The sequence below is a fragment of the Elgaria multicarinata genome, chromosome 11 (genome assembly GCF_023053635.1).
Source record: "Elgaria multicarinata webbii isolate HBS135686 ecotype San Diego chromosome 11, rElgMul1.1.pri, whole genome shotgun sequence".
Classification (NCBI taxonomy): Eukaryota; Metazoa; Chordata; class Lepidosauria; order Squamata; family Anguidae; genus Elgaria; species Elgaria multicarinata.
The window spans coordinates 25,556,337-25,628,425 of NC_086181.1; the positions used below are offsets into that span (position 1 = coordinate 25,556,337).

Below are 72,089 nucleotides of genomic sequence, written 5' to 3' on the forward strand. Positions count from 1 at the left end.
GCTACTAAACCTAAATGTGATGGGAGAAATCATGCCTCTTTTTGTCCCGAACAAACCCTTCCACATTCGGATCAATATTTCCTACTTTTAATCTCAAATCTGAATCAACATTGAGCCTATTTCTATGCTTGTTAATCATATAACAAAATATCAAAAATGTTTGTTCACAAAGATATGTGGAACAAAAGGGAACTAGATGTTTCAAAACGTTTTCACCTAACTTCTTAAAATCAGGAAAAACCTTCACCAAGAATTAGTCGAGTCTGTATTCTTTGAAAAATGATTTCAATGAATGAACCATCACAAGTCACGTCAACAAGTGCATCTTGCTCTTCCGTAGATAGAGTTGTTAGTCGTACATCATCACATTCAAAAGGATTTCTTATCCATCAGTTTTCAGGATTAGGTGCAGGGAAGTAATCTCTGAAGTTAGTTGCTAAATCACACAGGTGCTCAGTGATGTAATATTTTACTTCTGGTAGGAATTCGTCATCAGTGGACTCCAGAAATGAATAGTGAATATGTATTGGAATATGTATATGTGAATATATGTATATGTGAATATATATGTATATAGTGAATATGTACAGTATATGTCTAGAAACAAAGCCCTATGAAGAGAGACTGAAACAACTGGGCATGTTTAGCTCGGAGAAGAGAAGATTGAGGGGAGACATGATAGCACTCTTCAAATACTTAAAAGGTTGTCACACAGAGGAGGGCCAGGATCTCTTCTTGATCCTCCCAGAGTGCAGGACATGGAATAATGGGTTCAAGTTACAGGAAGTCAGATTCCGGCTGGACATCAGGAAAAACTTCCTGACTGTTAGAGCAGTACGACAATGGAACCAGTTACCTAGGGAGGTTGTGGGCTCTCCCACACTAGAGGCATTCAAGAGGCAGCAGGACAACCATCTGTCAAGTATGCTGTAGGGTGGATTCCTGCATTGAGCAGGGGGTTGGATTGATGGCCTTTTAGGCCCCTTCCAACTCTACTATTCAATGATTCTATGATTCTAAATTGTGTCACGGAACAACTGGGTGGGACCACCAATTGGGAAACCACTGTATTAAGTGATTTGAACATTGCCACTTGAATGTGGCTTTTACTCTTTCTTGCATTGTCTTCTCCAACTCTCTTCAGCTCATATATGGCTCTGCTCCAGTGATAAATCATAAAACACCAGGCCTTCCCTTCTTCCAGATGACCCCTACCGAAACCCTTCAATCCACAGGGATTCTCTCTTTGTTTCTACATTTCGGGTGGAGATGGATTGGGGTTGCTGTGATGGACAATGATAATGGAGAAAGATTTCTGGAAATTATAGTTCCACTGTTTTCTCAGAGCGGTATCTGCTTTGCCATGATAGAAAGAATTCCTGGAATAACTTCTATCACTGACATTAATGACAAACTAGAGAAGGGGGCAACATTACATGATAAAGTCATGGATAGCAAAGCCAACGTATTGATGTTTTATGGAGAATCTAATTCCATGCTGTTGCTGCGGTTTCTTCCATACCTATCCCAAAGAGAGCATATGACAAATATAGCAGGTAAAGTGTGGATAATGACAGCCCAGATGGACTTCAATGCAATGGTCATTCAAAGGAATTGGGACTCAAAAACATTCCATGGGGCTCTGTCCTTCACAATACACTCCAGTCACCTACCAGGCTTCAAGCTGTTTGCTGAGAGCAGAAATCCTTTCAGCACAAAGGGCGATGGTTTTATCAGGGACTTCTGGCAACAGGCCTTTGGCTGTGTGTTCCCAAATCCAATGGTAGGCACGACAGAAGAGGATATTTGCACTGGGGAGGAAAAGTTGGAGAGCCTTCCTGGATCTTTGTTTGAAATGAGCATGACTGGCCACAGCTACAACATCTATAATGCTGTCCATGCTGTGGCCCATGCCTTACATGCCATGACGTCATCTAGAGTCAAACACAGTTTGGTGGTGAATGGTGGAAGACAGATATTTCATAATCAACCACTGTGGCAGGTAATGGTCTGAAAGTCCCCATGTGGCAGCACATAAGATTTTGGGTGTTGCATAAAACCCAGGGCTCATCTACCCCAAGTGGGATATTCCATTATGAAAATGTTATGAAAGCAGTATATAAAAGGCAAGAGCCACACTCCTGCTTTATAGCAGTATTGAAGTGCACTGCAGGATCTACATTACTGCTTTATAGTGGTACTGAAGTGCACTCATAACTCTTGGGCCCCATGACACATCTACCCCAAGCAGGATATAACACCATGAAAGTGGTATGAAAGCAGTATATGGTATGTGTCAATGGGCCCCAACAGTTGTCAGTGCACTTCAATACTGCTATAAAGCAGGAAGTGTGGCTCCTGCTTTTTATATGGCACTTTATATAGCACTTTTATAGTGGAATATCCTGCTTGGTGTAGATGAGCCCCCAGTCAATATAGTAAACTTTGTCATGAAAATCTTCCTGTAGCTGTAGGCCCATTGATTTCAATCCTCCCTAAGTATGACAAAATCTGGATCCAACAGTATGCGAATAACATACACTGTTGTATTGTTGAATGACATAGCGACCCCATCCTGTCATCTTTGCATCACAAAATGGGCACAGTGTTTTCATCATCTCACACTTAAAAACTCTCCATGACATCATTTTGATGCTGTGATTTGACCTTTGTTTGAAAAATCCATCAGCACCGTTTACTACTAAACTCATCAGTTTTCTTTTTCACTTTAGCTCCATCACTTTTTGAGATATGTTTCATTTAACAACAGCGCTGGGGACAAGATTTCCTTTGACCGTAATGGTGGATTAGTAGCCGGATTTGATGTGATGAACTGGATGGTTTTGTCAAATCAATCTTTTCACAGGATGAAAGTTGGGTGGATTGATGCCGAGGCTCCTCCAGAGCAAGCTTTCTTCATCAATGAGGATGCTATAACATGGCACAGCTGGTTTAACCAGGTAGGATTCAATCCTTCATTGTTTTAATAACAGCCTATTACATAATACCCATTCATACATGGTTTGAAATGCCCTCCTGCTATTGAAACATATGAAAAAGCTCCATAACCTTAAGGATTCCAAGTTCATGATTCTGCTCTTTCATTCATGGATTAGGTCCAGCCTCTTTCTGTTTGTAGTGAGAGTTGCCATCGCGGTTCTAGAAAGAAAGTGAAGGAGGGGGAGCCATTTTGCTGCTATGATTGCATCTCATGTCCAGATGGGAAAATTGCAGACCAAGAGGGTAAGCAATCACTCAGGTTTCTTAGACAAAATGGAACACACATACATGAGGATCATTTCTCTTCAGTAGTTGATTCTCTTCAGAATAAAACTGCCAGTATCAGACTGCCTTCATACAAATCTATGGTGCGACCACATTTAGAATACTATGTACAGTTCTGGCCGTTGCACCTAAAAAAGATATTGTAGAACTGGAAAAAGTACAGAAAAGGGAACTAAAAAGATCAAGGAGCTGGAGCATCTCCCCTACGAGAGAAGGTTACAAGAGCTGGGATTGTTTGGCTTTGGAAAAAGGAGGCTAAGGAAAGACATGATAGAGGTGTACAAAATATGCATGGTGTGGAGAATGTGGATTGGGAAACATTTTTCTTCCTCTCCCATAATAACTGGAACCTGGGGTCATCTCATGAACTTGACTGGTGGGAGATTTCAGATAGTTAAAAGTAAGTACTGTTTCACACAGTGCATTGTAACTATGGAAATCAGTACCGCAGGATGTAGTGATGGCCATCAATTTGGATGGCTGTAAAATAGGGTTGGACAAATCCCTAGAGGAGAAATGGCCACTAGACCAGATGGCTATGTATTACCTCTAGTATCAGAGGCAGTGAGCCTACATACACCAGTGCGAGGGGGCTGTTGTACCATGTCCTGCTTGTGAGTCCCTGGTTGACCACTGATTGACCACTGTGTGAATAGAGTGCTAGACCAGACGGACCCCTAGTCTGATCCAACATGGCTCTTCTAATGGTCTAATGTGTCCCTGAACAATTTTGTAAAACAAGTCTGAAAAGTAGCTGCTGAAGAGGAAAGCCTTTAGTGTGTGTGTGTGTGATCTTTAATCCCAGGTTATTCTGAACAAATTAATACAGAATGAGTATGTGTTCTCATACTCAATAAGTCAGGTGATACTGCAACTGAGAATATCTCTGAAATATATTGTTGTGTTTCATCTACTTCCTGAGATTATCAATCTAGAGCTGATACTTAAGCATAACTCAGTATTTTCTGATAGAAAAATCATGAGGAGGGGGATAGGATAAATTTTATATCAGAGCTAGTCATCATGCTTCATGCTGCATATGATTCACCTTGAAAAAGATCTTTATTTTCTTTACTATTGTGCTCATTACACACAAGTAAGTCCCATTGAAATCAATGGTGCTTACTTCTGAGTAGCCACACATAAGATTTCACTATGAATCTGGGACAGATTGCACCAATATAGCATAATCATTGCACCAGTACAAATGTATGCTTTGGTTTAGGAGCTGAACCATCAAGTCTTTAATCATATGCTTTTGTAATAGAATGATCCTCCAATACATGTCCCATTTTATATTTATAAGAAGCAGAATGAGCAAGAGCTAAGGGAACGCAGTGATACACTGTTACCCAAATCACCCACAAAAAGCTGGAGCTGGAACTGATCACAACTTTTTATTTTTATTAATATTTCAGACATGAATGAGTGCAATACATGTACAGTTGAAAAGTATCCCAGCAAGAATCAGGATTTATGTATTCCCAAGGATGTAAGCTTCTTGTTTTATGAAGAGCCTTTGGGGATTAGTTTAGCCTGTTTTGCTCTTTCCTTTTCCTTGCTCACTTTATTGGTGCTAGCAACATTTCTGCATCACCATGACACTCCAATTGTCAAAGCCAATAACCAGGACCTTACCTACACTCTCCTCATCTCCCTCATGCTCTGCTTCCTTTCTGTGTTGCTGTTCATTGGCCATCCTCAGAAGGTGACATGTCTCCTCCGACAAACTGCCTTTGGCATTATTTTCTCAGTGGCTGTTTCTTGCATATTAGCAAAAACCATCATGGTGGTTCTGGCTTTCATGGCCACTAGACCAGGATCCAGTATGAGGAACTGGGTGGGGAAAAGTCTGGGCAACTCCATTGTTCTTTCCTGTTCCCTTATCCAAGCAGGCATCTGTACTGCGTGGATTGCAAGTTCTCCCCCATTCCCAGATGTGGACATGCACTCAGTGATGGAAGAAGTGGTACTTGAATGCAATGAAGGGTCTGTGACTATGTTTTACAGTGTCCTGGCCTACATGGGCTTCCTGGCAATTGCCAGCTTCACTGTGGCCTTCTTTGCCAGGAAGTTACCTGACAGTTTCAATGAAGCCAAGTTCATCACTTTCAGTATGTTGGTCTTTTGTAGTGTTTGGTTATCCTTTGTTCCAACCTACCTAAGCACCAAGGGAAAATACATGGTAGCTGTGGAGATCTTCTCTATCTTAGCCTCCAGCACTGGGTTATTGATTTGCATCTTTTTTCCAAAGTGTTACATTATAGTGTTGAGGCCTGAGCTGAACAACAAGAACCAGCTAATACGAAGAAAAGACTGAAGAATTTAAATATCTGTGTTTTCTTGTAGAGACAATATTTGTAAGAGCATTCCTTTCAAAAGCCATTCCATGTAATTCCTACCAAAGACTACCATGTTCTCCCTAGTTGGAAAAAAAAGGTGGGAAAACTGATTTAAGATTTTCCAAAAGGGTAATCATAACGTACATATGTATGTCCTCCCCCATCATGCTCATATCTTTGCTCTCACTAGTATTTCTTAAAATCCAGGAAGTGCTTTTAATTTTGGATGAATCTGGAATTCTTTTCTAGTGCAAGCTGCTGAACAGAAAACTCTCAAGCAATCTTTGTTATTAGGAACACCTACAAATCATTGCATGTACTACTAGTGGTCATAGTGGGAGAGAGTTCAGATTTTTACCATATCAATGGAGAAATTGGGGCTAAGCTGTTTCCTTATCTGGGCACCATTTCCCAAGTCTCAAAGCTACCTTATTTTTGTTTGTTTGTTTGTTTTGCTTCTTCCTCATAAGGGGGAATAACTTAAATGTACCAGTTTGATACCTGTAAGATTTCTCCTCTGGAGCAAATAAAAATGTGTCTCTGTGCATGTGTGTATGTGTGTAGCTTTTCTTAGGGATAATGACATCTGTAATTAAACACATCACTAGCAAATTATTGTAAGATTCAACTTCCCCACCCACTTATTATTAATATTCATAGTAGTAGTGGTATTGGATCAACTGTCTCCTGTTTCACCCTTCATTTCTATTTTCTCTTTCTATGATTTATTTATTTATTTATTTATTTATTTATTTAGTAACGTCAATGTACACAGTACTGTACATTCTAATAAAATCATAATAAAACAATAAGAGAGGTAATAGAATGCACCAAATAGGCTCAGGGGACAATAAAACTAACAGTATAAAAGTCAGAACAGAGTCAAGTTCTAAAAGCTGTAGAAAAAAGAAAAGTTCTCAATTGAGCTTTAAAAACAGTAATTGAACTCGTTCTTTCTCTTCTTCACACATTCAAGGGCACACACATGACATGTGCAGATTTTTTAGATTCTGGATATAATCAGTATGTGGATCAGTGTGACAATCACACGAACTGACTCCATTCCTGAACTCCATACCTTTATCTGGCCTTCTGTATAGAACATGGGTGGGAAAACTGTGGCCCATTTTAAAATTACTCAGCATACTACTTGGCTATCCAAATTAAAAATAATGGGTAGAAGGACTTTGGACACTTTCCTTCCCAGTTCATGCAAGTTATATTTCAGGATTCCAATGACCTGTTGAAAGGAGAAATCCTTTTTCTTTGTGAAGTTTACCTTTTACTGCAATGGAATCTACATTTCAAAGAGAAAAAGAAAGAGAAAGAGAGAGAGAGAGAGATGGTGTTATTGGGGAATTCTGATAGCAGGATTTAACTAGGTATTCCCAAATCCTGTGCTTGGCAAGGTGGTTAGAAAAGAACCTGGAGAGTTGGGTTGCTGGACAAATATGCAATGGAATCAAATGAGTTAGGAGACTTCTGAATCTGAGTCATGGATTCCACAGTGGACCAGTTTTTCCCATATTGCCCAAATTGTGTGTGTGTGTGTGTGTGTGTGTGTGTGTCTGTGTCTGTGTCTGTTTACTTACTAGAATTGTAATCAAACTGAGTTGTAGAAAAATGCAGGGTGGGGGGAACAAGCCACATAAAATGTGCATTACCCCCATAGGCTATAAAACTTGGAAAAATGCATTTGCGGGAGCAGGAGGGCATCTGGGGGTTCATTTTGCATTTGTGGAAGGGCAAAAATTGTTCAAATTCACATGAATTTGAGAAATTCAGGGGGGGGGGGGAGAATCCACTTCCATCAATGAGTGGACAATGGAAACAAAGGCAATGTGATAAACTGCAATAGGCAGACAGATTGTTTTATATATAAAATCCATAAATCCCTACTGCAGAGTGAAGCTGTGATGTCAACTTATTTATGTTTTATATTTATATCACACCTTTCCTCCAAGGAACCCAAGACAGCATACATAGTCCTCCTCCTCTCCATTTTTTCCTCACAACAAAGGCTGGGATGAGGGGCTGTGACTGGCCCAAAGCAACTCTGTGGGCTTCCATGTCCTGGATCTCAATTTCCAGTCCAACACTCTAGCCACTGCACCACACTGGCTCTCAATCTCCACATGATAGGCAGGCACCTGACCAACCACAGCAGTCATACTTGGGCCCCTAGGAACAGACAGAGAAGAGGGACACACACACATAAAGGAGGCAGCAGGTTTGAAAGAGCAATTTTTGTTGTGAAGTGTCCTCCATGCCCCAGGGCAGTCATCATAGTCAGCTACACTATTATTCCACCTGCAAATAGTTGGTCACACCTCCCAGTCTTCCATGTGACAGCAGTGGGGCTGCACCTATGTCCACTGTCCAAGGTTGTTTTGCAAATGGCTTCCTATCTGTCAAAGATCTGCCAAGGTCCACTGATGGCCTGTGGGGATGTGGGACCTGTGAGAGCAAGCAAGAGAGGAAGCCATCAGGCATCGTCTCTCGCCTGTTTGGATGAAGGTGGAGAAAAGAAGTTTTGTGGAGTCAAAATAACTGGTGAAAGGCAGCTAAGTGGCCTGCCCATGGTCATCCATACTCCCCTCTCAGTGGGGAAAATGCAGCCAGAGTCCTTCACCCATTCATCTCTCATGAAAACTGAGCTGCACCTGTCAGTAGAAATAGCAGCAAGCTCTCTTGGCTCAGAAACAGCCTGTCATGAGGGGAAGCAACAGTCTTTTCCATGTGACCACCCTGCCGCAGGAATCAGAAATGGCAGGGGCAAAGCAGCAAAACAGGGAATCACCTTGGCAAACATGAGATGCAGCACACACTGACCGTGGAATGGGTTAAACCCTCTCCAGCCAAGGATGGGGGAAAGCCAGGTCTCAGTGTGCATCCTTGGGAAGGTGAAACTGACATACCTGGGAGGGGGGGGGGAGTGGCAGACCCTGTCAGGAATGTAGAAGGAGGGAAGAGTCCAGGCTCCATGAAGCTGGGAGGAATTCTGGGGAACAGGTTGATCCCATCCAGGGACCTACTGCAGGGCAGGGATATTGGGTGATACATGGCCTGTCACCCACCCTCCACATGCAAGCTTGCAAGAGTTGAATTAGGTATCCAAAGCAACATCCAACCCCTTGCCTGTTCCCGGGATCCCCTGTTCATCACTTGGGGCTAATCTAAACCAAGCAGGATATTCCACTATGAAAGTGGTATGGAAGAGGTATATAAAAGGCAGGAGCCACCTTACTGCTTTATTAGGGTGACCATATTTTGGAAACCAAAAATGAGGACAACATGGCCACCCCAAGGGCGCGTGCCCACCCAAACATGGCCTTGGTCATATGTCTGATTTCATAGCACACAATTAAGACAAACCTGTTCTACATAACATCTTAATGTTAAAATCACTGAAATAAAGAACAATTGAGACATTCAATGTATCTGAACAGATGCCCATTGTCACAATGCTAAACAAGGATCTTTTCCTCTTTTTATCCAAATATCTCCTGAATTTACACTGCCTCAGTGTGCAGAGAACAGAAATCCCAATCAGGGACCCAAAGAAAACTGCCCAAAGGAACCTCAGAAATAAGTCCCATTGATTTCAATCAAGCTTATTTCCAGATAAATGAATATAGGGTTGCAGCCTTAAATGAAGGTGCTTACTGGGTCATTAGTATTTTATTGCTGTTGGTGATATAATTTAAGCAAGCTGAAAAGTGCAACATTATACATGTCTACTCAAAAATCCCATTTACTGCAATAGGGCCTGCAATCCTAGGGTGACCATATGTCCGATTTTGCCCAGACATGTCCAGATACAGGGGGGACAAACTGGATCCGGTGGGAAATCCCAGTTTCACCCATTTTGTTTTAAACAAATTGTTTAAAACACAATTTAAACAAACAAACAAACAAAAAACCCAGGCCTCACCATCTTCAGCCCTTCCCAGAGACAACCAGGGCTTGTTCTGGGCCTGCGCGATGGCAATGGCCCTGAAAAAGCCCCGGATGCCCAAGGGGGCAGCGCTGGAAGGCGAGTTTCCTGCTCTTCCGGGAAGGCACCTCCAGCCATTCCCAGGGCCATCTGGGGCTTGTTCTGAGCCTGCGCAATGGCGCTGGCCCAGAAAAAAACTGGATGGCTCTGGGAACAGCTGGAGACGCCTTCCAGGAAGTGAGTTGAAATGCGGCCTCCAGCCCTTCGCAGAGACATCCCAGGCTTGTTCTGGGCCTGCGCAATGGCGCTGGCCTGGAAAAAAGCCCCGGACGACTGAGGGGGCAGGGCTGGAAGGTGAGTTTCCTGCAGTTCTGGGAAGGCGCCTCCAGCCATTCCCAGAGCCATTAGGGGCTTGTTCTGGGCCTCTAGCCCCTGCCATTTGTGCAGGCCCAGAACAAGCCCTGGATATCTCTGCGAAGGGCTGGAGGCTGTGTTTTAACACACTTCCAGGATGCTTGTTCTAGGCCTGCACAATGGGCGTCCACAGCCTCCAGCCCCTGCCATTTGCCCAGTGGACCAGTGGAGGAGGAGGACCAGCGGTGACAGCACTTGCAGGGCAAAGAGGAACTTCTTCTCCAGCTGCAACATGCATGAGCCTCCAGCCGTGTTCAGACCGGCGATCCAGCTCAGCCAGTGATCCTCAGCTGCGTCGCACATGCGCTTTCATTTCTGGGGCTGCCCCTGCCTTGGCTTCCATCCAGCACAGCCCTCCTTGTCCACACAGTGAGTTTAAAGGTGCCCAGGCCTCCAAAGAGAACTCATCTCCAGGTAGTGTTTCTTTAAAGGATGCTCAACCACATTTAAGCTTTTTTATTTAGGTAGGGATGTGTGTGTGTGTGTGTGTGTGTGTGTGTGTGTGTGTGTGTGTTATGTACCACTGTAGTTTTTGAGGTGTTCATTCAAAAAACAGTGCAACCAGTCTCAGGAGTTATTATTTGTGGTGTGGGTGTGGCTGCAGGCAAATAGAAGAACACAGACTTTTGGTTTATAAAAATGAAACAGACCAATGCTGTCTTTCTTTTTCATAAGTAGTGCTGGAGAACCCTTCTGATAACATTATTCCTGTTTGCATAACTGTTGTTCATAGGGAGTCTTGTAAACCCATGTTGTAACAAGCAGTATGTTTTCCAAATATAAATGGCCTTTACAATTTGCTTGTATTTTTTGTGGATGTCTGTCTCTACATATATATATTCGCAGTTTAGGGGTGCTCCTGGATCTGTCGCTCCAAATGACAGCCCAGATAAATGCGACGGGCAGGAGTGCCTACTATCAGCTTCGGCTGATACGCCAGCTGCACCCCTTCCTAGAGTCAGAAGTCCTAAACACGGTTATGCACACGCTGGTAACCTGAAGGCTTGACTTCTGCAATGTGCTGTACATAGGGCCACCATTGTACCTAGTTCAGAAACTTCAGCTAGTTCAAAATATGGTAGCCAGGTTGGTCACCAGTACATCTAGGGGTGAGCATATTACCCCAACATTAAAATCACTCCACTGGTTGTCGATTAGTTTCCGGGCAAAGTACAAAGTGTTGGTCATTACCTTTAAAGCCCTAAATGGTTTGGGTCCAGGTTACCTGCGGGATTGCCTTCTCCCATACAGTCCGCCCCGCACACTCAGGTCCCCTGGGGAGAACTTACTTCAGTCAGCCAAGACTAGGCTGACATCAGTTTTCCAGAGGAACTTTTCTTCTGTCACCCCTGGATTATGGAACGGCCTGCCGGAGGAGATTCGTAATATTAACTCCCTCTTTGATTTTAAGGCAGCTTTGAAGACTAGCCTTTTCCGGCAGGCCTACCCAGATTAATGTAAAATCAAGAATTTTAAAGGTGTGTTAATTCCTGTACTAATGTTGTTCCCCACCTCGATCCAAAGGGAGAGGCGGGTAAGAAATAAATAAATAAATAAATAAATAAATATATTATTATTATTATATCTTGCTGCAGGTATCAATGGCTATAAAGTTGTGGTGGCAGTGGGGAGGAATGTGGTGACAGTGGGAGAAATTGACAATTGTCCTCATGTCTTGCTTGCCGACTTCCTGGGGGAGTCTGATTGCCTCTTGGCAAACAGAATGCTTGACAAGATGGATCATTGATCTCATATTTTTATGTTCCCTTAACTAGTCTGAATAGTACTCCAAAGAGTACGAGAATCATGGCAGAATACAAATGAGTGTATTCTGTGTTCAGATTTCTTTATTTTTGAAATATCTCATCCGGGTGCTTGAATTTGGATAAAACAACAGAAACCACATGGGCAGAAATTACAATGTATTAGGTATGTGTAGTTTGTGTCACATTCATGGGAATTAAGATTGGAGAAAAATGAAAAGATGCTGGAGCTCAGGGATGTCTTCTTCGAGTCTGAATGGAGCATTCACCTCCATTTCCCAAGATCTGTCCACACAATTAATGTAGAGTGGTGACACATCTTGTGCACAATCCAGGTCATGCCCCTACAGAACATGCATCTGTTGCAGGACAATTATGTACCCGCATCACTCAAACTGCAATAGTTAATTTCTGGGGAAATACTTTCCCCCACATCTAATGTGAACTCCCATTGCTGTCAGTAGCCTAGAATTGAATTTAAACACAGAGGAAAAACAAGGTCTCTTAAAAACCATCTGGTGTGAAGTTAAACGTTTTAGTTGTAAGATACCTGGATGTACATTTTAGAAAACATTTTTCTTTCTCTGTTTGTATCTATTTCTTATTAGCTAGAGATCTCTAAATCTTCTTTATGTTTGAGGATAAGTTCAGTGAAGTAAAAAATAAGCCAAAGGCAAGGGCGGAACCAAGGAATCTTCTACAATAATATTATTAGTAAAAGGTTTATTAAAGTGTCAGGTGCCTACGTGTTTTGAACGCGGCTGCGTTCTTCCTCAGGGCTTTATCTAAAAAACAAAGAAATCTTTTGTATCATAATATTTACAATTGGAGGCATTTTCCAAGTAACCGTGCTGTAAAAATATGTAATATCTAGATAGAAAAACTTTAAAACAATGTGTATAACGAGACATACACATTGCAAACAAAAAAGATGTAATATTTATTTATTTATTACACTTATATACCGCTCCCATAGCCAGGGCTCTCTGGGCGGTTTACATTATCATTCAGCCAACTGGAGTATGTATGCAAGTATAACAATCAGGAACAAATCATCTATGTTACAATAATCAACAATAGTATATTTACTTACAACATTAGTGCAGTTGTCTGCAGAAGCTGCTAGGCTAGCATGATACAGAAAGAAGTGAGATATATAAGGAAAAGAGACCTTGACAACTAGGTAGAAACAGCTGTTTCTTATAACAATGCTGATAGTTCCAAGGATTCATTGAGCCCAGAGGGCCTGATTGTATTAAGCCTGATGATCCATCTGGCCTCTCTGTCTAAAAGGACCCTATCAGATTTATTCTTTATTGTTTTTATAACCCAGAATGATAAATCTTTTAATCAATATGATTTCTCTTTCCAATGGTGAACTAATGGTGCTCCTTCTATTCCACATTTGATCTTGCTAATATGCTCACATATCCTGGTTTTAACACTTCTTGTAGTTTTGCCAATATATATCTTATTACAGGGACAGATTATGCCATATACAACAAATCCTGTGTTGCACATGGTAAAATCTTTCAAAGGATACCCTTTGTCATCTGTCGGATTAACAAAGTGTTTTAATTTGAGAGAATGACTGCAATATTTACAATGTCCACATGGAAAATGTCCTGCAGGTGGACCTGATTCTGGTAGGAGGGACTGCGTACTCAAGGTTGTGGTTGTTTTAGTTGTGTTACTTCTAATTATACGGTCCCCTATGCTTTGTGTTATTTTCTATGCAATATAGGGTTTCTCATGACATCCCATGACATCCTTCACTAAAAACCAGTATTTATTTATAGTCTTAAAGACATACTAATATTGTTGAATGGTAAAATGCATATCAGTCTGTTATTAATCTTTTTTTGGTTTAGACCTCAAAAGGGTGCTTCTATCTATATTGTCTACTTTTTCCTTAGCTCTTGATATGCACTTTTCTGAGTCACCTCTCTGTAGACACTGCTGTGAAAAGAAGACTTATACCACATTATTAAGTCTTATGATATATTTCAGGCTGTAAGACTACACCTTTTCTTCTTCAGGCATATATGACTGTCATGTGATTGACATTTGTGGCATGCTTCTAAAATCATGAATGTCTTTCTTTTTCAGACGTCAATGACTGCAATGTATGTGCAGATGAAAACTATCCAAACAAGAACCAGGATTTCTGTATTCCCAAGACTGTAAAATTCCTGTCTTCTGAAGATCCATTGGGGATCAGTTTAGCCTGTTTTACTTTTGGCATCATCTTCTCAGTGGCTTTTTCTTGTGTGCTGGCAAAAAAAACATCACAGTGATTCTGGCCTTCGTAGTCACCAAACCAGGATCCAAGATGAGGAAATGGGTGTGGAAATGATCAGCCAATTTCGGTGTTGTTTCTTGCTCCCTTATCCAAGCAGGTATCTGTACCATATGGCTGGGAACCTCTCCCCATTTCCCAGTTGTCAACATGTACTCAGTAAATGAACAAATTGTATTGGAATGTAATAAAGGGTCACTGAGTATGTTTTACTCCATATTGTCCTACATGGTTGTCCTGGCCATTGTCAGCTTCATAGTGGCTTTCCTTGCCAGGAAATTACCAGACGTTTCAATGAAGCCAAGTTTATCACTTGCAATGTTTGGTTATCCTTTGTTCCAGCCTTCCTCAGCTCCAAGGGAAAATACATAGTAGCTGTGGAATTATTTTCTATCTTGGCTTCTGCTGCTGGATTGCATCTCCTCCCCTCCTCAAAATGTTATTGAGATGAACAACAGGGAACAGCTAAAAAGAAAAAGAAAATGAGGAAGATTTTAAGTGGCTATTTCCTTCGCTATACTTCGTAGTCTCAGCCAAATAGCTGTGCAAAGTTTTTTCTTCTTCTTCCCCTCAGTAGCAAGATTCTCCAGAGCTCTGTAACTCCTCCCTATGTTAAAAAAATCATTTGGAAATGTGAACCAAATCTAAATCACTTAAAGAGAAACGTACATATATGTTAACTTCCGCTTCCTATTTTATTGTATGTGAGAGGTATGTGAGAACTACCGCCCCCATCACTAATATCCCCTTTTTGGGCTTAAGTGTGTGGTGGCTGTGCAATTTAAGATATTCTTGGAAGAAACGGATTATCTGGACCCATTTCAGTCTGGTTTCAGGCCAGGGCATGGCACTGAAACAGCCTTGGTGGCTCTGACTGATGACCTACTCCGGGTGAAAAACAAGGGGAGTGTTACCCTGTTGATCTCCCTGGATCTCTTGGTGGCTTTTGATACCATTGATCATGGTATCTTACTGGACTGGCTCTGCGAGGTAGGAGTAGGAGACGCTGTGTTACAGTGGTTCCGCTCCTACTTGCGGGACCGACTCCAGAAAGTGGTATCGCGGGATTGCTGTTCCACCCCATGGCAATTAAGCTGTGGGGTGCCACAGGATTCTATTCTATCCCCCATGCTGTTCAACATCTATATGAAGCTGTTGGGTGAGGTTATTAGGGGTTTTGGGGTTGGGTGCCATCAGTATGCTGATGATACTCAGCTCTACTTCTCCTTGTCATCGGAGTCAGCTGGGGCTGTGAAGGTGCTGGACCAGTGCCTGGAGGCTGTAATGGGCTGGATGAGGGCCAATAAACTGAAGCTGAATCCTGATAAGACGGAAGCTCTGTGGATTGGTGGTTCCCGAGTCTGGGAATTGGGTAAGCGACCTGTTCTGGATGAGGTGGCACTCCCTCTGAAGGAGCAGGTACATAGCTTGGGAGTACTCCTTGATCCATCATTGTCACTGGAGGCCCAGGTGGACTCTGTGGCACAGAGTACTTGGGGTCAGCTTTGGCTGATCCACCAGCTATGGCCTTTCCTGGACAGGGACAACCTAGCCACAGTAGTGCATGCACTGGTAACTTCCCAATTAGACTACTGCAATGCACTCTACGTGGGGCTGCCCTTGGACGACTCAGAAGTTGCAGCTAGTGCAAAATGCAGCAGCTAGACTGCTGGTGGGTACATTTTACAAAGACCACATAACACCGGTCTTAAAGGAATTGCACTAGCAATTGCACTATTGTGTGTAATCTGAGGCCTTAGCTAGACCTACCTGAAAGTCCAGGGGAGAGGAGGGGAGACCTCGCGTTGCGATTAATGTGAGATCTCGTTTACACATAAGGCGTGACGACCTCAGGAAGAGAGGCATCACACCCACCATATTTTTTTAAAAGGGGATGGAGCGTAAGGGGTTTTTAAATTTAAACTACTTTCCCTGTTCCCCCCACCTAACCCTGTGCGCAGCTCCCAGCTCCGCACGAGTAATCGCACAGAGCCGGGTAAACCCGTGGAAACAGGCCACATGCTCCATGGTCTCGGGCTGAGATTGTGGAAAAATCAGGCCCAAAGGGGAGGTCTCTATCCTGGGGCAAGAGAGGGATGATCCCTCCCTGATCCCGGGATCCCTTATGCATCATCTGGATGCACAGGGATGATCCCGGGGTTCGTGCCAGGATATAGCCTGGTCTAGCTAAGGCCTGAGTCATCTCCCCAACCACCTGTCCTGCTGCAGACCTCATGTCAGAGCAGTGGCACAGTTTCACTCATTGACAATATCGCAGTAGCCTATTTTAACCTTCCACAGCATCCCAATGAGGGGGGAGGGAGGTTAATTCAGCACTTCTAGCATCACCCCAACAAGGGGGGTGGGTGGATCTAAAGCACTGCAACTAAGTAGAATTCCAACCAAAAATCATACACAGCCTCCCCTAGCCATAGTGCAACCTCAAAACTAGGGGTGTGCACGGACCCCCCGCTCTGCTTCACTTGCAGATCCGCGATTTTTGGAGCGGGCCGCTTCACCCCGCCCCCGCTCCGCCCACTTCCACTCCGCTCTGCTCGGAGCTCCGGATCCAGATTGGAGCTACGTTTTCCCCCCCATAGGGTTGCATTGAAAGCTAAAAAATTATACAACTTTTTTTCTGTTCAAGTTAGAAACCTCACGTTTGGCACCATGACACCTCATGGATGTATACATACGCACGCCAAGTTTCAAGGCAATCCCATCATCCCCTGATTTTGGGGAATTTTTGAAAATCGGGCACCCCATTCAGCCCCCTTGGGATAGCTCCGTCAATTTGCATGTTAGAAACCTCAAACTCAGCACCATGAAAGCTTATCCATGTGTCCACAGGGACGCCCAGACTCAAGGCAATCCCATCATCCCCTGATTTTTGGCGCGGCTCTAACCTCTAACGCACCACCCATAACCCCCCTTTCGATAGCTCCATCAATTTGCACGTTAGAAACCTCAAACTCGGCACCATGATAGCTTATCCATGTGTCCACATGGATGCCAAGTTTCAAGGCAATTCCATAATCCCCTAATTTTTGGGGAATTTTTGAAAATCGGGCACCCCATTCACACCCCTTTCCATAGCTCCGTCAATTTGCACGTTAGAAACCTCAAACTCGCCACCATGAAAGCTTATCCAGGGATACATATGCACGCCGAGACTCAAGGCAGTCCCATCATCCCCTGATTTTTGGGGAATTTATGAAAATCCAACACCCATTCACACCCCTTTCCAATAGCTCCGTCAATTTGCACGTTAAAAAAACCCCTCAAACTCACCACCATGACAGCTTATCCAGGGATACATACGCCGCACGCCAAGACTCAAGGCAGTCCCATCATCCCCTGTTTTTTGGCGGGGCTTAAACCTGCAAAATTTGGAACTTCCAAAACTCCAAGTGAGTGCAGGAAGGACTTCTCCCCTGAGTCAAAGCCAGACACAAACAACATCCCTGCGAGGTGGGCAGGGGAGGAGGGAGGGAAGGCAGGCAGGCATGCAGCTGGCATTTCTGGGGGCATAAGGAAGTGAGCCAAGGATAAGCCAGTAATGCATATAAAATGGAATAAATAAATAAATAAACAAAGGAGGGGTGGAATTAAAAGCAGCAGTGTTGCTGAATAAACAACAAGAAGAACTTTTTTAAAAAGGCTATATCTGTCTTTTACCAGTAATAGGGGGACGTGCCCGGGGGAGAGGGAAGCAGCTGCCAGTTCAGCTCATGAAAGCCATTGCTTCACCAACAGCTCTGAGAAGTAAACGCTCACTTCAACTCATAATAGGCATTGCTCCACCACTAAGAGAAGTAGAACGCTTACTTCGACTCATGATAGGCATTGCTCCACCGGCTTACTCTCTTTGGAAGGCTCTGATGGCCTTCCAGTACAGGAGAGAGTGGGGGCACGTCCACAATGAGATGCCCTAGGGGAGCTCATCCCCTTGCACCACATCTTTTCAGTTGTTCCCCAAAGTTAGGGTGGGTAGCAGTGCTGTGTTTCTATCTCTTATTATTGGCTTAGTATATGATTTCAGGTTGTGTTTGTGCATTTGGTGGGGCTACTGTGTTAAAAAGCACTGGGAAAAGTCCGTTCAGATTAAGAAAGAGAAGTTTCCCAGAATCCCAAGTTACCCGTTTTGCCTATGCCCTCCTCCAACTTTGGGATCATCATGACCGGGAGCTGACTCTGCCCCTCAGCCCTTTGATAAAGGTATTTTTCCCACCGATTTTTTAAAAAATTCTAGCGCGTGACCCGCACCACGCAGAGAGGTGAGAGTAGTCTCAAAATGACCCCCATCCACGACTCTCTGTGCACAAGAATTTTCAGAATGATAGCTTCAAAAACAACCCAGTTATCCGCGATTATTTCCCGCAATGCAATCCTATGGGCAAAATGTTTTCAAGATGGCGATCAGAGCGCTCTGCCTGAAATAGGAGGTCCGAAAAATGGCAGCTTCTCTTCGCCTTGCTTCTAGGGGTCCGCGGTCCGCTTCTACTCCGCCTCTGGGTAAGGCGGAGCAGGCCAATTCGCTACTGCTTCTCCGCTCCTAATTGGAGCGGAGCACATGCCTACTCAAAACCCCGCATGATTACACAGAAAGGAGCAAAGATCCTAGGTGCACCAAAAAGGGAGTAGCATACATAAAACCTTGGAGGTTTCCATGATCAGTACCAAACTTTATATTTCCCTAGTTGGGAGGCACCCAAAGCACCCTGAAAACCTGCAGTTGCACATTTACCCCTATAGATTTTGCAGGGATAGACACCGTAATGTGTTCCCCCATACTGCTAAAGTGCAGTTGGGAGTTTTCCCCATAGACATTGCAGGCATAGGCATTTTAGTGCTCCCAGTTGTGCATTTCCCCCATAGACACTGATGAAATGGTCAATTTAAGGTTTTCCCAACTGTGCATTTCCCTTCATAAGAAGTTATTGAAATATTCCACATAAGCATCATAGATTATGCAAAAAGCCCACTCTGCCCATTCTGCAGAACATGGTTTCTCAGAGTGGAGTGTTTGGGTGGATTAACCCATTGTAGGTGGTGGAAACATCCCACAGATGACACCCTCCATGATGTATTCTGCCAGAAGCAAGCACCAAAAAAAAAATTAAACACCAAAAGATTTGGGGCATGTGAGAAAACAAGTGCTCTTCATAGTACAAAGCTATTCTTCCAAGTTGGCTCAAACCATGAACACTACTGTAATGGGGTGAGGATGCACGTTCCATTAGAGGTGCATTTGTTCCTTGTAATGGCAAACTCTAGTAGCCTTGTACCAATCAGATTGGAGGCAAAAGTGGGCCACACCCCAAAAAGGAGAGGAACCTTTGCAAAGTCTATTATTTTGAAAACTAGGCCCCCCAAAATGGAAACACCACATAAAGAAAGGAGAAAATGAGAAGATGGTGTGTATGTGCTCTCACATGGGACAAGGGTGAAGGAGTCATGCACAGTGCAGGCATTCCTGAACCACATATGTACATGTTGCTTTTCAAAATCCCCAAATTATGGGGGGGGGGGGGGAAGGGAAAAGTAAAAGTTTGGCAACCGCTACCACAGAGATCCCACCTCTCAGGCAATGAGCCCAGACAGCCAATGAAGTATGAAAGCCAATGGGGAAGGGGGCAGAGAGAACTGTGGAGGGAATGGGTAGTAATCAGCAGGGATTTTCTTCACCAAATGCACCAACACAAGCCACCCCAACACCTCCTCTCAAAATGTTGCTGCAGGTTACAAATGCAACCAAGGCAGGAGCTACACTACTGCTTTATAACGCTTTATATTAGGGGTGTGCACGGACCCCCCGATCCGCCCCACGGGCCAATCCAAAAATTTTGGATCAGGCCCACTCCGCCCATAGTATGCTCCTCTTCACAGCGGAGCTCCGGCTCCGAATCGGAGCTCCACAGTGGAGGGGAGTGGCGCCAAGTAAGGCCCCCCTCCCTCCTCTCCCTTACCTGCAGAGCCCGGTAAGGGACCAAGGGGGAGGGGGGCCTTACCTGAGTCCGTCCGCGGTCCCTCGGCTTCTTCAATTGAGCCCGTGGCTCAACCAGGAAGTCTGGGTCGCAAGTGCGGCCTAGACTTCCTGGTTGAGCCGTGGGCTCAATTGAAGAAGCCGAGGGACTGCGGACAGACGCAGGTAAGGGAGAGGAGGGAATGAGGTTTACCGGGCCCTGCTGCTGTCGCTGCAGCAGGGCCCGGTAAACCCCACTTACCTTTCTTGCGGAGCTCCGGATCGAGGCGAAGGATCCGCCTTCACCTCGATCCTCTTCGGAACGCTCCGCCAGCCCCCCAATCCTCTTCGCCTCCGCTTTAAGGGGAGGCGAAGCACCCCGCTCCACTTCTAATTCGCCGGTCCGATTAGAAGGGGAGCACATCCCTACTTTATATCAGTAGTGACAACTGTTGGGGCCCAGGACACATTTCATATACCATTTTCAAAGTGGTATATCCTGCTTGATGTAGATCTTGCCCAAGTATTTCTGGTGTCCTTTTCTTGCTGTGTGTCAGTCAAAGCTCATTCATGTGCAGGGGATTAAAATTTCTATTCCGATATGGAAAAATAAAACAAGTTTTCTAAAACAATTCCACAGGGAATCCCCAACTCTAATTTAATGATTACCTTTGTGATCATTGATCAAAATGACTGCAATTAATTCCACTCCTTCTCCAGATCTCTGTGGAATTTAAGTGACCTCTTGGCAAAACAAACACTGTGGGGTGGGGATTCATAATTAAATTCTAATTCAGATCAGACAGTTTTAATCATGGATATTCTAATGACTGTGTTGTAGAAGGAAATGGGTGTGTGTGTGTGGATTGAGTTTAGAGGAAAGAATTGCCTTGTACTGAGGATGGCAGTTTTACTATTCTTGCTGCTGGTATTGCTTCCTCACATGGTATACAGTAAGACTGACATTGTTAAATGCCGTGTCCATCATCCATACCCTCCACTTCATAAGTATTATCAGCTGGGAGACCTCATCATTGGTGGCATTGCTTCTCTGGCCGGCATCCTTTCCAGTCCAGTAACTTTCACTGAACAGCCTCCTCCAGCTCAGCGTGAAGAACTTATGTAAGGTCTTTATGTATTGCTTGTTTTCTTCCCATTTATTTTGTCATTGGAATAAGCAGTGGTGCAGCTAGCTGATCTTAGGGTGAGCTGTCTTCTTATGAGGGAGCAATTTAGATGGGCTTGTGTATTACTAACATTTCCCATTCCCCCTCCAGCCACCATTACATGCTTTAAAACTGCTTCTACATTTCTGACATGTCTGAACAAAAACAGCAATGAAAGCTATTTGCCAATACTGGTGAAAGGGAAATACTCTGAGGAATGAAATGGAATTTGCTGCTGCTGACTTCATGCTTTTACTGCCTCCTGTTCTCTGGCTGGCCCTTCTCCCAGGCTGTGTAGTTCTGGATCTATTTATGTAGACTACATAGGAATAATTTATTTTATAGTTGGTTGCCACCATCACCATCTACTTGCATTCCATATTTTAATTTCCATTTCTTGTAGAACTTCGTTTCTCCAAAAGTGTCTTAGTAAGACAATTGGAGATGATGTTCTATGTAGAATAGGAATATTATTGTAATGATACATGTGTGTGTATATGTGTGTGTGTGTGTGTGTGTGTGTGTCTGTGTGTTAAACAGCAACTTCAAAAGATGTTGACTTATGTAGTTAATTTTAGGAAACCTTCTCTAGACTATACCCTACACCAGAATATGGAGTGGCATATTCTGAAGGTGAACACTGATGTTTTTATCTTTGTGTATGCTACATTTAGCTAAAAAGTGTCCCAAGAAAGATAGAATATAGATCTACCTATATTCTACTGTTTGATCACTGTGTGAACAGAGTGTTAGATTACAAGGACCCTTGGTCTGATCCAGTTTGGCTTTTCTTATGTTCTTAGATATTATAATGACAATGATGATAATCACTATGATAAAGATACAGTACACAAAACTAAGTGTGGCATATCTTTCTAATACAGAATGTAACTCTCGTTGTAGTCTAATTCCTAAAAATTACCAGAACATCATGGCATTGGCATTTGCTATAAAAGAGATCAATGAAAACACTCAGATTTTACCAAATGTCACCTTGGGCTTCCATATCTATGACAGCTATGATAACGCAAGGAGGACCTATCATGCAACAATGTTACCTATATCAGCACTGGAGATATTGATCCCCAACTACATATGTGACATCCAGAATAATCTAATAGCAGTCATTGGGGGACTGGATACTCAAATCTCGCTCCATGTGGCAATTATCTTGGATATCTATAAGATTCCACAGGTAGGACTCCTGTGCTTATGTGTATGTGTGTACTAAGGGTATTTAACACTATTTTCGAACTTCTTTGTGTTTTGCCAACAAGAATGTTTTGAATTGGAAAGATTTTGTTTTGTGATCATTTCTTTACAAATGCTTCACACACACACACACACACACACACACACACACACACACACACACAGGGATTCTTGAAAAGGAATGCATATCTGCAATTTCAAAGGAAACACTCACATAAACATCCCATTTAGAGTTCTGTCCACTACAAGGTGTATATTATTTTGTCTTAATATATTTCTCATCCTGAATACTGATTTAAGGGACATGGGAGTGTCCCTTTAATTAAGGTGTTTTGAAAAAAAAGAAAAGAAAAAAGGGGGTTCCCACCATTATAGACATCACATTTCTACTCCATATGTTATTGATTAATGTGTCATGTGTTAATCAGCTCACCAATGCAGTGATATTATCACCCAACAATATGTTCAGAATGACTGCTTAAAAAAAATCATTTGGGTTCACATATTAGTTTGGAATGGAAAATGAGGTTGGTTCATATGAAAATGAAAACCAAATTAGTTTATTCCCTATCGCTATGGCTGCCATGATGTATGCAAATTATTATGAACAGACAAAACTGTTATATACTTCTTGTTGTTACAGTCTTTCCCCCTATCTCTCTAGCTCACATATGGCACTGCCCCAGTGATGCATGATAAAACTCCAGGCCTTCCCTTCTACCAGATGGTCCCTCAAGAATCCCTTCAGTATGCAGGGATTCTCTCTTTACTTCTTCACTTAAAGTGGACATGGATTGGGATTATTGTAATGGATAATGACAATGGAGAAAGATTTGTGCAAATTGTAGTTCCACTGTTTTCACAGAGTGGTGTCTGTTTTGCCTTCATAGAAAGAATCCACAAATTAAGTGTTGCTCATAAATTAAAAGATATGCTACAGCAGGGAGGAAACATGTATGAAGTAATCATGGGTAGTCAAGCTAATGCATCAGTGCTGTATGGAGAATCTTTTTCCATGGTGTTTTTGAGATGGTTGCCATATTTGGAACATATTCTAGACATGACAAATAAACCAAAAGGTATGGTGTGGATAATGACAGCACAGATGGAGCTCACTTCATCAGTCTTTCAAAGGGATTGGGATACAGAAATAATCCACGGAGCACTGTCCTTCAGAATTCACTCCAACGATCCACCAGAATTCAAGTCATTTGTCGAGAGCATAAATCCTTTCAGCACAAAGGAAGATGGTTTTATCAGGGACTTTTGGCAACAAGCTTTTGGTTGTGTGTTCCCAAATGCAGTAACTGATGACATGGAGGAAGAGACTATGTGCACAGGAGAAGAGAAGCTGGAGAGCCTTCCTGGATCGTTATTTGAAATCAGGATGACTGGCCACAGCTACAGCATCTACAATGCTGTCTATGCTTTGGCCCATGCTTTACATGCTATGTCCCCACTGAGATTCAAGCATAGATCAATGACAGATAAATTAGGACTGAAGTTTCATTCTTGGCAGGTAATGGACTCAGCACCCCCATGTGGCAGGGCACCACATCGGTAGATGTTGTGAACAGTCTCCTTATCAGCTAGAATAATTCATATGCCAATCATATTCCTCTGCTTTTCTCCTTGATCTTGGTGAATTTACTAAACAAACAGTATACGATACCCTTTCGGTATGAATTATGGAGTGATTTGTACAGGGTTCTCTCCTGTGAATTCTAGGAAATTAATGTGATTGTATGTTAGTAGGAAGCCCACTTTTCTCTTCCCTCCTGAATCTATCTGAAGGTGTGTGTTTGTCTTCCACTGTTCAACTTTCACAGTCAGCCAGCAGTGGGGAGGATATTAGGGGGGCTTTAAAAATCCACAAGCCTCCTCTCCTGTCTGTCTCTCACCAATTTATCTCCTTTCACTGATCCTCAAAAGCTAATCCCCCAACTCCTATGTAACTGCAATAAAGTGGGAGAGCTGAGGGCCAAACTATACATTACCTAAATACACAGCTTACAGTTATGTATCTGTTTATTCTTTAACTATAAACTATTTGAGAGGTGGTTGATTTCTCCTGGTAGAATACAGGGAGGCAAAATATGGAAATGTTTTATTAATTTAAACCTTCACGCAAAGCTTTTTATTTACAGTCTTAATTTTAAATATGTTATTCCTTGTAGATTGCCCCTGACAAAGTGGCTCTTGGTTCTGAAACATGTTGGCTTCAGTACACATGTTTTTCATTCGCATCTTACTCAAACCCAATAAGACAGAATCCATCCCTTCTCTGTGTGGTTTCTGATGGCCATTTGAGTTACATTTCCCCATGCCCTGCAACCCTCTCCTGTTCATCCCTGGATGTGTTTATTTTGGAGCCAGGGTTTCTTTGGTCCTGACATGGTCCCAGATAGTAAACAATATTTTAAGCAATTAGTGAGGCAACTGGGAGAACATCCTTCAGCCACATTACATAGATTTTAAGGTAGCTGGAACTGTTGGGATATGGCACAAGGGATTCTCAGACTAAATCAAGTGCATGCAGGGAAAGGTTCAAGCCAACAGATCATAGAATCATAGAATAGTAGAGTTGGAAGGGGCCTATAAGGGCATTAAGTCCAAACTCCTGCTCAATGCAGGAATGTCATGTTCCCTATCTAGCAGGTAGCTAGATAGGGAACATGACATCAGGAGCTCTGGATAGACAGCCTGAATAAATAAAGCAATATAAAGATGGGGACCAGACTTCTCTTCTCAACATGGCACTCAGCCACAGAGTGATATGATGGAAAGTTCCAAGCAAGAAGTCCAGAGGGGCCATAAAGAGAGGAAGCACAAATCATGCCACTCTTGTAGCCTTCTAAAGCATCAGGAGGGACATCACCACTACCTCTTGTAGTTAGAGTACTGCAGTTAAGACTTCCATAAATTGGTCTGTGGAGAATCTTTTTTGGGATTTGAACTGCATGAGTATCAATGGCACCTGAACACTAATAATAATAATAATAATAATAATAATAATAATAATAATAATAATAATAATAATAATAGTTGAGGGTACCTGAGGGAGCGCCTCTCCTTATATATGCCTGCCCAAGACTTGAGATCTCTTGGAGGAGCCCTTCTCTGCATCCCACCAGAACAACACATTCACTATGATGGGACAAGGGAGAGGGCTTTCTCTGCTGTGGCACCCCAACTGTGGAATGACCTCCCCTTGGAGGCCTGACTGGCACCATCGTTGATTTTATTCTGGCACCAAGTGAAAACATGGCTTTTTAACAAAGCTTTTAATGGTTGAATTCACTAAGTTGGTACATTGTTTTAACTGTTTTAATAGTTTTACTGCTTTTAAATTATATATTGTTTTAACTTGGTTTATGGTTTAATTTGTTTTTAGCTGTGTATATATACTGTTTTATACTGTATGCTTTTATCTGTATGTCACCCTGAGATCTTATTGATATAGGGCAGGTTATAAATGTGTTAAATAAAATAAATAAATAAATAAATAAATAATATTTAGAGTAAGAATTTCTTCCATAAGTCCTGCCCTAATCAAGAACTGGACATGGCATCATTCTTCTAATGCAATCATGCCTTAATTCAGAATATCTAGATTTAGGTTTTTAAGAAATCTTGCATGTTCCTTTCAACCTAGCTCCATCACTTTCTGAGAGGTGTCTCTTTTAACAACAGTGCTGGAGACAAGGTTTCTTTTAACCAAAATGCAGAGTTAGTAGCTGGATTTGATGTGATCAACTGGATTGTTTTCTCCAACCAATCATTTCATCATGTGAAAGTTGGGACTGTGGATTACCAGGCACTTCCAGACCAAGCATTAACCATCAACGAAGAGGCCATAACATGGAACAGCTGGTTTAACCAGGTATAGCCTATAAAAATGTTCTCCCGGCTGTACAGTTATCTAAAATTAAATAATAATACAATACAATACAAATAAAGATCTAAAAATATAACAGTACATACCCAAGATGATAAAAATACAGATGCCAATATAAATGCTTTAAATGTTTTAAAATTCAATATACAGTGAAATGTTTTAAAATTCAATATGCAGTGCATACCTCACTCAAAAGAATACAAAACTAAAACCACTCAAGAAATAAAGCAGGGATTAAAACCACCAACATGTAATATGGATTAAACAAGCAATGATTTAAAAGACCTGGGAAAACAAACAAGACTGATCATGGTAACAGAAAGAAAGTAATGTTGGTACATGGAACTTTGTGGTTCCCTGGTCGACAGCTGATTGGCCACTGTGTGAGGAGAGTGGTGAAGTAGATGGACCCATGGTCTGATCCAGCATGGCTGTTCTTATGTAGTTACGTTCATTTCCTGGGGATGGGCATTCCAGAACTAAGGGCCACCACTGAGAAAGTCCTTTCCTCCAAGAAAGTCCTTTCCTCCAAGCAACAGAATGAGAGGGAACATAGAGAAGGGCCTCTGTAGATAATCTTAGAGCATGGGAATGAGGCATTCCATCAGCAGCTTGAGAAGTCCTCCAGCTCTGAATGAGCACTGAATCTATGTTCTGATATGCAAAATGAATTACACTGGGCAGTGATGAACACTTATGAAAGACTAACTTTTGACTGAAGTAAACACATTGCATGAATTGATAAAACAAATGAACCTCCACAAGTTTCTCCCTGATTGCTGTGATCTTCACTTTCTTAACTGAAGAATGGTTGGAGGATATTTAATTGAATTTCCCCTTTAGTTGACATTAGATATACATGTGCACACAAGCGTGCACGCACATACACACACACACACACACACACTTCCAAACCTACTTTCTCATGGCAAACATCAGGGAATCCCTCTTGTTCCTCTGCCTCCTTGTTGGGAGGAAAGCCAGGATCTGAAACTATAGCATGGGACCCCAGTCTCAAAGGAGCAGGAACTCAACTTCCTCTTATCAGGACTGGCCAAAGGAGAAGGGCGGAATGTTTAGGGTGGAATGGGAAAGGAGCTAGCTGATAATATATAGATGATGATGATGATGATGATGATGATGATGATGATGAAGTCGGGCCAGTTCCAACAAGCCAACTATCTCAAAAAAAAAAAAATGTGGGGCATCCTCCAGCCTTAATGCCCCCTTGCCTCAAATGTATCTTGCCAAAGGGGCATCCAGTTGTAATGTACATTATAGGCATAGTGCAAAGGGTTAAAGCCCCCTATCCACCACTTTAGTATCTCCATCCTGGCAAACCCAAACATCAGTAGTTTTCATCAGAACTGGAAAGAAATATATAATATGTTGAGCTTCAGCTTAGGTAAGAACTACAACCCTTTCAGCACCTTTAACTTGCTGTACCTATGCCATTCTTTATCAGATCACTTTGAAATTTTACACAACTCCAGATTTTATCGAATACATCATGGATGCCATGTTTAAAACGATTAGCTGAAGAGGTGTCCTTTCTATATGAAGTAGAATCTCGAGGCCTATAGTAGGAGAAACTTTTTTTTTGCAACTTACCTTAAATAAGGAGAACTCCCATGCCCCTTTAATTAACCCAACCTCTTATATTTATCTGCTTCCTACATTCCTTTTCAATGTGTCAGAGATAGCCATGAACACCATGGAAACATGCAGTAGGCACTGTGGACACATTCTATGGCTCCCATGACACCACCCACCTGTCTCTCCATACATTTAAGTAAGGAACTGGCTACTGTAAAATTTCATGAAATTTCATGACGGTTACAAGATGTGAGTGTTCCCCTCAAAATGATAGACCCTCAGAGTACTCTTCACCCTCTCTTGGAACTACAAGCTGCATATGTTTCATTATACAGACAGTAGATGGTGCTGTGGTATAGTAGAATTGTGGAAATACCACAGGATTGTTGCATTTTCCCCATCAAGAAAAAAGCTCTGATAATGATCAGAAAGCACAAGAGAGGCTCTGAAGGTTGATGATGTAATGTAAAGGACCCACAAAATACCACGAGTGGCCAATCATGAGCGCACAACAAAAGTCTTGTGTGGAGAAGAATCATAGAATCATAGAATCATAGAATAGCAGAGCTGGAAGGGGCTTACAAGGCCATCGAGTCCAACCCCCTGCTCAATGCAGGAATCCACCCTAAAGCATCCCTGACAGATGGTTGTCCAGCTGCCTTGAAGTCATTGAATTCACTGTTTCTCTCAGAGAAAGGGGCATTTGCAGTTCTGTCCAATGGTGTATTTCCAACAGCAGAATGGACAACAGCCGGGACAAAGTTCAGGATATTGCACAATGAAAGCAGTATGAAAGAGGTATATAAAAGGCAGGGGCCACTCTACTGTTTTATAGTCGTATTGAGGTGCACTGACAACTGTTGTGGCCCATGACACATACTATACCACTTTCATACCACTTTCATAGTGTTATATCCTGCTTGGTGTAGAGGTGTCATGGACCCCAACAGTTGTCTGTGCATTTCAATACCACTATAAAGCAGTAGTGTGGCTCCTGCCTTTTACATACCACTTTCATATTGCTTTCATAGTGCAATATCCTGCTTGGTGTAGATGAGCCCTATCAAATAATTTCTATTGTGTCCATTCACATATTACTGAAGTGTCTTATCATTTAAATAACATGTAGGAAATCTTTAAGTCTATGTTCATCATTCATCATTCTTCTCTTTCATTTCTGGACTAGACAAAGCCTATTTCGGTATGCAGTAAGAGTTGTTATCCTGGTTTTATTAAGAAAGTGAAGGAGGGGGTTCCATTTTGCTGCTATGATTGCATCCAATGTCCAGAAGGGAAGATTTCAACTGTTAAGGGTAAGAAATGTACTGTACAGGTTTATCAAATAAATGGGCATTAATCTAGGAAACCTGCCTATCCAGAAATGAGACCAGGAGGGTCAGAAATACATATATATATGGCAAAGAGTTATAAAACAGAATGGCTGTAATTCAAAGGAATGTGAATATAAAATTATTCAGGTTTGCTGGTCTTCAGTGTTTAGAATATCATTTGATGATTTTTTTTTCTAAAGTAGGCTGGGGAAGTTGCTGAAGAGGAAAGGTGTGTGTGTGTATTGTGTACAAGTGTGTGATCATTTGCCCCTATTCTAAATTAATGCAGCAAATCAAAATTACAATTCATTTCAATTAGACAGATGGTACTGATATCTAAAAAGAGAAAACAGCTTTCAGAACCAGGGATGCTGTTCACAAGGATTTTCACACATGAGTTTTCAAACATTGACCAACACTGACTATTACATAATTTGGAGTAAAATCGTTAATAGCTTTTTTCTAGACTTAACAGACATCATCCATGGCTATATGAAGTGCTCTTTTAAATCACTTTACTTGGGTCTATCTGTAAACACCATTTATCTATAAACACCAGCCACTCCTAGGACTAGGCCCAAGACTGACCAATTTATAAACACCTTGAACAATTTATTGGAGGAATTCTTCTCAACCCTCATTACATCCAGAAGATACAGTATTAAGAGCATTACCTGAGCATTATCTTGCCTTGTCTCAAACATATATTTCTTTCAATGCATAACAAAGCAATATCCTGAATGCATCAGATTTATTTATTTATTACATTTTTATACCGCCCAATAGCTGAAGCTCTCTGGGCGGTTCACAAAAATTAAAACCACAATAAAACAACCAACAGGTTAAAAGCACAATTACAAAATACAGTATAAAAAGCACAACCAGGATAAAACCACGCAGCAAAATTGATATAAGATTAAAATACAGAGTTAAAACAGTAAAATTTAAATTTAAGTTAAAATTAAGTGTTAAAATACTCAGAGAATAAAAAGGTCTTCAGCTGGCGACGAAAGCAGTACAGTGTAGGCGCCAGGCGGACCTCTCTGAGGAGCTCATTCCACAACCGGGGTGCCACAGCGGAGAAAGCCCTCCTCCTAGTAGCCACCTGCCTCACTTCCTTTGGCAGGGGCTCATGGAGAAGGGCCCCTGTAGATGATCTTAAGGTCCGGGCAGGTACATATGGGAGGAGGCGTTCCTTCAAATAACCTGGCCCCAAACCGTTTAGGGCTTTAAATGTCAATACCAGCATTTTGGGTATTGTATTACACATTAAGAAGGACTACCTAGATAGTGCTGTGCTGAATCCTGCCCCCTATTTTTGGAAACTTTTTCTCTCCCTATGAAACAGTCATTTTTTTCTGCCTCTTTTGCAGGGATGGGGAGAATTTTGGAGAATTTTCTCCTTGGGGAGGGGGACATCATTTCCACAAACATTTTAAAGTATAGATGGGTTTTTTTAGGGGTCTTCTCCCTATTTTCTATTTTATTTAAAAAAATACCCCAGCACTTGGATGAGGCCAGCAGTTCTTCCAGAATGCCTATTAGAAAACTATGTGACCTTTTCTCCAATAGACATTCAGGAAAAACTCCTGGGCTCCTGTAAGTGCTGGGGAGATTGTTTTTTAAAAAAATTGAAAGCAGGCCTCCTCAAAATTGTATGTAAAACCCTGTCCCCTCCCCAAGGAGAAAATTCTCCAAAATTCTCACCTCTCACAGCCTCTTTCACCAGAGTTTTGTGTTTCCCCAGGCATTGCCAAAAATGGAGAAATCAGAATTTTCGAAACAGCACTATATCCAGCCTATATACCAAAAGGGGCCCTGATTTACAAATATAAAGTAGTGGTCTCTTTAGCCCTATCAGATGTTCAATGTATGTATAAAATAATTGCACAAGGATAAAGAGCGCTGTAGTCCTGTCCCCCTTTTCACACACTTCTAACACTAATGGAGGTTAATGGTCTGCACAGGACAGCTTCCTATATCCATGGAATGCTCCATGCTGTAACATCTAAGATGCTGTACCATCACCATCCCGGATCATGTGCAGAGCTTTCAGAATTATGGGAGGTTCTCCTGTTCAGACCATCACCCTCCACAAGAACAGGGCAATGGAAATGTGTGAGAGGGACTGGAGCACTGCTTCTCATACACGTACTGAATACCTGAAAAGGGACTGGGGCCTCAGCTAGACCTACCAGTCTACCACGATGGAGGGGTGAAGATCTTGTGATATTTATATTGTGAGATCTCTGCCTCTGTTTACACGTGGCATGCAGCGGCCTTGGAGGGAGAGAACATCACAGCCGCCTTTTTTTTTTCCTTAAAGAAGAAGAGCGCACGAACGCTCATGTACAGAAAGGTAGGGTTTTTAAAATTTAATCTTAATTTCCCCATCCCCCTGCCCCACCCCAATGGGCGCAGAGCTCCTGAGGTGCTCTGCACCCTGTGCGCAGATCCCGGCTCCTCGCGAGGAACCGCGAGGAACCGGGACAACCCACGATGTCCACCCACATGTTCTGTGGTCTTGGGATCATCCCAAGACCATGGAAAGAGCAGGCTCAAAGGTGAGGATGAGATCCCAGGGCAAGGGAGGGATCATCCCTCCATGATCGCAGGATTCCCTGTGCATCATGTGGCAGCACAGGGACGATCCCAGGTATCACCCCGGGATTTCGCCCCGTCTAGCTAAGGCCTCTATTTCTCTTTCCCTCTTCCCAATCTAAAGCTCTGATCATTTTGAAAATGGAGAATTTATCCAGTCTTATGTTCAGTTCATCCTAAATAAAGAGGATCTCCCCATTTGCATGAAATTTCATAAGCATTTTGGTGCAAATTTCAGCAAATGCATGCATTTTTGTCTATTATACAATTTTTTGAAGGCAGTTTAGCTACTATCACAGATATTTAAAAATTATTGTCTCTAATATATGCATTATGATACACATTTTTTAAAAAAATTGGAGAACTCCATTCCAAAATTCAGGAAACTGTGAACTTAGTAAATAAGTCTGGTTTGCATAGTGCTTTGAATATCAAAATTAGCAAAGCTTGCATTCAAATTTGAATTGAACAAAATTGTGCCTTATTCCTAACAAAGGCCTTAGCTAGACCTAAGGTTTATTCTGGGATCATCCCGGGGTCATCCCTGCCTGCTCCCGGGATATCCTGTGTATCATCTACATGAACAGGGATGACCACAGGATGATCCCGGGATAAACCTTAGGTCTAGCTAAGGCCAAAGACTAAGTTATCTCCCACACAAAAAAAGAAAAAAAGGAAAAGAACTGTAAATATTTGTGTTGGAAATGTAAAAGACTTCAGAAAATCTATTAGAGACCAATTCAATACAATACTAGAGGAAAGCTCATGTATTTAACTTTTTAAAAATAAATAAATACAAATTTAATTTCATAGAATCATAGAATCATAGAATAGCAGAGTTGGAAGGGGCCTACAAGGCCATCGAGTCCAACCCCCTGCTCAATGCAGGAATCCACCCTAAAGCATCTCTGACAGATGCTTGTCCACCTGCCTCTTGAATGCCTCTAGTGTGGGAGAGCCCACAACCTCCCTAGGTAAATGATTCCATTGTCGTACTGCTCTAACAGTCAGGAAGTTTTTCCTGATGTCCAGCTGAAATTTGGCTTCCTTTAACTTGAGCCCGTTATTCCGTGTCCTGCACTCTGGGAGGATCAAGAAGAGATCCTGGCCCTCCTCTGTGTGACAACCTTTTAAGTATTTGAAGAGTGCTATCATGTCTCCCCTCAATCTTCTCTTCTCCAGGCTAAACATGCCCAGTTCTTTCAGTCTCTCTTCATAGGGCTTTGTTTCTAGACCCCTGATCATCCTGGTTGCCCTCCTCTGAACACGCTCCAGCTTGTCTGCGTCCTTCTTGAATTGTGGTGCCCAGAACTGGATGCAATACTCTAGATGAGGCCTAACCAGGGCCGAATAGAGAGGAACCAGTACCTCACGTGATTTGGAAGCTATACTTCTATTAATGCAGCCCAAAATAGCATTTGCCTTTCTTGCAGCCATATCGCACTGTTGGCTCATATTCAACTTGCAATCTACAACAATTCCAAGATCCTTCTCGTTTGTAGTATTGCTGAGCCAAGTATCCCCCATCTTGTAACTGTGCATTTGGTTTCTATTTCCTAAATGTAGAACTTGGCATTTATCCCTATTAAATTTCATCCTGTTGTTTTCAGCCCAGCACTCCAGCCTGTCAAGATCACTTTGAAGTTTGTTTCTGTCTTCCAGGGTATTAGCTATCCCACCCAATTTTGTGTCATCTGCAAATTTGATAAGCGTTCCCTGCACCTCCTCATCCAAATCATTAATAAAAATGTTGAAGAGCAATGGGCCCAGGACTGAGCCCAGGACTGAGCCCCAGGACTGATTTTAAGAAGTGTATTGTTTTAAAAAGCCAATAATTTAAAGAATTATTCATTTATTTATTTATTTATTACATTTCTATACCGCCCAATAGCTGGAGCTCTCTGGGCGGTTCACAAAAATTAAGAAATAAAAACAGTTTAGGTCATAGGAACAATTATGAGATGTATCACAGGTTTGTGAGATCAAGGCCAAATATTTTCTCTTTCAGATGGGAACGAGTGCTATAAATGTCAGGATGACAACTATCCAAACCAAAAACAGGATTCCTGTATTCCCAAGATTGTAACCTTCTTGTCTTATGAAGAACCTTTAGGGCTCAGTATAGCCTTTTTTGCTCTTTCCTTTTCTTTTATCACAGTTCTGATGCTGGGGACATTTATGAAACACCATGACACTCCCATAGTCATAGCCAACAACCGAGACCTCACTTACAGTCTGTTAATCTCCCTCCTGCTCTGCTTCCTTTGTGCATTCTTATTCATTGGCCAACCAAAGAAGATGACATGTCTCCTCCGGCAAACAGCCTTTGGCATTATCTTCTCAATGGCTGTTTCTTTTGTGTTGGCAAAAACTGTCACAGTAGTTCTTGCTTTCATGGCCACTAGGCCAGGATCCAGGATGAGGAAATGGGTGGGGAAAAGATTGGGAACTTTTATTGTTTTTTCCTGTTCCCTTATACAAGCAGGCATCTGTACAGTGTGGCTGGCAACCTCTCCCCCATTTCCAGATGTTGACATGCACTCAGTGACTGAAGAACTTATACTGGAATGCAATGAGGGTTCTGTAATGATGTTTTACCTTGCATTGGGCTACATGGGCTTCCTGTCAACTGTGTGTTTCACTGTGGCTTTTCTTGGCAGGAATCTACCTGACAGTTTCAATGAAGCAAAGTTCATCACTTTCAGCATGTTGGTCTTTTGCAGTGTTTGGTTATCTTTTGTTCCCACTTATTTGAGCACCAAAGGAAAGTATATGGTAGCTGTAGAGATCTTCTCTATCTTAGCCTCCAGTGCTGGATTATTGGGTTGCATCTTTTTCCCCAAATGTTACATTATTGTGTTGAGGCCTGAGCTGAACAACAAGGAACAGCTAATAAGAAGAAAATACTGAAGAATTTAATTCTGACCATTACTATAAGAAGCTGCTTTTTAATTTCTGAAGAGTTTAGAATATTTCTTTGCCAGCTAACGCTGAAAAAGAAAATTATTTTGAAAATGTGCATTTAAGAATATGACCCTCTGGCTCCAACTGAAAGCAAGGAACATTGTTCTGAATGAACATGTAATATGTATTTGAGTACATCCTTCAAGGACTTTCTTGTTATTTTTCCTGCCTATGTCCTCAAAATAAAGATATGAGAGGTTGCTATAAATGTGGACATTGTATTAATTTTGTCAAAGGTTATGAGCAGAATATCAGCACTGAATTGTTTATTGTGCATCAGACATTAGAAGAGTAAAGAGGCCTGTATACAAGTTAAAAGACAAGTTAGGAGGTTGCTGTTAGTAATGTTTATATTAAAGAATTCCAGAGGCTTAATGTCAAGGAATGCAAGCTGTATTGGAGTGCAAAAATTATAGCTACAAACTGCAGGGTTACGAGAAGGTATCTCCTTGTGACATGGCCAGGCTGGCCTAGAAAATTAATCCGGTGAGTGCTTGCTTCTGATCTTTGCAAACCTTTGTAGAGGGAAAAAGAAGAATGGAAGGACAGTAGGTTGTACAGAATGTTGTCCAGCAAACCCGGTGCAGAGGGTTCCCCACATACACATAATACCAGTTCAACATTAACTATTCAGTTATCAGTGGCTCTGGATCTTCCTGTTCCTGGACACCTAAAACACTATAATGATTTGAAGTTGCTAAAGGGAAAATGAATGTACATTTCATCTGTGATATGGGGTTCATCTACACCAAGCAAGATATTCCACTATGAAAGCAGTATGAGAGGGGTATATAAAAGGCAGAAGCCATACTACTGCTTTATAGCGGAACTGAAGTGCACTGACAACTGTCGGGGGCCATGACACATACCATATACCACTTTCATATCACTTTCATACTGTTATATCCTGCTTGGTGTAAATGTGTCATGGGCCCCAACAGTTGTCAGTGCACTTCAGTACCACCATAAAGCAGTAGTGCAGATCCTGCCTTTTACATACTGCTTTCATACCGCTTTCATAGTGGAAAATCCTGCTTTGTGTAGATGAACCCATTATTGCTAAACTGATGACAAACATTAACAGTCTTAATACTAGCTACCCATTGCATCCTTGAAGTAGACATGAAGTATGATCCACTGATTAGAAAAAAAATAGACTGAACGTCACTGAATTATAGAATCATAGAAAAGTAGAGTTGGAAGGGGCCTAAAAGTCCAACCCCCTTCTCAATGCAGGAATCCACCTTAAAGAATACCTGATGGCTGTCCAGCTGCCTCTTGAATGCCTCTAGTGTGGGAGAGCCCACAACCTCCATAGGTAACTGGTTCCATTGTCGTACTGCTCTTACAGTCAGGAAGTTTTTCCTGATGTCCAGCTGGAATCTGGCTTCCTGTAACTTGAGCCCATTATTCCGTGTCCTGCACTCTGGGAAGATCTAGAAGAGATCCTGGCCGTCCTCTGTGTGACAACCTTTTAAATATTTGAAGAGTGCTATCATATCTCCCCTCAATCTTCTCTTCTCTAGGCTAAACATGCCCAGTTCTTTCAGTCTCTCTTCATAGGACTTTGTTTCCAGACCCCTGATCATCCTGGTTGCCCTCCTCTGAACACGCTCCAGCTTGTCTGCATCCTTCTTGAAGTGTGGTGCCCAGAACTCGACGCAATACTCTAGATGAGGCCTAACCAGGGCTGAAAAATTGTACACCTTTTTATCTAGTGCCAAAATGTCTCACACTTTAGGACTGTTTCCTGTGGCACATGTCAAAAGTGTGCTTTTTGCAGCAGACTACAGGAAATGTGTAGTGACACAGACATTCTGGAGCACAGTGAGTGGTCCAGTGCACTGTGTGTGGACAGAACACTGAGCATAACAACATTGCTTATTAGTATGACAAGCCTCATTAGGTGGCAATGAGTAAACCTAGCTAGTGGAAGAACCTCCTTATAAACTGGCCAAAATGTGTTGGGCTTCTCAACCAAATATAATATAATTAAAAGTTCAGCATCTTGAGAACTCGTTTCTCCCCTTTTTTGGCATCTTTCTTGGGTGCTTCTCTACTCGCCTGTTTTTGCTTTTACACTCCTCTAAGCCTCTGCCTTGGCAAGACTAGTTGGTGCCACTGGCAGGAGAAGGGGCTTACCAGGCAATATTAGCTGGTGAGCCCTCCCCCAGGCCTCTTTGATGAGCTGCTGCCTCCCTCCCTCCCTCCCCATAGGCAGTGTGGGGGTTTAACTGGTCACTCATTTGAGAGCCAAAAAGGAATTTGCTTGTGTGCCTTTTTGCCTGCTTCACCCTTTAAGTCTTAGGTTCAGTCAGTTCAGTTGCTCACATTCCCCCTACATAGGTTGATATGGGCAGGCTATATTTGTCTGGATAGGGATGATGATCTTTCTGAGACATCCTTGGTGGAGACAGGTGATGTCTGAGGCCTCCTGATAAGTGTTTTGAGGCCCTAGTAGGGGGATAATGATTATCTATGGGGCCATCTCAGCTTGCAGAACTGGAGTTTCACAGCCCCAGGTGGATGTGATGGGGATACCCCCATTACCCCAAATGGGGAAATCCTGGGTGTGCGAATTCTGTAATTGACATCCAGGAGGCAAAGAAAGCTTTGCCCAATTATATTGACTGGCTAGTGCCAGCATAGTGGAATAGCAACCCAGAGATCCCCCTTTGTGGATCAGATTTAATAAATGTGGCCCAATTTTCAATCTATAGAAGTGTCAGGTATAGGTACAAGGCTGTCGATTTATTAGGAAATGGTTTGAGAATGTCAGGTGTCTCTGCAGCCTTAACTATGTAAGAAGTTCCCATGGGAGTAGCTTGTTCACTCCCTGTCTCCGGCCTTGAAGCTGCTGGTTCTCTGGGAACTTCAGAGTGTTTTGGAAAAGGTGGGGGCCGCTCTTCAAAGTGGGTTGTAACATCCCACCCTCTTGGCATGTGGTCATGATTTACAGGTCAGAGGACCTGTCTGTCAAGTGGCTTTGAATAGGCCTTAAATGTTGATGCAAACCTGAAAAAGTTTTGCTAGTTTTCATCTCTCGATGCAACACCTGACCTCCCTCCAGCTTTGGAATCCATCTCAGCTTGGGACTTTGAAAGCACTCTGCACATGGACACTTTGCTATTTGGACTTTGGATATCTAAGAACTGTGCCATGAAAAGTAGTGAGGCTTTTCATAGACTTGGACTTGCATATGGTGTGGATTCTGTGTTTGTCGCCAGACCCAGGTGGCAAGGAGTTCCCAGTCCTTAGCAGAAGGATGGGACTCCTGGGCCTGATGTTTAACCTTTCCTGAAGTTATGGTAACAGGGTCAGCTCAGTAGCGGTAGGCTGAGATTGACAGGTGCATGACGGATCTCTCTGCTCAGGTCTTGTGGCTAAGAGCAACCTTTCTTGAGACTTTGTTTTAGGTGATTGACCATGTTCCTTTGAGGTGCCAGCGTATGCAGTGTCTGGGGAAGCTCAAAGCAGTTACTGGCATACCCTATTCACCCCCAGATAAAATTCCTACTCAGCCCTCCCCCCCTCAAAAGGGAGCAACTGGCTGATCCCATACTAGTGAAATGGAGGGAGGGTGGGAGCTGAAACACAAAAGAGGCCAAGCTTCAATGTGACTTTATAGGCTCTGCGCCGCCCATGTCCCACACAGCATTTTTTATTTTTTATATAAATTTTATTTTATATATAACAAAAGAAAGAACAGTCCCCTAACAATTGAGGTTTGAACAGAAAACTTGGTTCTGTAACCAAGTTACAGAAAACTTGGTTAATACAATTTAAGGGGGGGGCAAGACAAAAGAAAGAAAAAACAAAAGAAAGGAAAGAGGAAAAACGAATAACAAATAAACTAATTTAATAAATGTGCTGTGTGGTCTTTCTTTGTTTTTATAACATCTAAATGCTCTGAGTGGAAGTGAGTATATATTGTTTTAAGTCTGGTTGTGACATAAGTTGAATAAATCTCCATCATATAACACAAAATGCTAGGGGCTCAGTTTTTCCTTGGATCAGAAGCAAATAGTGAATTCTTTTTTCTGATATTGCTACAGGCCATATATTTTGGTACCATGCAGGTAATTCAGATTATTCCGTTTTTTCCACCACTGTGTAATTGTCTGGCAAGCAGCAATTAACAAAACTGATAAGTCTTTACATTTCAAACTTACATTTGATACTTTGAATATCGATAATAATAATTATGGATCTGTGCAGTATTTTCAAAGAAATTTCTCAGATAGAGGCTGATATTTATCTGAGTGGCCTCTTGTTCCATAATTTGTTCCAACTAGCATCTTATAATTCCCTTCCAAAATCTCCTTCCCACACATTCTTTGAGCCCTCAAATGAATCCATCTGGGTGTCTATTATGGTAGCATAAACTAAAGATACAATTCCCTTCCCTCCCATTAGCATTGCTCATTCTAATCATGCTAGGGTTCGTCTAAGTGCATACCTCTTTATGTTGGGAACTGTGAGTAGTTGGGGCAATGGCCCTTTGTGTAGTGCCCAGATCTCAATACAGTGAAAAAACAAAGGAAATTCAGGCAATTAACACCCAATTAGGAGAGAATTTTTGAAAATGGAACCCAAAAACAGAGGGTCAGAAAGACAGAGAAAGCTGGGGCAGGGAGGAAGGATGGAAAGAAAGAAGCCTAGAGTTTTATAGTGAAGAGAGAGCCAGTGGGGTTGGAACTGGAGAATTGGTTGGGAGAAATGGATGGATTTCAGCATGTTATTGCTTAGATTATGGACATTGATAAAATCAGGATTAAATCACTTTAGCTAAGTGTGTTTATCCTTGCTTGTTTTATTGCTCTATTGCATGAATGGGTTTGTTTGGGATCAGGGAGATGGGAGGTTCTGTGTGCATGTTCATTCAAATGCTATAGCATTTTCCAGTTGACAATTTGGGGGTGTTACCCATTCCACATCTAATGGCTAACCACCACACTATCTAAAACAGACAGATGAGACCAAAAATACCTGGTCTGATAGACACAGGTAAAAAAATGAAGAGAAATAAAGATTTCCATTTGGTGACAAGAGGAAAAAAACACACCCTAGGCCTAGGATGGCAACAAGAATTACAATTCCTCTCCTGCTTTTCTGTTGTAACCTCTAGGTGGCCCTGTGGTATATCAGAGTAGTGCAAACACACTGATGAAAAAGTATTTTCCTTTCACTGTTACTGGATTCTTTCAACTCCGAAAAATATTTGCTAAAAGTGCTCTTTGTACACAGACATAAAACTCGGGTGGGGGTGGGGTGATATCATCATAAGAATCTATAACCAACTGTGAGTAGGGAATGACAAGCACAAACTAATGCCTTGTGTAGGAGAGGCCTGTGCTTCTTGAGTTGTACATTTTTATCCCTTCCTCTGATGTTCCACTAAAAAGTATAACCTCCTGCTTCCTCGGTGAACAGTACTGACTATATTCTAAGAATGTTTCTGACTTTTACGCTACTGACCATTTGACTGAAATTGACAGGTTGTAGTGCAAACACAAACACGCAGAGGCAAGATTTAACTCCATAACAACCTGCAATTTAATAAATATTTTTAAAAATAGAGAAAAGTTCTGTCTTTTCACACAGGGATTCCAGCTCAAAGTGTCCCATGTTCACATATAATAAACATGCTTTTTCCTGAGCAATTCATCAGAGAATTTGTAACTTTGAAGTGATAATTATCTTCCACTTTAATTATCGAAAGGATGCTCATTAATTCGGCTGCTTCATCAAACTCCTCTGGCGATTCAGTGGCCACTGGTAATAATAATAATAATAATTTAAAAAAGCCTTTTAAGGATGTCATAAATTTACCAATGACCAAATAGATAAGGGTAGAGACTAGGAACAAGCAAGGATCAGTACTGTTATGTTGGACATTTTACATTGTGTTACATGATTATACTCATATTTAAGAAGTCAGTTTTCATTACAGTTTGCTTAAATTATACTACCGTATTTCTTCGATTCTAAGACGCCATCAATTGTAAGATGCACACTAACAGAAAAAAAGCTTTGATTCTAAGAAATAATAAATGACCTGTGATTCTAAGACGCACCCCGTTTTTAGAGATGTTTATATGGGGGGAAAAGTGCGTCTTAGAATCGAAGAAATACAGTAGTGTTGTTGAAGAAAATAGGGGTATCTGTGTGAAGAGGGAAAATTGGCCATTGTATTGAGGATGTTGATGCTTGTGGTCTTGCAACTGTCACTGTTCTGTCATATGGTTTGCAAGGCTCATATGGCTAAATGCAGCCTCCATGGTCTTCACTCTCCACTTCACAGGTATCATCAGTCAGGAGACTTCATTATTGGTGGCATTGTTAGTCATGGTGGTTTTGTCTCAAGTCCAACATCCTTCACTGAAGAACCCCCACCAGACTTGCCGGAAGACCTTGCGTAAGGATGGAATTATTCCTTGTTTTTCTTTCCATTTATTATGTCACTGGAATGATCACTCCTAGAGATTCTGCCTCAAACCTATGGCTGAGACTGCAACATTATACACACTTGCCTAGAAAAAGGGATGAATACAATATTCCCTAGCCAGTACAGATCAGTTTTGTGTGTTTTGGTCATGAGTTCATTCCATCCAATTGCCACACCAGTCTGCACATATCTATTTTCATATGTAATTTCTCTCATATACATGTTTGTACCACTCTTACATATCCACTTACTAAGGTGAAGGCCCACACCAATTCATAAAAATTTCATTCCAATTAAGTCTATATGTAAAGTGTGTGTGTGTGTGTGTGCGCATGCTATAACTCTTGACTAACATTCTGTGACTCAAGTGTTGACTCTCATTCTAGCACAGTGCCTAAGAATTACCAGCTTATCCTGGCCTTTGCATTTGCAGTAAAAGAGATAAATGAAAACCCACAAATATTACCTAATATCACCTTGGGCTTCCATATCTATGATAGCTATGACAATGCAAGGAGAACCTATCATGCAACAATGTTACTTCTATCATTGCTGGAGAGATTGGTCCCCAACTACGTATCTGACACCCAGAATAATCTAATTGCAGTTATTGGAGGATTGGACTCTGAAATCTCTCTTCACATAGCAAATATCTTGGATAGCTATAAGATTCCACAGGTGGGACACATTTGCTTGCATGTATGCAGAATACAGGAATAAACTCCTAGTTATCTTCTCCCAGGTTGAAAAGACATGTTTATTTATGTCACTTTTCGTCCCACAAGCGGATGTGCCGTAATTACATGCATTTTAATTTTTAATTTAGAACTATTTCCTGGTATTTTATTGCGTTGTTGTTGTTGTTGTTAGTTGTCTTGAGTACTATTTAAAGGAAAGACAGAATTCAAACTCAACCAACAAAGACATGACTAACTAAATACTTGGGATAGCCCATTGACAATCACAAACTTCCATAACTCAGTGCTCCTGATATTTATTGGAATACAACTCCCATCACCACCTCATGGATGGGTATGATGGGAATGGTAGTCTAACTCATCCTGAGGCACCATGTCTTGGAAGGCTACAGTATGGCAACAACAGAATTTACATGCCTTGTAGAGTTGTTCTGAGAATTGCTGAGATAAGGTGTGTGCATAGTTTTAAATCCCAGTAAGTGCTAGATAAATTAATATAACCTTATGACCACTTCTGAAATCTCTGCTTAGGTTATATATAGCACTGCTCCGGTCATGAATTATAAGACACCAGGACTTCCCTTCTACCAGATGGTTCCTCAGGAGGCAATCCAGAATGAAGGAATTCTCTCCTTGCTCCTGCATTTCATGTGGACGTGGATTGGACTTGTTTTTATGGATAATGACAATGGAGAAAGATTTGTGCAAACAGTGTCTCCAATGTTTACCCAGAGAGGTGTCTGTTTTGCTTTCATAGCAAGAATCCCCAAATATTCTCATAATACTGAAATCCAAAGTATGCTAGAACAGGGGGAAAACATATATGATAAACTGCTGGATAGCAAAGTCAACGTAGTGGTGGCCCATGGAGAATCATATTCCATTGCAATTTTTAGATGGTTGAAATTTCTAGAGCTACTTGATCCAAGGGGTAACAAAGTTAAAGGCAAAGTATGGATAACAACAGCCCAGATGGAGATCAGTTCATTTGTTATTCAAAGGAATTTGGATACAGAACTATTCCATGGTGCTCTCTCCTTCAGGATACACACCAATGACCCACCTGGATTCAAGTCATTTGAGGAGAGCAGAAACCCTTCCAGTGCAAAAGGAGATGGTTTTATCAGAGACTTTTGGCAACAATCATTTGGATGCATATTCCCAGATGCAGCAGAGGATGGTGTAGAAGCTGTGATTTGCACTGGGCAGGAAAAGCTGGAGAACCTTCCTGCATTTTTTTTTGAAATGAACATGACTGGCCACAGCTATAGTGTCTACAATGCTGTCTATGCTGTGGCCCATGCTCTACATGCCATGCTCTCATCAAAAGTCAAACGTAGGGCAAAGATGGATACTCAAAGTCAGAAGCTTCAGAATGAGCAGTGGTGGCAGGTAATGTTCTCAGATTCCTCATGTCAGAGAGCACCATTTTTTTTTTCATTATCACAACAGTCCTCTATCTCTGCATCAAACTGTATTGACAATATTTCATCTACTTGGATGACGGTCGACATTTCAATGAGGCTGCTCTGCTTTCCTCTTGTAACCTGTAAACCTACTCTAGGAACAGTGTACACTATTGTAGTTTGGCTGCTTTCCCTCCTGTTACAGCTGAAAGCCAGTGCAGAGTAGTGGTTAGAGACTTCGGAGTTCAGGGTTCTTGCCCCAACTTGGCCATGGAGTTCACTGTGTGACTTTGGGCCATTCACTGCCACTCAGGCGAAGTCAAGTGACACTGTTATTTTGAAGATAATCAGAGAGAGAATGAATACCAATTAAGTTACCTTGGGTTCCTTAGAAGCTGAAAACAGGAGGGAAATAAATGTGATAATGAATAAATAAATGAGGAATATTTTTATATCATTCATTTCTTACCAAAAGAGCATCTCTGGCATAATTCTACTGCTGCTGTTAGACCTTAGTCTTATATATCAAACAGCAGTCTTTTCTAAACTTTTGCATTTCCATTTTCAATCTAGTTCCATCAGTTTCTTAGAGTTGTCTCATTTAACAACAGCTCTCAGAATGAGATTTTCTTCAATGAAAAAGGGGAGGTAGTAGCTGGACTGGATGTTAATAATTTGAAAATTTTCTCCAATGAATCCTTTCTCCGTGTGAAAGTAGGAAGGATGGATGTTCAGGCCTCTCTAGATCAGGCATTCACCATTGATGAGGATGCCATCACATGGCACAGCTGGTTTAACCAGGTAGGAACCAATTTCAGCTGTTGTTCTAAAAATGTGTCGCACCCACTCTTATGTCTGTTCTATACATCTAGTGATAAGATCTAGTTAAAGCAGAGATCTGACATGATGCCCTCTTTGTTTTGTTTTGTGTTTTTCCTTGTTTCTGTACTGAGCAATGAAATGACACAGAAATGCAGGAAATATAGACTACGTTGGAGTGTTATCATGTGATATCATGTCACATGGGGCCTTCCTAGATGAGGGTTTAGCCCCGTGCGAGGCCCGGCAGGAGAGATGGGGGGGAAGAGCGGAGCCAAGATGGGGAGATCACGGCCGGGGTGGTGGTGGAGGGGGCATTGGACATGGTGAGCGGGGGTGGAGAGCGGACGGGTGAGTGGGCAAGCCGGGGGGGGCGAGCGAGTGGGTGAACGAGGGGGGGCGAGTGAGGGGGCAAGCGAGAGGGCGAGCGGGGGGGTTGAGCGGGGGCGAGGAAGCGGGCGAGCAAGTGGGGGGTGTCAGACATTGTGGGGGGGACCTGGGGCAGGGGGGAGCGGGGAACTCTTTATTTTTTAAAAAAGCCACTTACCTTTTCGTTGGTGCGCTCCTGCGTACATGGCCCCTTTAACTGTTTGGTGATGCAACATTTGGTGATGCCTTTCATCTGGAAGTTATGTGATATGTGGGTTATCAAGCAGTTATATGAAAAATGCTAGATACTCTGATCCTTGGTTAAAGTGGATTCTTTAATGTCAATATAGTAAAATTATAAATTTTATTGTAATTTTTAAAATAATTACACTATAATCATGTCATAATTTAAAAATTTTAAATAGTGTAAATTGGGAAATTATTTTTTAAAATATTTTTTCTCCCCTGTGTGGGTTCTTTGATGTCTACTCAAGGTCCCACTACAGCTAAAGCTTTCCCCACATCCCATACATTTATATGGCTTCTTTCCTGTGTGGTCATCCATTACACAGAGCCATGAAATTCAATAAACAAAAAACCTATGGTTTACAAAACAATGTTAAAGGCTCTACAGTTTTCAACCAAACTCCAAAAAGCAGGGAAATTGAGAGTTAAGGCTCACAGGCCTATAACGCCACATCCTCCCTAAGGAGGCAGAAAGTGCCAGTGAAATACTCATTCTCCCAAAGAAGATATAAACCATGAGGACAGGATGGAGACTAGGACATGCAGAGGTGACTGTGGGGTTGTGGAAAACTGATGATGAACAACTTAGGGCAACCTACTTATCTTTTTTTGTTTAGAGCAGCCCTTCCCCAACCTGGTGCCCTCCAAAGGTGTTGGACTACAACTCCCATCATTGCAAGTCAATATGTCCCATGGACAGGAATGCTGCGACTTGTACTCTCAAACATGTGGAGAGGTGACTGTAGGGTTCTGGAAAACTGATCGGGGAATGCTGTTCTACAGCAAGGGCAGGCAAAATGTAGCTCTCTAGATGTTTTGGCATTCAACTCATAAAAGTCTCTGTCAGCATGGACAGTGATCAAGAATGCTGTGGATGCTGTGACCACAGAAGATTTTTCTTACATGTTCAGCAGTGTGAGATCAAAGGCAGAGCTACCACCTAATAGATTCATGTGTAAGGAAGGATTATTTTAAAAAACTATTGATGAAAATGATTTTTGTCCTCACCATAACATGGGAGTTGCAGTGCAGCACATCTGCAGAGCACCAGGCTGGAGAAGGATGGTTTATATACTTGGATCCTATAAATGTCTTCGCAGAAGCCAGTGCCACTGAGTTGACTAGGGCTTCCCCCCAAGTGGTATAGGATTGCAAACTAATCTCATCTGAAAGGAGTTCAAGACAACCAAACTAATCCTTTTCTGTTCCTCTGTCACTCTGATGAGATGATGTATTGTTGAGGGTTTGTGGGGAGTGAACAGTATATTTTGTATGAACACATTTTAAGAAAAAACATTGGTTCTTTGAAGGGCAGGGTATTTACCAAAAGCTGAAAGTGCCAGCCCTTGCTCTGGTTCTACATCTCCAACAAATAGTGCCCCTTCTGTTATCAATCATGCTGCTCTATGCGAGATGTGTGTGAGAAAAAAATATTGCGCAGCCCCTGTATTTGGTAAGGATATAGAACAGCGTTCCCAATCTTGCTGTCCCAGCTTTCCTGACCATGGGACATACTGACTTGCAATGATGGGAGTTGTAGTCTAACATCTTTGGAGGGCACCAGGTTGGGGAAGGGCTGCTCTAAACAAAAAAAAAGATAAGTAAGTGGCGCTAAGTTGTTCATCATCAGTTTTCCAAACCCCACAGTCACCTCTGCATATCCTATTCTCCATCCTGTCCTCATGGTTTATATCTGCTTTGGGAGAATGAGAATTTCACTGGCACTTTTTGTGTCCTTAGGGAGGATGTGGCGTTATAGGCCTGTGAGCCTTAACTCCCAATTTCCCTGCTTTTTGGAGTTTGGTTGAAAACTGTAGAGCCTTTAACATTGTTTTGTAAACCGTAGGTTTTTTGTTTATTGAATATTATGTTAAAGACTTTTTATTTAAGCATTACACTCAACTGTACCAGATTATTGATAGTGGAACGATTAGAAGCTTTCCCACCCCTTTCTTTCCAGTTCATTGTTTTAGCCAAAAGGGGTCAGGCCAGTTCTCTTGCTTTTTTTGGGGGGGGGGGTGTCCCTAACCTTTCTGTAGTATCTGAGCTTGATTTAAAATGCCGCTGGAGCACTGAAAGCTTTCCAGTGAGCAGCAATCATGAATAGCTTTGTAAATACTTCAAGCTTTCAGAGAATGTTGTATACAATAACTTATAATTTATTTCATACTTTCCAAATTATAAAAAAAACAAGTGGGCAATCACCCCAAAATAAAGAAGAGTAGAATCAGCTTGTAGTATACCAGTACTCACCCCTTTCTGAAATGCTGCACCATTTTTGTAACATACAGATGGACCTGTGAAACTGAAGGTTTCAAAGCTCATTACTGTCATATTTTGATTCTGCTCTTTCATTCATGAATTAGACACACAACCACTTTCCGTATGTACTGAGAGTTGCCATCCTGGTTCTAGCAAGAAAGTGGTGGGGAAAGGGAAGCCGTATTGCTGCTATGATTACATCCCATGTCCTGAAGGGTAGATTTCAAATCAGGAGGGTAGAAAATATACATTAGGTGTATATACATGTTTCTGAGACAGCATGTGAAACAGAGCCAAGAAATGCATCTTTGGGAGAATATGGTATATCATAACTAGTAATTTCTTCTTTTTTCATGGTTCTCCCAAAAATCACTAAAAAAGTGGGCTATCACTGAACAATAATTGAAAGTAGAAATAGTCTGTAATATATCAACGTTCATGCATTGCTAAAATGCTATGTCACTTTTTTAAGATACAGCTGGACCTGAGGAATGTAAGATTTCCAATGTCATTATTGTCATATTTTTATTCTGCTCTTTCATTCATGGTTTAGACACGACCACTTTCTGTGTGTACTGAGAGTTGCCATCCCGGTTCTAGCAAGAGAGTGAAGGAGGGGGAGCCATACTGCTGCTATGATTGCATCCTATGTCCAGATGGGAAGATTTCAAACCAGGAGGGTAGGAAATATACACTCAGTGTACATAATTATACAATAGCATGTCTGTAATGTATATGAACATGGAGATAAAGTTATGCACGGGTTGAGGTGACCATTCTTCAGTATTTCAAAAGGGATTAAATGGTTTTGTAACTGCGAGAAGAAGTTGCAGAAATGGAAAATCTCTGGCATAACCTGTATGTGTCTCTCTGTGTATGATCATTTGATATTCAATAATCCAGCAGAAACATTCACATAAAGAAATGTTAGACAATAAAAATGGCACTGAATTATGAACAGCCAGAGGGTAGGTGTTGCAAATGAGCCTAAGAGGTGTATCATTTTCAATTGGGACTGGGGAGTTCTGGGTTCTAGGCCTCATTCAGGTATGAAACTCACAGTGTGACTTTGGAATAGTCCCTGATTCTCAGCCTAACCTTGCTCACAGGGTTGTTGTGATGATAAAATAGAGAGGAAAAAGACCATGTACGCTGCCATGGGTTCCTTTTAAGCTGGTAACAGTAGGGATATTTATGTAATATGCAAAAAATAAAACAAGCTTCTAAAAATAAATAAATAAATTGTACTTAGCACCTCTTCCTACTCACTGGGATTCTGAAACATATATTTTTTTTTATCAATTTCTTGATAGAAGAGAAATCCATAATTAGGTTATGCCATTCCCTTCAACAACAACATCATCACCCATACCTATGCAAAAGTTGGACTTAACAATTGCAATATGCTTTTTCAATATCAATACACTTCATCTCCTGCAGCAGTACTTAATAGTGGTCACTTAGTAACACCAATGGCTGATGAGATCACTAGAGTTGTGCACGGACCCCCGATCTGCCTGGGACCCCAATTTGGACCTTCCAAACCAAGTCCGATTTGCCTCGAATTTATTTGGACCTCCCCAATCCACCTCGGACCTGAATCCGAGGCAAGATTCAGACCTCCAAACCATTCTGATGATTTCCCCCATAGCCTTGCATTGGGAGAAGTAATAAACACCTATAACTTTTTTAAAAAAATTTAAGGTAGAAACATGAAACTTGTTGAGGTAATGGCATCGTCCTACTCAGATGTGTATATTTCCTTACATATATGTACAGCGGTTTTGTCACAATGAATGTTTAAATATGTGATTTATCGAGAAAACATAGCAGCCATTCGCAAAGAGCAATTTCAGAAGGTGTCTTATCTGAGAATTAGCACACACTGTTCCTTCCCTAATCCCTGTGTGTTTTGAAGTGGGAATTTCCTCTACTTGAGACTTTTGAAGTTAACGCATCTGGTCCTTCCTGTTCAGATAAGAAGCAGGGAAAGGCTGCCTGCAGTACACATACATTACCTGGCTGGGAGCAATATGACGAGAGGAATTATCAAGGGGATTTTTTTTAAAAAAAAAATCTTAAATCTAATGGGTTGAACCAATATGCTTCAAACTTGGCATGCCTAAAGCCCTACATACGTAGGTGCTATCATGTTGCCAAGTTACATGACTTTACATTTAAAAGTGACAGTGTATTTTTAAAAAAATGTTTTTAAAACCACAAACATTTAAAATTTCCTAAAATTCAGTGATAGAACCAAAGCTCTTCAAACTTGGCATGCCTGAATCCTTATTTAAAAGCTATCATGGTGCATAGTTCCCTCTTTTTAACTTTAAACATGATAGAGATAAATGCATTTTGTAAATGGCGAGAGGAATGGTTTAGGGATAATTTTTCAAAAAATTCCAAAAATCAGGGGATGGACTGATGTGCCTCACACTTGGCATGCCTAAAGTCCTAGACAGGTGCTACCATGTTGCCAATTTACATGTCTTCATGTTTAAAAATGACAGCTTATTTTAAAATAATAGTTTAAAATGTCAAACATTTGAAAACATCCTAAAAATCAAGGATAGAACCAATGTGCTCAACACTTAGCATGTCAAAAGCCCTACTTATGTGTTATTTTGGTGCCAAATTTCATGTCTTTACCTTTAAAAATAATGGAGATGAATGCATTTTTGTAAATTCCCATGTATAGTCCTTGAAAAAAGTCCTTGGATCAATTCAGACCTCCCCTGAACCACCTCGGATCTCTTTTAGAGAGGTGTGAATAACCCCAATCTACTTAGGTTTTGGGATTTGGATTTGAGGTGGTGCACAGCCCTAGAGATCACGATGAAAAGCCACTTGCAGACACAGAATAATAACAGAGAGGGTAACAAAACCAGGCTGCATGATGAATATGCATGTTTGCTGATTGGATGGTTGCTCATGCAAACAGCTGCAACCTACATCAATGAACGACTGACCACATATTCACTTAACATGCACATTCATGATGCTGGCTGTGGAACCATTGACTCAGCCTCCCCCACAAACGCTGGGTTCTAAAAGTAAAGGGTGGGATTCCCCCCACACACACACAAACTTGCAATGTTGAATACACAGGGTGTTTTACGTAGTAAACCATGGCCGTTGCTAGACGAGGGTTTAGCCCGGGCTGATACCTGGGCTCACTCCTGTGCGTCCAGATGATGCAGAGGGGATCCTGGGGTCAGTCTGGGCTAAACCCTCACTTGGCCTGGGATAACTGGCCTAGGATAACTGGCACCAGTTGTGGCCCAGTATTTCCGCAGCCCCGGGCTGATCCCAGGGCTGCGGAAGGTCTGGCCCATTCCATGGCTTTTCCTGGCTATGCGGCTTACTCTCGAGTAGCTGGGAGAAGCTGTGCCTATTGGGCTGGGAGGAGGCAAATTGTGGGGGGGGAGATGGGGCTGGGGGGGATCGCGGGGAGGGGAGAGATGGGGGCCAGGGGGAGAGTGGGAGAGATGAGGGGAAGAGCGGAGCCAGGGGACATCGGGGGGAATCACAGCTCAGGGGCGATGGGGGAGATCGAAAATTGTGGGCGGCTGGGCATCGGACATGGCAAGTGGGTGGACGAGTGAGTGGGAGGGCGGGCAAGTGGGTTGGGGGCTTCGGTCATGGCGAGTGAGTGGGTAGGTGGGTGAGTGAGCAGGTGGGCAGGCGGTTGGGCATCGGACATTGCGAGCGGGCAGGGGAGTGGGGGGGGCATCAGACATTGCAGGAGAAATTGGGGGCAGGGGGAGCAGGGAACCCTTTTTTTTAAAAGACCTACCTTCTCGTTGGTGCACTCCTGTGCACATGGCCCCTTTAAGCTAAAAAAAATGGCTGACGCAACGGCGCTTTCCTTTACCTCGTCACGTGTCATATGTGGACAGGAGCGACAGCCATGCTACTTTTAGTGCAGGCTGGCCCCTCCACACACCGGGATTTAAAGGTAGGTCTAGCAAGGCCCCATGACAAGACTCCTCACAACACCTTCATATTCATGGAACTTCAGTTGGATTTAGCCTGCCTGGTTGATCTCAGATGAATTACCAGATCCTTGTGTTTAAAGCAAAAAAATTCTGCTTTAGATCCCCAACACATTTCATAGTATTAACAGTGACTGTGTCTACTGATCTGTATGAAGAACATTTCTCTGTGTAAGAAGAACAGGTGACATCATGTTTTGAGTTATGGCATGTTTGTTTGTGAGCTGAACACCTCATTTTTCTTTAATATTACAGATATGAATGACTGTAAGAAATGCTCAGACCAAGACTATCCAAGCAAGAATAGGGATTTCTGCATTCCAAGGACTGTAACCTTCTTGTCTTATGAAGAAACTCTCGGGCTCAGTTTAACCTCCTCTGCTCTTTTGTTTTCCTTGACTACAGTTCTGATTCTGGGAATGTTTATGAAGCACCACAACACTCCTATAGTCAAAGCCAACAACTGGATCCTCACCTACACTCTCCTCATCTCTTTCCTGCTCTGCTTCCTTAGCACATTTCTATTCATTGGCCAACCTCAAAAGATGACATGTTTCCTGCGACAAATTGCCTTTGCCATCATCTTCTCCATAGCTGTCTCTTCTGTACTGGCAAAAACAATTACGGTAGTTCTGGCTTTTATGGCCACCAAGCCAGGTTCCAGGATGAGGAAGTGGTTGGGGAAAGAGCTAGCCATCTCCATAGTTCTTTTCTGCTCCTTTATCCAAGCATGTATCTGTACTGTGTGGCTGGGAACCTCTCCCCCATTCCCAGATGCTGACATGCACTCCATGGCTGAAGAAATTGTACTGGAATGTAATGAGGGCTCTGTGACAATGTTTTACAGTGCCCTGAGCTACATGGGTTTCCTGGCAATTATCAGTTTCACGGTGGCCTTCCTCTCCAGGAAGTTACCTGGCAGTTTCAATGAGGCCAAGTTTATCACATTCAGCATGTTGGTCTTCTGCAGTGTTTGGTTATCTTTTGTTCCATCCTACCTAAGCACCAAAGGAAAATACATGGTGGCTGTGGAGATCTTCTCCATCTTAGCTTCCAGTGCTGGATTGCTGGTTTGCATATTTTCCCCAAAATGTTACATTATTGTGCTGAGGCCTGAGCTGAACAGCAAGGCACAGTTAAGAAGAAGAAAAAACTAAAGAATGCATTTCAGTCTTTCAGTATTATTTTCCGTCTGTTTCTGCATATCAAAACATTGCACTCAGATCTTCCCTGCAGGTCTCCATATCAACCCTGTTTCTGGAGAACTTAATCAAGATTTTGTTGTGTTAAACCATTAGGAAAATAAGGGGGAAACCCCATTAGCCCCCTAGGTTCACTTGCAGGTTCACTTCATTATGGTTTTAAGGTGTTTTAAAATAAATAATTCAGATGAATTTAGGGTACTTCTGTAGCATTTCACAAGAAAACCCAAAGTTCTTCTTCTGAACATGTGCATGTTAGCATATGACCCTTTGAATCCAAATGATAGGAATAAACATGGTTCTTTCTAAACTGCCTTGGCAATGAGTCTGCTTTATGTTCCTATGTTGTATAATACATGTAATATATTGAGTAACTTCTTTTCCTATTGATGTATCTATATTGCTATCGTTTGTGCATGATTTCACTTTTAAAGAGTTGTCTAACTAAGAAAGTAGTTTGGTGGCCATTCTTTTTTCAAAATTTGCTGACATCACTCCTATGACTGGAAAGGAATGGTGTGTTTTGTTGTTGTGTATTGCCAAAAATTATGCCTATTGTATCTGGAACAAATGCCCTCCAGGTGCAAATGATGCTGTGTAGCCTTTGAGCTGTGTAGCCTTTGATCTGGTGATTAGAAAAAATGGACTGAAAGTTGCTGAATCATTCTGGATAAGGCTGAGACACCACAAAGTGGAACGGAATGATTCCAAAGTGCTTTGGAGTACTTCAACCTGATTCAGGGCAATGGTGAGCCACTGCCCCTGTCTGGTGTGAGACCGGACAGGAGTCCATTGGACTCCTTCCTTGCCCCTCCTTCATCCTTGCCCCCTCCCTCTAACACACAATATAACCGCTGTCCTTTCACACAGTGATTCTAAGTCAAAGTGCCCCAAGTTCACATGTAACAAACATTTCTTTTCTCGAGCAATTCATCAGGGAATTTACGCCTTTGAAGTGTTAATTATCTTCTACTTTAATTATCCAAAAGATGGTAATTAATTCTGCTATTTCATGAAACTCCTCTGTAGTTCCAGTGGCCTCTGGTAAAAATAACAAGACTGTGAAGGATGTCATAAATTTACCCAGGACCAAGTAGATATAGGGAAGGGACTACGAACAAGCAAAGTTCAGTACTGTAATGTTGGATGTTTTACATTGTATTATGTGATTATACTAATATTTAAGAAGTCAGTTTCCATTAGAGATTGCTTAAATTATACTAGTGTTGTTGAAGAAAACAGGAATATCTGTGTGTAGAGGGAAGATTGGCTATTGTATGGAGGATGGTGGTTTTTGTGGTCTTGCTGCTGTCACTGTTCTATCATATGCTTTGTCAGGCACATACGGGGAAATGCAGTATCCGTGGACTCCACTCTCCACTTCACAGGTATCTTCAATCAGGAAACTTCATTATTGGTGGCATTGTTAGTCATGGTGGTTTCATGTCAAGTCCAACATCCTTCACTGACGAACCCCCACAGGACTTGCCTGAAGACCTTGTGTAAGAATTGGATTATTCTTTGTTAATGTTTCCATGTTTTAGGTCTCTGAAATGCTCTGTCCTAGAGATGCTGCCCCAAACTGTGGCTGAGACTGCAACCTTATACACACTTGCCTTTAAAAAGTGATGAATACAATACTCCGTAGCTAGTACATGTCAGTTTTGCATGTTTTTGGTCATGAGTTAATTCCATCCAATTGCCAAACCAGTCTGCGCATTTAATAGCACGAAAAACCATATTTATTTTCATATGCAACTTTATCTCATAAACATGATTGTACCAGTTTCATCCAATCTACAAATATATGTATGCCGTCCTACATATCTACTTATTATTATTATTATTATTATTATTATTATTATTATTATTATTATTATTTATTTATATAGCACCATCAATGTACATGGTGCTGTACAGAGTAAAACAGTAAATAGCAAGACCCTGCCGCATAGGCTTACATTCTAATAAAACCATAATAAAACAATAAGGAGGGGAAGAGAAAGCAGACAGGCACAGGGTAGGGTAAACAGGCACTGCATAGGGTAAAACTAACAGTATAAAGTCAGAACAAAATCAAGTTTTAAAAGCTTTAGGAAAAGCTTTTACCAGGGAGAATGCCCAGGCTAATTCATAACTATTTCCTTCTAGCTAAGTGTATATGTATATCTCTGTGTCTCTCTCTCTATGTGTTTGTGTGCTGTAAAACTTGACTAACATTCTGACTCAAGTGTTGACTCTCATTTTAGCATAGTACCCAAGAATTACCAGCTTCTCCTGGCCTTTGCATTTGCAGTAAAAGAGATCAATGAAAACCCACAAATATTACCCAATCTCACCTTGGGCTTCCACATCTATGACAGCTATGACAATGCAAGAAGAACGTATCATGCAACCATGCTACTTCTATCATTGCTGGAGAGATTGGTGCCCAACTACATGCGTGACACCCAGAAGAATCTAGTTGCAGTTATTGGAGGACTGGACTCTGAAATCTCTCTTCACATAGCAAATATCTTGGACAGCTATAAGATTCCACAGGTGGGACACATTTGCTTGCATGTATGCAGGATATGGGAATAAACTCCTAGTTACCTCCTCCCAGGATGAAAAGACATGTTCATTTCTATCACTATTTGTCCCACAAGCTGATGTGTTTATTTATTTACTTTATTTATTTATTACATTTTTATACCGCCCAATAGCCGAAGCTCTCTGGGCGGTTCACAAAAATTAAAACCATAGTAAAACACTATGTTGTAATTACTTGTGTTTTAAATTTTATTTTGGAAATATTTCCTGGTATTTTATTGCATTGTTGTTGTTGTTAGTCGTCTTGAGTACTGTTCATATGAAAGACAGTATACAAATACAACCCCAAAGAACTGATTAAAAACACCAAAGAAAAACCAAATGAACATCACAACAATGGTGTGCCTGAGATATGTTGGAATACAACTCTGATCACTATTTCCTGGCTGAGGATGCTGGGAATTGTAGTCTAACAGATTTTTGAGAGCACCAGGTTATATAAAACTTGATTATAGTATGGAAGCAATTAAGTATGGCATTGACCAACAAAGAAATGACTAACTAAATACTTGGGATAGCCCAATAGCAATGATGTACTTCCGTAACATAGTACTCCTGGTATGTATTGGAATACATCCCCCATCACCACCTCATGGCTGGATATGATGGGAATGGTAGTCTACTACATCCTGAGGCACCATGTCATGGAAGTCTTGGTTGCAGTATTGCAACAAGAGAATTTACATGCTTTGTAGATTGTTCTGAGAATTGCTGACATAATGTGTGTGCATTGTTTTGAAATCCCAGTAATTGCTAGATAAATTAACATTATGAAGACTTCTGAAATCTCTCCTTAGGTCATATATAGCACTGCTCCAGTCATGAATGATAAGACTCCAGGACTTCCCTTCTACCAGATGGTTCCTCAGGAGGCGCTTCAGAATGAGGGAATTCTCTCCTTGCTCCTGCATTTCAGGTGGACATGGATTGGACTTTTTTATACAGATAATGCCAATGGAGAAAGATTTCTGCGAACAGTGTCTCCAATGTTTACCCAGAGAGGTGTCTGTTTTGCTTTCATAGAAAGAATCCCCAAATTTACTCATGACACTGAAATCCAAAGCATCCTGGAAGAGGGGGCAAAAATATTTGATCAACTGCTGAACAGGAAAGTGAATGTAGTGGTGGCCCATGGAGAATCGTATTCCATTGCAGTTTTTAGATGGTTGAAATTTCTAGAGCTACTTGATCCAAGGGGTAACAAAGTTACAGGCAAAGTATGGATAACAACAGCCCAGATGGAGATCAGTTCATTTGTTACTCAAAGGAATTTGGATGCAGAAATATTCCATGGTGCTCTCTCCTTCAGGATACACACCAATGACCCACCAGGATTCAAGTCGTTTGAGGAGAGCAGAAACCCTTCCAATGCAAAAAGAGATGGTTTTATCAGAGACTTTTGGCAACAATCTTTTGGATGCACGTTCCCAGATACAGCAGAGGATTATGTGGAAGCTGAGATTTGCACTGGGCAGGAAAAGTTGGAGAACCTTCCTGGATCTTTTTTTGAAATGAGCATGACTGGCCAAAGCTACAGTATTTACAATGCTGTCTATGCTGTGGCCTATGCTCTTCATGCCATGCTCTCATCAAAAGTCAAACATAGGGCAATGATGGATACTCAAAGTCAGAAGCTTCAGAATGAGCAGTGGTGGCAGGTAATGTTCTCAGATTCCTCATGTCAGAGATCACCATGCTTTTCATTATCACAACAGTCCTCTATCTCTGCATCAAACTGTATTGACAATCTCTCATCTACTTGGATGACGGTTGACATTTCAATGAGGCTGCTCTGCTTTCCTCTTGTAACCTGTAAATCTACTCTAGGAACAGTGTACACTATTGTTGTTTGGCTGCTTCCTCTCCTGTTACAGCTGAGAGCTAGTGCAGTGTAGTGGTGAGAGGCTTCAGAGTTCAGGGTTCTAGCCCCAATTTGGCCATGGAGTTCACTGGGTGACTTTGGGCCACTCACTGTCACTCAGGGGAATTCAAGTGACACTGTTATTTTGAAGATTATCAGAGAGAGGTAGAATACCATGTAAGCTACCTTGGGTTCCTTAGAACCTGAAAACAGGAGGGAAATAAATGCAATAATGATCTGCCAGCTACGGCTTTTCCTGGACAGGGACAACCTATCCACAGTAGTGCATGCACTGGTAACTTCCCGATTAGACTATTGCAATGCACTCTACATGGGGCTGCCCTTGAAGACAATGCGGTAGTTGCAGCTAGTGCAAAATGCTGCAGCTAGACTGCTGGTGGGTACATCTTACAGAACCCACATAACACCGGTCTTTAAGGAACTGCACTGGCTGCCTATATGCTTCCTGTCGGAATTCAAGGTGCTGGTAATGATGTTTAAAGCCCTAAACGGCTTGGGACCTCAATACTTGAGAGAGTGCCTCTCCTTATATATGCCTGTCTGAGATGTTAGATCTGTTGGAGGAGCCCTTCTCGGCATCCCACCAATGCAATATATACGCTATGCTGGGACAAGGGAGAGGGCTTTATCTGTTGTGGCACCCCGACTGTGGAATGACCTCCCTTTGGAGGCCCAATTGGCACCAACATTGATTGCATTTCTACACCAAGTAAAAACATGGCTTTTTAACAAAGACTTTGATGGTTAAACTCACTGGCACATTGTTTTAACTGTTTTAACTGCTTTTACTGCTTTTAAATTATATATTGTTTTAACTTGGATCATGACTTAATTTGTTTTTAACTGTGCATATTTATTGTTTTATACTGTATGTTTTTATCTGTACACCGCTCTGAGATCTTAATGATATAGGGCGGGATATAAAAGTTTTAAATAAATAAATAAATAAATAAATAAATAATGAATAAATAAATGAGGAGTATTTTTATATCAATCATTTCCTACCTAAAGAGCATCTCTGGCATAATTCTGCTCCTGCTGTTAGACCTTAGTCTTATACACCAAAGAACAGTCTTTTCTAAACTCTTGCATTTCCATTTTCCATCTAGCTCCATCAGTTTCTTCGAGTAGTCTCATTTAACAACAGTGATCAGAATAAGATTTTCTTCAATGAAAAAGGGGAGGTAGTAGCTGGACTGGATATTAATAATTTGAAAATTTTCTCCAATCAATCTTTTCTCCATGTGAAAGTGGGAAGGATGGATGTTCAGGCCTCTCTAGATCAGGCACTCACCATTGATGAGGATGCCATCACATGGCACAGCTGGTTTAACCAGGTAGGGACCAATTGTCAGCTGTTGTTCTATAAATGTGTCGCACCCACTCTTATGTCTGCTCCCTGCATCTAGTGATAAAATCTAGTTAAATCAGAGATCTGACATGATGCCCCCTCTGTTTTATTTTGTGTTTTTCCTTGTTTCTGTACTGAGCAATGACATGACACAGAAATGCAGGACAATATTGACTGTGGTGGTGTCATATCATGCATTTCGTTTCTTCAGCATTTATAGAGCACCATTGCAGCTTGTCACATAGGCTCCTGATCTTTGCAGCTACTGTAGCATGGAATGGAATGGCCACAACCATCTGTGCCTCATTATGGCATCAGCAATAGGTGCGAAATGAAAATAGGAAAATGTGCCTTCCCATAGGAAGGAGCCTTGAAGAAACTGTTGAATGAAGACAGAGTGACTAGGGGCTCATCTTCATCAAGCAGGATACTTCACTATGAAAGTGGTATGAAAGTGGTATATGGTATATGTCATGGGCCCCAACAGTTGTCAGTGCACTTCAAGCAGTAGTGTGGTTTCTGTCTTTTATTTACCACTTTCATACTGCTTTTGTAGTGGAATATCCTGTTTGGTATAGATGAGCTCTGGATATGCCCACGCATCACATGATGGAGGAAGGCAGCAAACAGAACAGGGGGATGGCCGTGTGAGACTGCAGAGGGAGCTGGAACAAAAATGCAGACGGAGACAGGGAACAGACTGTAGCCTAGAGGAAGGAATATTGAAGGATGAACGCTGAATAGAGGAAGTAACCAGAGACAAAAAGAGACTGCAAATAATAACTGAGAACAGACAGGACCAGCAAAGGGAGGGTGTTTAAGGTCTATCTATCTATCTATCTATCTATCTATCTATCTATCTATCTATCTAGAACCATTTTAGAACAAACCCTGTTTCAGCACCAAAATCCAGTGGAACCTCAGGTAAAGTGGGTACATATTATCCACCAATGCACCTGGTGTTGTACTACTGCCACATTTTCTAATACCTTGGCTAAGAAAGGATTGCAATGATCATTACAATTTTTTGACTTCAAAGAGGGTTTCACTAGCAGTGTTCACATCACCACAATCTTCATGGTGGTGTGGACCATTCCTTCTTGCCAAGAAGCACCCATCACTTCATTAATCCACCCGGTGAACCTCCTCCTGTTGTTGTAATTTGCCATTGTGGGCAAGGATTAAGAACACAGATCATAAGAACATAAGAAGAGCCATGCTGGATAAGATAAAGAGTCCAGCACAATGTTCAAACAGTGGCCAAATGGCTGTCGACCAGGGACCCATAAGCAGGACATGTTGCAACATAAAGTTCATTGATCCAGTCATTCCTTTAGCAGTTTCTGAATCTCTCAGAGCATACTAGCTAAATCCTCAGGAAACATCAAACTTGTTCCATATCATGAAACTATTTGGTGCTCTGCAAGCCTCCTCAGAAACAGCTGTAATGGTGGCATTAAGGTCAGAGTAAGTATATTTGGCTTCATCCTTAAAGTCTCTAGAATATCTGTCACTGAAGGCTTCCAAAGGTTCTGATGCACACCTTCCTCAGTCAAGTTGCAATAAAACCATAAGAACTCTTCTAGACAGCTAGTGACAGGCAAATACCTGTTTTATTCTCCCAGAAGCAGTGAAGTTTTTTTTTTAAAAAAAAATGGATAATATTTTAATAATGCTTGAGTTATTTTTAAAGACACTTTTCATAATCACAGTTTCCTTTATTTTAGTGGCATGGATATAAATATCTACATTTAAAATTATTTAGAATATTTTTTCCTTCACTTTCAAAGTTTTAAAATGATTTAATATATTTTATCCCCAGCTGTTTTGTATTTGTTTTCATTCTGTATATTACCCTGAGAGCTTCAACTACGGGGTAACTCACAGTTTAAAATCCTAAGAAGACCAACAACTGAGGACACAGTGGTGGTGGTGAAGTAGCGTGACTCCACCTTTGTCACTGTCCAAAACTAGGCTTGAAAATAAGCTCTCATTTGTGTTTGGCTGTGTTTGTTATGAGATGTACGCCATGTGTAGTATTCCTCTTTCTACACTCGTTTCATTGCTGCCAAGTCCCCAGTAAACTACATTGCTTGCTGTCCTCTACAGCACAGTAAAAGGAACTTGGGAACTATTAACTGGAGCTGTGTGCAAGTGACCTCTCAAAGTCCTCCACCCTATTTGTAGGCAGAGGCAATTTCACCAGATTTCTCCAGTGGGAGGAGAAATTCTCCTACAATTCCTAACAGGTAAGAACAGAATCAGAGAATCAGAGAATATTAGAGTTGGAAGGGGCTCAAAGCAGGAATCCACCTTAAAGCATACCTGACAGATGGTTGGGGATGAGGAAGGGAATGCAGTGAACACACACACACACACACACACACACACACACACACAAATAAAACTAACAGTAAATAAATTTTGGAAAAATTCTAGGGATTAAAAAAAGAAACATCCTGTAAGGCTCGCTTTGATACTGCCCAAAACTGAAGTTTTCCTGGATGAGAGTTGACAGGATCACTTCACAACTCCGGGCCACTACCTGAATGGGTAAACATCATCTTCGCAGCCTACTCAGAGAATCTAGATGGAACACTTACTCGCCATCCCAGGCCAATGTTGGCAAGTCTCTTGGAAACTGCACAAGCCTGTAACTCCCAGGCTTCTCTTTCAGAATTTCTCATTTTTAGACTGTTGGTTCATGTATTGCATGCCATAGTACTGATGGTTGTTCTGCCAATTCATGTGCATCTTGCTGAAGACAAGAGTTGTTAGAAATTTCCCAGGTTAGCTGGGTGTATGCACAAATTATTTGACTTGTCTGTGGCAAACTGCATGCACACTGTAAGGAGCAAACCGAGACACTGTGGCTATACTGCAGCCAATCTGTTTAAAGTCCAATTGCCCATTGCCTAGAAATGGTGTTTAATTAAGCCCATGTTGTCAGACTGAGGCATAGGTGTGTGCTCCACATGCCCTACTAATTATGGAAAATTTCTATGCTTTTACTGGGCAAGATTCTGTTAGTATAGCAGCAATTCACCTTTATGAGGCATTACCACAATGGTCGATCGTAAACTAAATGTGATAAGGAATACAATCCAGGAGACACAAACATCTCGAACCAGAAGGGTCTAGCCAGATGCACAAACATTGGCTGATACTTCACGTTCAGGAACACCACTGTCCCCAGAAGTGGTGATATGGCGGTGGCATGGCACAAGGTGAGTTCAACAGATAGTTGCGTCTTACAGGCCATATAGCTAGATACTCACCCTCAGGAGGGAGAGAGTGGCAACTTGAAATCAATGTGTGGGGAAAATCAGTGTCCAAGTCTTGCAATGTGATAGCTTTGAGTTCCTAGAAATATCTTGTATATGCCTGCTGAAGGACGAAAGTCCAGAGCTAGCTAGAATATCTTAGGCCGAAGAGCATCACTTGAGACCACCTCTTATCAGACTTCGTTGTACTTAGCAATGCTTTGGCTGCTCCACATATGCACATTCAGGCAAAAGCCTCTGTTGCGTTGATACATCTTTTCCTGCACTTACTGTTCCTGGATACGACCCAGGCTGCCTTCTTGCAGGTAGATTGCCAGGAAATTCTCATTTATGAGATGGCACCAACACCCCTAACAAATTAGGACCCAAAGGCCAGAGTGGTGCCTTATTGGCGACAGCCACATTTGTGGTACACAACCTGAAAAGCAAGAGGTCTATGGGAACAGGCCAATACTGCATAGGCTACAACCTGTCCCATAAGTGCACAGGTCCCTTCCTATTCAAGATCCAGGAGCCTGGTGCAGGGGATTTCAGCTCACAATTTTCACGCTAGCTCCTAGCCAGGTCAGTAAGTATACTCTTATCTGGAGTGGGTGAGAGGGGAAGGCATTCACAAGCCTTTGCACCAGCTGGCACAACCCAGCATTGCGATATTAAGTAAATCTGGTCCTTCATGTAATAACCAGATCTTATCCTGTAAGAATAAAATTGCCTTCATCACTAGACTAAATAAGGGCAGTATATAGATGTTACTATTGTTGCAGCAAAATACACACGAAATCCGAGAACTGTTTTTGTACAGTTAAAGGCTACGAATACAGGGAAACTCCAAATGAAGGAGGTCCCTCTGCATCCTTGGCAAGAATTAAGAAGCAAAAGGATAATGCTCTTAGAAGCCTCCTAGGGCTGTGCCATCAGGCCCGCCATGATGCCAGTAACGCTAAGACTACATTCATTTGGATGCCTGCCAGTTGCGGCCAGGGAACGGGAACTCTATCTAGGGGATGTTATCTTAGTCGTAGATGTGGCAACTCAACTCTCACATGATAAACAAACAACATCCCCTGCGTCCAGTAGAACATGGAGTTTGGCCCTGTGTGAGTACAATAAAGTGGTTTAAACCTTAAACCAAGATTTTAACTCCGTGTGGTCAGTGGCACTGGTGAAATGTGTCAGCATTATAATAAATTTACCATTAGTGAATATTGCTGCAAGAAAAGGTTCTAAGAACCGGTGGGTATACTACCCAAAGGTAGGGTGACCATATGAAAAGGAGGACAGGGCTCCTGTATCTTTAACAGCTGTAGAGAAAAAGGATTTTTAGCAGGTATCATTTGTATGCATACTGCATCTGGTGAAATTCCCCCTTCATCACAATAGTTAAAGCTGCAGGTGCCCTCCTCTCTTTTGTATCTGGTCAAGAGGGCAGGACTTCTGCAGCTTTAACTGTTATGATGAAGATAAAGTTTCACCATGTTAGATCAATGTTCTTTTCACCCAAGGACGAAATCCAAACAGCCCTTAAGAACGACTCCACCATTCCAGCGACAGAGGGTTCAAAAGCGCTTTATTGATTAGTAATCAAGGCCTGGTCTCTTCAAAGGGAGCAATCAGACAAAAGACATAGGGAATACAGTACAGTATTTGAGCTGGCAAGGGACAGGGCCCAGTAGCAGCATTAACCAATCAGAACATAACACTGGGGCATAGCTAATTATGCTAAACAGTTCTGAAAACAATACCTTTGGCCTGACAGTAAGTAACAGAAGTTAACTTTGACACAGCAGCACTTGGAATAAAACTGGAGCCAGGGCTCTTGTTTATATTAGATAAAACAGATGCAAGGATGCACACAAGGAGACATTCTCATACAGGGCATCATGACATTTTGCTTGGTGTGCAATGGAGACTTTACAGTTTCCTGTTAAAAATGGAGGTGGTTATGCTAACGTTAGACAATTATGCTAACAACCAGATGCTACATGCATTCAAATGACATTTGCTGAAATTCCCTTTTCTATACATCTTTAAAGATACAGGGGCCCTGTCCTCCTTTTCATATGGTCACCCTACCCAAAGGACTTCTGCTTGACAAAAGAAATGGGCCACTCATGATGCTAGGATTGGATCCTAAAACTGAAAAGGCCTTGTTCAAGGTAAAATACGCCACTATGTTAGAGCCACACTGTTAATTGTTTCTATTAACTTTTCTCTGGGCCCACTAACAAGGCCCTTTGCTCAGTGACGACTTTCAAATTAAGCATGGGCACAAGCAGGACAAGACAGCTGAGACTCCAGGCCAACTTTGCAGAATTATAAGTGTGGGTAAGGCTTGTAATATGGGAATTTCCTTTAGGCCATGTGTCGAGCACTGAATTCTTGATTCCATTTACATGGAGATGTGTGTGTGGGCATTCAATGTTCTTTCTTGTTTTGAAACAAATAACAAGCCAAGGAAGCTTGGCCTCTAATTTTGCATATGAAGGAAGTGCAGTATTAATATTATATGAGAATTATACTTGTATAAAACCATTGGTGGTTCCCTTACTTAAAACAGCCTGATGCTAACATAGTTTTCTTTCCAGCACCAGGTCAAGACTTTTCTGCTCGCCCAGGCAATTTAATTCCAGAATAGTTATTTTTAACTGTTGTAAACTGCCTAGAGAACTTTGGCTATTGGGCTGTATAATAAATGCCATGTAATAATAATTGTTAATAAATAATAATCATATATGCCCAGTTTATTATCTGTGATTTGTTCATACAGCATGCATGGGCAAACTAGAGAAGATTCAAAATTTAATCAAATAATTTCCAAGAGGGCCATGGCAAGCAGAGGCTTCATGTTCAAATCCCATATAACAGTGGTGATTCATACAATGAGTGCCTCACACAGTCCTGCCTGTATTGAGGGCATGCAGACAGTTCTACATATTCAAACGCCACCTCAGGTACAGTGAAGCCTTCTGCTAGTTGTCACCCAAAATAATGCAACCGGCCTCATATGCGAACGCACAGGGTTGCCTACTCCCAAGTAGATCTGGCTTCTATTTAATTAAATAATTATTAAACTTAATTTATGATGAATTAAATAACCCCCCTTGTAGATTATAAAGCAAACGGATCCCCCCAAACCACAGTGGACTTGAGTGAATTGAACACGGTTATTAAAAGCCATGGGGGAGGTGTGCAGGCCTGCTCGGCCTTACACACGAGTAGCCACCAGGCTGCGCTGCACCTCCCCCATTTAAATGAACCCTCCTAGGCCATGGCCTGCACCAGGACCGAGGCCTCATCCCTGGCTCCCACCTGCGCACAGCGTGCACCGGGCAAGTGCCCCATTCAAACCCTCGGTGGTCAATGGGCCTTACCTGCCTGTTCCACCACTCGCGCAAGTTTGGGCCTAATCAGCCCTAAAGCCAGGTGCTAAATTGGCTGGGAGATTTGAGGGTTTGGTTAGCCACACCCTGTTCCTTCTGTGACAAAAAGGCTGCCTGAGATCGAGGCCAGGGGCTGTGCACACGAGGAAGGCTTTTCGGCCTGTCCTTGATTGAGCGCCCTGTTAACTAGGCTGCTCCACTCCTGGGGATGACAGCAAGCCGCGGAATGAGCCTTATGGAGCTCTGCGCCATGTTGGCGAAGCCCGCTTGGTACTCGGCACGCCACACGCGCCCCCACACTGATCAATCCCTTGGCGTTTCTCTAGGGGAGGATGGAACGCAAGTGGGCTTGTTTGGCACCGCAACAGCTGATCGGTGCGACGCGCACCTTTCGTACCGCTGAAGCCCCACTCTGGCTTTATAGGGTGAGTCACCACCCAATGCACCGCTCGAGCGGCAAAGTGCTCAACTCGGTCCCGCTGTGGGATAGCCACCGGATCAGCACTGATGCCCTAGTCACGTGGGCATTGGGGATCAGCAATGAGACTTCCTACAACCTGCAGCCCACAGGCCGATGAAGAGCTACACCACCACCATCCTGCCGATCCACACTGGGCCTCGCCGCTGTCAACGACGCTGCTCCTCCCTTGCTAAGTGTGCCAGCTGCTCGGATGTAAACGATCCAACAGCCATGCAGTGAAAGAGGATGTAGGAGGGGGTGAGCCTCTTTTTAAAGCCTCTACATCCTCTCCCCTCCTCAAGGCCCAGATGTGCCCTACCACTGGTAGGAGGGCCAGTCAAGTTCATCCCCCCCCCCCCCGACTGCACTCTGAGATGTTCAAGAAGAGATTCTGGGCCTCCTCTGTATGACAACCTTTCAAGTATTTGAAGAGTGCTATCAAGGTTTGGGACCTTAATCTTACACTAAGGACTCGGATGGTACAATGATACATGTTTTCAATGTTATCTCATGGAGTGGAGGCTTGGACACTTAAGAAAAACAATTAGAACAAACTTGAATCTTTTGAAATGTTGAGTATACCAACATATATTGAAGGTACTATAGACTGATCAAATAACAAATGAGGATATACTGCATAGAGAGAAACAACCAAGAGAATTAATGCATACCATCAAAAGAAGAAAATTGCAATATCTTGGTCATATTATTCATGGAGAAAAATAAACTGTTCTCCAACTTATTAAAAAGGGGAAATTAAAGGAAAAAGATCACTGGTAAGAAGAAAATCATGGCTAAATAACTTGAGGGAACTGTATAACTGTACTTCCATACAGTTATTTAGAGCAGTGGCAACAACAACAACAAATAACTGTAATATAACCTCCTTTAGGAGAAGACACCCACGCCAGAGCTTTCTGTCAGTGTGGGTGTCTTCTCCTAAAGGAGGTTATATTACAGAAGCGACTGAACGAATAAACAACAAGGAGAAGACAATCTAAGAAGAAGATTAAATAGGAATCAGGGGGTGTATTATTCTAATCTTAATGAATTTGAACGGGTTTCACCAACCTTTCTGGAATTTGTACATACCAGAGGGTTCCGGTTGGGCGAGGCAGCACACACGCAGCCTGTTAGCCCACCTAATTTTACTCTTTTTATCTTAATTCATTTATTTATTCTTTTACCCTATTGTTTGAAGTTCGATTTTATCTTGGCATTATTATTAGTGCTTTTTACATGAGGAAAGCTAGCCTCTGGAATTTGTTTAATTGCTCAGCTCGGAGTTGTCAGACTCCTCTGCATTCCTCTCCCCCACTGCTGGGAAACATTCTACAAACAGCGCTAGATCTGATGGTGTTATCTATCGAAGCTGCTGACTGTGAAGACACACGGCGGTAAGGAGAAGCTGCAGCCCTGATACAGCAGGAAGAGCGGGCAGAGCTAATTTAAATTAGGAGCATAATGGAATTGCCTTTCTCTAATGACGGGGAAATTCTGGACATAACATTATCTCCGCCGGTTTTACAGCAGATACAGAGGACCACACCGTTGTCTATAACTCCTATGACTGAATTTAAAAGGAACAATCGGTGCCCGGGGCTACTGGAGGAACGTCTACCTTTAGAAATGAATATTAGTGCTCTGTCGTCTCTATCACTTCCTATGGATGTCAGCAGAAATTGTAATTGTGGAGACGATATGCTCAGAAGATATGGAAAAGCCAGTATAGGAACAAAGCAAACAAAGATAACTGATTTTACTAAGAAGCAAAAAATTCTCTCCCTTAAGTCGAAGTACAAGCAGGAGGTTTCTATAGAGATGCAACCAAACTTCCTTATTGACCTATCAGATACATTATTGAGTGAGGAACAGATTTTGGACAGTAGCCAACTAAATAGTTCCTTGAATGTGGATTTTGGTAAATTAAGAAAGGAGGATTTTTTGCCATCTCCTGCTATCCCATTTGAGATATCTGAAGGGATTAATATAAGTAAAGGGTTTTGGAAGACTCAGAACGAACACCAACCCAGGGACACAAATACCATTAAGAGTTCACAGCCTGAAATGTATCCCTTCCCCGATATAGCTGTGCCTACAATGGATGAGACCAAACTCTCACCCCCTGATGTTCTATTGGAAATTAGGGATTTAGTGAAGGAAATAAAAGAATTATTGACTGTAACGATGGGACTACTGAAGGAGAGAGACCATCTTCAACAAGTGGAACGACAGATCCAAAGAACGAAAGAAAATCCCTTATTTTGCTCAGATAAAGACGATTATTATAATTTATCACCTAATACAGTTAAAAGAATCGCTAGTTTATCACATGAGGAATTATTGCTATGTCTAGGACAAAACACCTGGGATCCTTTAAAATTAATTTCAACCAATCAAGATAAACAAGATTTGGCCAGTGACCAGTACCCTCCCATTGATGAAGTTGAAGCCAAATCACCTCAAGAGACTGTCAGAGTAGATAAGGCAAAATCCAAAGTTAGCAAAAAAGGCAAAGCGTATAATAAGAAACCTAATCCTATTAATATCACATTGAATAAACAAACTAATAATAGTAAAACTGGGAATAAGGGTGGCACAAATAAAATGGGGAAAAAAGGAAGCAGCTTGAATTTTAAGCCCCTTTTTAAGTTGCTAGATATAGAGGATGCTAATAAAAGAGAAAAAGGTGACCAAAATAAACCAAAATCAAGAGAAGGAATAACTAGGGATTTGATATTAGAGAAAGATAAATCATATAGCAAAACAGTGATAGGGATGACACAAGTGACTGCCCCTTCAAATGTAACAAGTAAGCCAAACTTAGAGGGACCAGACTTCAACAGACAGGAGTTATACTCTGCAGCACAAGGAACAGGTTCTCTGGAAGGCAGAATACCTGTTGTATCCAATATTAAATTTGACTCAGACAGCATGAGAAATGATCAAGTTAATCAAATTCCAGTGTTGATTAGAGATAGAAACAGGTCACATAGGTTTAATGGGAGGAAGCGAAGAGGGTATAGAAATGGGGTGGACACTGTGAACGATAGACAAAAGAGGAGGCTGGCCCTTACAAGTGCATGGTTTAATGGTGACCCCACCCAGGCATATGCTAAGGAAGCTAATTATGATCAGTGGGGTGAATCTTGGTGTGGTAGATCAGTTAGGCAAAATAAATACTGACTTGGGACCAAGGAATATTCCCAAACTTATTTAGAAGTGGCTATTATGAAAGATGATGGGGCTGATAATTTTACTACTGGATCTGTCAACGTTATCCAGTTGCTATCTTGGAACATAGCAGGCTGGGCTACCAAAGTTAGAGATTTGACATTTGTAGAGTATGTTACTAAATTTGATATACTCTTATTCCAAGAGACATGGTCTCAGGAGGAGTTGTCTTTGGATGGTTTTAGATCCTTTATTCTTAAATCAACCCCGAGTGAACGAGGCGGTCGTTACAAAGGTGGACTGGGTATCTTTGTTTCAACCAAGTTATACGCCTCTATTACTAATGTAAAGCCTCTTTCTCAATTTGCCACTGCCTTGATAATTAAATTTGGTTTAAATGTTCTTCTGATTATTAATGTCTACCTACCCCCTTATCGATTACAATCACAAATTAGAATGATGTGGCATAAATTGGAGGATTATATTAATAGTTTGATACTGCTTTATCCTGAAGCCTCGATTATTGTTGCTGGTGATTTTAATGCCAGGACAGGTGAAAATGACGAAGCTCTTTTTTCACGTTTTCATATGATGCCCCCTGAACCTGATCCTGGTCACCTATTTTTAAACAGATACTCCAAGGATCATGGCTGTAATTATGCTGGCTTTTGCCTTTTGAACATGATTAATAATTTAGATCTGATCCTTGTTAATGGGAATACGGAGGGCGACAGACCGGGAGAATTTACTTTTTTATCCAACTTTGGAGCATCCACAATTGATTATGTTTTGATATCTTACAATCTGTTATCAGCCGTGGCTGGCTTTAAGGTTGACTGTCGTTCAGAGAGTGACCATTTGCCCTTGGCCCTAAACTTGGAAATTAGAGATCTAAAAAGGTATGCAGATACAGAATCAACACCACTAAATGATGTTGATTTCAGAGCCTCCCGTATTAAGTGGTCTGGCAAATATGATAACTCCTTGAGACAACTACTTAAGACTGAGCCCTATTTACACCTTGGCTCTTCTATCAGAACAGCTGATTCCATTGAAACCATTCTAAAGACTTATGAGGAGTTAATTCACTCCTTACAGATTTCTCTGACATATAAACATGTAAGGAGAAATCCAACCTTTGCTTCGAAATCTTGGTTCGACAGGGAATGCAGAGAGGCGAAAAATAGTCTAGTGGCTAAATATAGATCATACAGAGATCAGAATTTGACAAGGATCCCTGATGAATGGTTTGGGATGAAAAGGAAATATAAAGCTCTAATTAAAAAGAAAAAGTACCAGGCACAGAAAGATATGTGGCAGAGTTTAATAATGGCATCTAAAAAGAATGATTCAGTTGCTTTCTGGAGAATAATTGCTGGCGGCATGCATAGCAACACAGACAAACTTGACTCTTGTATTCTTCCCACTGTATGGGAGTCACATTTCATGAGTATCTATGCAGCGAATAATGGAAATCTCCAGGGACCTCAGGGGAGTCTAGAAGGTATGATGGATTGGGCACCCGTATCTATCTCTGAAATTACCAATTTGGTACATCAACTAAAATTAGGTAAAGCGCCAGGTCCTGATAATATTCCTGCAGAACTATTAAAGGCCAACCTTGACTGGTGGGCACCTGTTTTAGCTTCCTTATTCACATGGATAGATCATACAGCATGTATCCCAGATGATTGGGGATTAGCTATTATCATTCCAGTTTATAAAAAAGGGAATAGATCTGACCCAGCCAATTACAGACCTATTAGTTTGCTGAGTATTATTAGCAAACTATATGCTCGCCATCTGCTTGATAAATTAGAGGATTGGCTATATGCAGAAAATATTATTGAAGAAGAACAAGCAGGATTTAGAACAGGGAGATCAACAACAGATCAAGGTTTTGTTCTTCAACATTTAGTTGATAAATATGCCTCTCCTAAAGCTGGTGCCCTTTTCTCTGTATTTATCGACTTTAAGTCAGCATTTGACTCTATTCCTAGAGATAAATTATGGGCCAAATTTGAGAACACTAATATTGACAGAAGATTATTGCTGCTTATGCGGCGTCTGCATGAAAACACCAGGCTTCGAGTAAATTGTAACAAGGAAGGGGTTTTGTCAAGACCTGTCCCAACATCTAATGGAGTTAAACAGGGGTGTATTTTGGCCCCAACCTTGTTTAATTTTTATATTAACTCAATAGTGAAGAGACTATCAAACCCCGACTTCCATCCACCTAAGCTGAACAATCGCTTTTTATCAATTCTTTTATATGCTGATGACGCTGTGCTGTTATCTCTAACCAGTATTGGGTTAAGACGCTTAATGAGGGCTTTGCATTTATATTGTAATGAAGAGCTACTAACAATTAATTATTCAAAGACCAAGGTGGTGGTCTTTGGCAGGAGGAAAATAAAACATAAATGGACGATTAATGAAAATCCCATTGAGCAGGTTGCTAGCTATAAATATTTGGGAATGATGTTCCATGCGTCAGGATCATGGCTCACTCATATAAATCATGTGGTGACAAATGCACGAAGGAGCACTGCAGCACTGATAAGATTTTTTTATACTAAAGGTGGGCAACATATCCCTTCCGCGATCCAAGTGTTTGTGGCTAAAACTATTGCCCAAATGCTATATGGATCTCAGTTGTACGCCTATTATAACCTCCGCCCTTTAGAAATCATTCAGACCAAGTTTCTAAGAACTATATTTTCAATACCTCATTGTGTGTCCAATGCTGCTTTGAGGCTAGAGGCTGGTCTAATTCCCATTGAAGCCCGTACTAAATTGCATATGATAAATTATTGGTTGAAACTTATATTCTTACCAGTTGGGTTGGCTCCTTTGATATTGTTGGACTCCTTTCAATCAAAATGGAAAAAGTATTTGGGTAAGGAGCTATCTCTATTGGGATTTTCTCCCAACGCTTTAATAGCTTTAGGCTATTCAAATGCCAAAGCAGCTGTCAAACAGAGAATCTGGGATATTGTATTGCAAGAGCATGTCAGCTCATTGTCTTATGACAGTCCCTTAAGAAATAAGACCTTTGAGTCAAGTGCTTATCTGACTAATCTGACTTACCCAAATTATAGAAAAGCTTTTACTCTGGCCAGATTTGATGTTCTGCCCTCCAAGTTTTTGGAGGGGAGATTCCAGGGAATACCATTCCAAGACCGCCTATGCCCCTGTAATAACGGGGATGTTGAAATGGTGAGGCATGTACTTTTATACTGTTCTTTTTATCGGGATCTTAGGAATGACCTTATTCTACCTATTTTATATAAATACCCGGGTAGAACTGCACAATTTTATATTTCCTTATTACTCTCTGATAAGATTCCCTATATTACCAATAAAGTAGCTAAATTTTGTGCAATTGCAATAACATGCCGTACCTTTTTAGCCCCTGAGTGTACTCTGTGATTTTAGATGGATTTGCTGATATAATTGTTTTGAACTCTGACTTTCTAGATGTTGGTAGTTTTAATGTGTTAACATATTTTGTATATAGTGTTTGTTAAATGTACTGTTGGTATTGGTCAATGACCGTAATAAAATATATTCATTCATACATACCAGAAAGAAATGTCTATTTAAAATAACCTGAAAATTTCAGGAATGGCATAGAAAGTTCAACTAAAGAAAGTTTAACTAAAAGAAAAAAATAAAATAAAAACTTGAAACATGTGATGGTAAACTTTTGTGTCCACCATTTGTGAACAACCTATAGGGGCCA

General features: G+C 41.7%; 3 protein-coding genes across 3 annotated transcripts in view; all 3 read left to right on the forward strand.

Annotated features, from left to right (window-relative positions):
- Positions 1-1,288: 1,288 nt before the first annotated feature.
- Positions 1,289-5,605, forward strand: LOC134405562 (vomeronasal type-2 receptor 26-like). Its single transcript, XM_063136807.1, has 4 exons — positions 1,289-2,002; positions 2,733-2,960; positions 3,117-3,243; positions 4,704-5,605. The coding sequence occupies exons 1-4, from the start codon at positions 1,289-1,291 to the stop codon at positions 5,603-5,605; spliced, it is 1,971 nt and encodes a 656-aa protein (XP_062992877.1).
- Positions 5,606-10,097: 4,492 nt separating this feature from the next.
- Positions 10,098-34,719, forward strand: LOC134405563 (vomeronasal type-2 receptor 26-like). Its single transcript, XM_063136808.1, has 8 exons — positions 10,098-10,392; positions 13,851-13,924; positions 21,015-21,127; positions 22,075-22,366; positions 23,048-23,902; positions 26,039-26,266; positions 29,064-29,190; positions 33,818-34,719. Exons 1-8 carry the CDS (start codon positions 10,098-10,100, stop codon positions 34,717-34,719), a joined length of 2,886 nt encoding a protein of 961 aa, XP_062992878.1.
- A 31,915-nt stretch (positions 34,720-66,634) lies between these two features.
- LOC134405564 (uncharacterized) overlaps positions 66,635-72,089 on the forward strand; it is a 12,671-nt gene continuing 7,216 nt past the window's right edge. Inside the window, exon 1 of the mRNA XM_063136809.1 lies at positions 66,635-67,669. Coding sequence (XP_062992879.1) covers positions 66,635-67,669 — 1,035 coding nt within the window. The remainder of the gene's footprint in view (positions 67,670-72,089) is intronic.

Bases quoted from the DNA above. Each gene is read 5' to 3' on its own strand.
- LOC134405562 (XM_063136807.1), top strand. From the start codon at position 1,289: ATGGACAATGATAATGGAGAAAGATTTCTGGAAATTATAGTTCCACTG. The intron at 2,003-2,732 runs GTAATGGTCTGA...TTTTCACTTTAG, and splicing joins ATAATCAACCACTGTGGCAG to CTCCATCACTTTTTGAGATA. The intron at 3,244-4,703 runs GTAAGCAATCAC...TTAATATTTCAG, and splicing joins GAAAATTGCAGACCAAGAGG to ACATGAATGAGTGCAATACA.
- LOC134405563 (XM_063136808.1), top strand. From the start codon at position 10,098: ATGGGCGTCCACAGCCTCCAGCCCCTGCCATTTGCCCAGTGGACCAGT. The intron at 23,903-26,038 runs GTAATGGACTCA...CTTTCAACCTAG, and splicing joins TGAAGTTTCATTCTTGGCAG to CTCCATCACTTTCTGAGAGG. The intron at 26,267-29,063 runs GTATAGCCTATA...TTTCTGGACTAG, and splicing joins GGAACAGCTGGTTTAACCAG to ACAAAGCCTATTTCGGTATG.